Below are 72,089 nucleotides of genomic sequence, written 5' to 3' on the forward strand. Positions count from 1 at the left end.
CTTTAACTTATTTTTAGGAGGTTGAGAACAAGAACTGGACCAAAATGGGAGAAATAGTTGCCAAAGTGCAAAACAAAATACATGTATCTCATGCACATTACTGTATGAGTGAAATCTCTCAGCTCTCTATGAGGAAATAGGCACAAGTTTAATAAGAACCATGCTGGATGACTGCAAACAGCTGTCACTCTAGGGATGCATTCTTCCAGATGTCTGTTTTTCTTCCCCCTCTTTCTCTGCTGCTCATCAGATGTCTGGGACAGTTAAAGGAGAACAAGTTGGCAGCCAAACAGACATCCGAGAGGGTTCGGCCTTTTTTCCCCGACAGCCATCAGTGATCTCACAGAAACACCAGACGCAGGCTGTGCAATGCCTCCCCCCGTTAACGGCTCTGCCCGCTGGACACAGATTTCCAGCTGAGAAATGAAAAGTCTGCGTTCTGTCTAAAGGAAATTGTTTGAGTACTGTAGTGTTTAAATTACAACTTTGGAGATCCACTTTGACATCCAGCTGGAGATGTAAAACAAAAGCAATATTCAGTATTTACACTGTTCACTTATTCCAATTTCCACCCTTTAGGTTCGACGTGCTGCTAAGGAAGTGTATCAGTTTCTCGTTATATTCCCAAACTCACACAAACGAGGCCAAGCCTGACCTCAATGTCCACTTAAGCTAAACTCAAGGAGGAACCAACAAACCACAAAACCTCGCCTCAACCCGACCAGGCCGCAGCCCTTGCTGGCACCCTCTCCCATCGCTGAGATCTTATAAACTATCAGTTGAAATATTGTTTTACTTTAGGCTTTTCTTTGTCCATTTTGGCAGCTCACATATCAACACTGGCTTCAGCGCTAGATCCATAAATTACCGGCCCAACATTTCAGTTTGAAAACGGGTCTCAAACAGAAAAAACGTGGTCTGTTTTGATTGAACCTTCAAATAATTTAACGTGGAATGTTTCTCGAAGCCTGAGTTACGGTTGGAGTTTTCCTTCCAAATGCGCCAAAATCTGTGAGGCAGGTGCTGCCAAAAAACTTCCAAATCCCCAATTGATTCAGCTTCCTGGAGCATGGCGGCTTTTGCTTGTGCAACACTGACATCTCATGGAGGAGCAGAAACTCTGCACTCACATAAAGCAAAGTAATATCTCCCTGAAAATACTCCAAATCTGCACAGATGTAATATTACTGGGATGTATAATTCTCTGTGTGTATTGGTGGACATTCAGTCTGAATAATTTATGTCTTGCAGTATTTATATCCCTTAAATTGTTGCACATTTTGCCACATAATAGCCACACTGCAATAACACAAAATGTTCCAAAGTAATTTTGATCCAGTTTCAATTGCAAATATGTTAGTATACTTGAAATAATACAAAAGTAACTTACAAGTAACTTTACAGCAAGAAACAGGAACTTGTTCCTTAATATTGATTTTAAAAAGTATTTGTTGCATTGGCAGACTATTTCACTTATAACAAGACATGTTTCCCATGTTAAAAGTGAAATGATTTCCAATGAAAGAAACACTTTTTTAAAACTTAATATTAAGAAATTATTGACTTAAAACAAGCTCCAAGCTCTTTCTGCAAATTACTTATTAGTTAGTTCTGTCTTATTTCAAGTGTACTAAGATATTTGCACTAGAAACTAAACCAAAAATATTTGGAAAGATTTTGTTTTTTCAGTGCACGTGCATTTTAGAGATTTTACGTGAATAACCGACACAATAGAGCACATAATTTAGAAGTGGTGTTTGTTAGAGAATATTAGTGAACGATGTGAATAATTTTAAAGCAGAAACCTAAACGCCAAGTCTTTCAATGGAGCTCTGTTCAATCCATAGGAAAACGAAAAGAAGCTGAAAACCCACCACAACGTGGTTCCACCGTAACTGAGAAACTGAGCAAGAAGAGCGTTAATCAGAGAAGAACTGTGGAGGAGCGGCTGAGATCCTGCTGACAGGACCGCTAATAGATGCACACTCCACAAATTTGACCTTGATGGATAAGTTACAAGTTTCAGGTTATCTATGGTGCTTTGCTGTTTGTACAAATTGTTTTGAGAAATGCACTTTTGCAAACGTAAAGGATAATTTAAGAAATGCACCAGAGCGACTGAGAAAAGTCAAGTGATTTTTTTGTTTACACTAATTAAATTGGATTAATTTAAAGTTTACATTTTTTCCTAAAATTTCCAAAGGAAGATTATGTTGTTGCCGTGAAATATAATTTTTATTTTAAAGCTTATTACAAATCTTCACTGGGGGTACAAATATATTTGACGTGGAGTTTTTTGGAGGGGTTTATCACAAAAGTATGTCTCGCAGTCAACCAGTAGAGGGTGCTAGAGATTGATAAGTTTTTCCGCGATGGATGGACGTATAAACTTCATTAAAATGGATTGAATATGTCTTTATATGTATATATAGTTGTTTTTTTTAAAAGTAGAGTTAGTACACTGCATTGTGTGAATTTATATATTTGAACATTTTTTGAAATGACTGACAAATCATTGTCTTTGTTGGAAGCATTTTGGCAAACATTTTATATTTTGAATTATAAATTTCTGCTAATGTCTGTTTAAAATGTTTAGCTTTCTCACTGTTGTGTAAAATGTGAACTGAGTTTAAAAGTTCCCATGTGTTCCTATGAAACATAATGTTTGTTAATTTTTTTTTGGTAGCATATAACTGTAGGCTGGGCCGCCCCAAGGCATAAGCAAACTAAGCAGCCGCTTAGGGCCCCAGGGCCACTAAAGGGCCCCCCTCAGTGGAGCTGATTTAAAAATAAAATTTCAGTAATAATTTCTGTGTCATTATAATATCAAAAACACACAATTTCACTATGAACTGATTTGTTTTTGCAATAACATATATTTGATAATGTATGTGGAAATTGTTATTTTATTGATAAAAAGAAAACAAATAAATTGTCTTGGGGTGGGCTGCACAGTGCCACAGTTGGTAGCACTGTTGCCTTGCAGCAAGAAGGTCCTGGGTTCGAGTCCCGGCCCAGGGTCTTTCTGCATGGAGTTTTTATGTTCTCCCTGTGTATGCGTGGGTTCTCTCCGGGTTCTCTGGCTTAATTGGTCTCTCTGAAATTCTCTGTAGGAGTGAGTCTGTGTGTGTGTGCATGGTTGTTTGTCCTGTCTGTCTCTGTGTTGCCCTGTGACAGACTGGCGACCTGTCCAGGGTGTACCCCGCCTCCTCCTGGAGATAGTTAACTTCAAATGTGCAGACATGACCTGGTGGGCCGGTCTGTCAGTCAAACCTCTCACTGCAGAGCAGAAGAGGACAGAGGCTATAAGGATATTTAAACCTTTGCTGACGAAGATAAGATCAGGGATTAAGATCAGCTTCACATGTACCGTATTTTCCGCACTATAAGGCGCACCTAAAAACCTTCAATTTTCTCAAAAGCCGAGAGTACGCCTTATAATCCGGTGCGCCTTATATATGGACCAATATTGAGCCACAACAGGTCTCACAACTACGGTAATCAGCCGCCGACTTCATTTTCCCCGTAGAAGAAGAAGCGCGCGGTGCACGCTGGGTTTTGTGTAAAGACCCCAAAATGGCTCCTATTAAGAGACACGCTTACGACGCAGAGTTTAAGCTCAAGGCGATCAGTCACGCAGTAGAACACGGGAATAGAGCAGCAGTGAGAGAATTTAACATGAACGAATCAATGGACCTTACCAAGCTCCGCCCACAACCGACCCATCGCAAGTCTCACAAACAAAGTCTCGCGGCGCGTTGTTTCTATGTAAACATGACTCCATTAGTCTACAGGATTTTCACAATATATCAGCTACTAAATGGACAGAGGAACTAACAAGTTCATGTCATCATCTGGGAGGAGGTTACTGGTTTCTCAGTCACAAGCTGGTTGCAAACCTGAGGCCAGCAGGTGTCAGTCAGTTATGGTAGATCTGAAATTTGGTTTGATGACGTCAATATGAGAAGCTACAGACTGATAGGAGGAACCAAAGAGCTCTGTAAAGGTAAAGGCAAATCTTCTGAAGTTGGGATATAATTAATTTAATTTCACACAATTATCGCGGTAGAAGCCATTTGTTTGTTAAAATTTGATGAAATATATTTGTTCTATTTGATGTTTATTGTGAATGACGTAAACTCACAAACGAACGAGGTAGTTAGTCCAACGTTTAGAACTACAGCGGCTGTAATGCGCCACAGCAAAGGGAAACAAAGGTAAAATAACCCGAACAGGTGATCAACTCAAAACCACTCGTACCTTTTTACTCTCTCTCTTTGTAGTCTAAGCACACCTGTTACCGTGGCAACCGCCTGCGCCCCGCAAGACGAGCAAAGATTACGTTAAAAACATAACATTCAGTCCGTTACGGTATCAAGTTTCCAGGCTTGATATTTATTTCTCGATTATTAATCAGCGCTTCCCTGAACACAGCGACGGTTGACTGACTAGCTGTACTTGGTGCTAGCGTGGCTAACACGAGTAACAGTTTAGTCCAAAGCCTTTTCTGCCAAAATAAAATCTTTAGTGTATGTCAGATACTCTACACATTGCATATTGATCTGTTTAGCTAACGTAAGACTGTGTAGCAGACAGGCTTCAAGGTGTAGAAGTTGTATCAGTTCTGCCTTTATGCTGTACTTAGCTAACGGGAAGCTAAGTGTGTTTGTGAGATGGCCACGCACGTGACCATGTAGAATGGGCATCAGCCAATGAAAAGCGGCCCCTGTGGTAAGGTCCATTGTGCGGTAGTGGATCTATATTGTGATTGCACTAAGGTTTGATTTACCGTAACAGTATCAGACTGCTTTTTACGTGTTTATTGAATCGAGGAAAAGTTCCCCTCCACTATATGTTATACCTTGCTGTTGTTAAAAGATAAACGGTGTCACGAACATACCACGTCACTTACTTTACCTCGGGGAACATAATAAAACAGATGTTTATTCATTTTGGGAATGAACGGAGTTTTCAGAACGCTGGTTTGTAATCTATTAATAAAGTTTGACTGAAATATCGGACTATTTTGTTGACATTCCCTTTAGCGCAGTTCCATCTAATGGATGCATAACGTAACCCAGCCTCTACTGTAGCGTCTATTCTATGCGCCTTATAATGCAGTGTGCCTTATATGTGAAAAAAGTTTTAAAATAGGCCATTCATTGAAGGTGCGCCTTATAATGTGGTGCGCCTTATAGTGCGGAAAATACGGCAAGTGTCAGTAGATCACGATACCCCAAAATTAAGGAAATCGGAGCCCAGAAATCAACTGGTCGATAAATCAGTTGGCCAATAAATGTATCCTATTATACATCTATATAATGTAAACAGCATTGCCAGAGATGCAATAAGTTTCTAGCAGATGTGTGAATGATCTAATGATCGGACTGCTGATTGCAGCCAGTCCACGTTGTTAGCAGAGGGCCTCAAAACCAAATTTCGCTTAGGGCCCCATGGAGGCTTGGGCCGGCCCTGACTGTAGGAATTATATGTAGAACCAATAGATGAAGCATTGATAATGCTAAAAAGTTAAGTGGTTTTATTCCATAAAAGTCCAGTTATGATCCAGTCCCAGTAAAACCAATAACAGCCCGTCCTGCCCCCATTATGTGCTGGTTATATGACAGCCACAGTTGAAACCTGGTGACATCATTTCTCACCCTTTGGGTACGGTTTCTCTCCCGGAGAACTGAGGCACGAATTCCCATGTGTGTATTTCGGATCAATTCTCGTTCATTCAAACAGTTTGACCTTCCAGTAACAATCTGATGTCAACAGTTCAAGCACGTCATTTACAGATAATGTTGCCGCTCTGAAATATTGTATAAGCTGCCAAACATGATTTTTTTAAATAAACCTAACAAGTAAAGTATTGAACACCACCGTTTAGAAGCTACAAAGCACATGTGTCAAACTCAATCTGGATTTTTAGACTCCAGAGGGGAACATAAACAGAGCCTCACAGTTGTGAGTTTGAATATTTTATCAGTCAAATAAATTTTTATCTGCATATTGCCAAATTACATCAGTCAGTCACTCCAGTTTTTCACAGAAATTTGTGGAAAATCAACACATCCCTGCAATGTTTCGCCATAATACATAATTGTGAGTTTATTACAAATTTTATGCAAAAAAAATGTGAAAAACATTGGGTTATAGTGATACTAACGCCAACCTGCAGGTGGCAGTATTTCTTACTTCTGCTATACTGTACTGCTGCCTCAACTTTGGAGATGTCAAATTATGGTTCGTGATCAACACAGCGAGTAACAAAAAGTCATATTTACCGTCATACAGAAGCGTTAATATGGCAAAATACCGTGTAAATATTTCTAAGTTAGCTAAAAAAAACAACAACAAATAATAATAATAATAACAATAATAAGAAGAAGAATTGATTTTGATTGCAAAAGAAGAAATAAACAAAAAGAAAAACAAATGAAATCTTATCAGTGTAAAAAGATGTTCAATATTATTTACCTTTCTTTACCTTTAAGAAGTATTTATCAAATGTGTAGACATATACTAATTAATGTTTTCACTGTTTGCTTTTTAATGCGAAAAAAGTGTTAGGGTTAGATGTTACTTTGCTAAGGAACAGTTTCCCAAATATTAGTGGTGGTTTATATATTTATTTAAGCCTGTATGAATAATTTTGACCACTTATGGATTAGAAACGATCCATAAAAAGGGAAACATTACAGTTGTACACAGTATAATAATTCCACTTTGGAAAAATAATTATTCCAATGGATAAATAAATGCCTAAAATCAACATGTATGCTAATATCTACATATTAATCTTCACATTTTATCAGATTTTTACATAACTACATGAAAATACTTCTGAAACTAAGCTTTGTTTCTGGCATTAAAGATGAAAATATAATTAAATTAATGGTGATTATAAAATAATCTAAACATAAACTGCTGCTTTTTATCCATTTGACATTGGATTCATTTAGAAAAAGTCCATTCCCTGCTCCCTGACTCCTCATGTCCTCGTAGTTTGATCCGTTGGTGTAATCATTTTTCCCGTGCACAATCAGTCATCAGCATTGTTTGAGAAGCGGTTTATTTTTGCCCCTCGCTGCTCGGCTAAACCAGGAAGAGGTGATGTCATGATGGCTATCGCTTACAGAGCCCCGGCTGCTCCAGATGTACAGACCTCCACCTCTCCGGAGATATGACATCAGACTGAGTGTCAGCAGGGGAACATCTGCTTGATGACCTTGCTGACCTGATGCAGGATATGAAAAGCGCAGGATTTTTTTTATGCTTTATATGGGAACATTTAAAGTCTAATAGAAGATGAGAAAATGTTAGTCTAAAACAGCATATTGAGTTGGTAAAACATGATTAGGTTTTTGCTTGATTTCTGCCTCTTTCTTTTATCATTTTTATAAAGTTTCCCAGTATTGATTGTACTTGAAGTCTGTTCAACAGTAAAAAAGCAAATATATCTTTCTTGACTCTGAAGGGTTTCCTACAGCTCTCAAATTGGGAACAGTTCAACAATTATCACAGCTTTCGTGGCCCTGAAATAATAGAACAGAGCTGTTTGGTTTCTGTGAGAACTTTAGAATGATTTCAGGTCAGCATTAAATATGGAGTTTCACACCATGAGCCCCTTCTTCTTTTTGAGTTCAACTTGGCTCAAACATTTTGTGTATCCTTCTATATGTTTCTCACATCAGCTTGCTGGAGGTTTGGCCCATTCCTCCTAAAAGAACTGGTCTCTGGTCTGACTAAAAGTCAGGTTTGTCTGCCATCTTGCTTTCACATACATTTTCAGCTATGCAGACAAGTTTTCAATGGCCACTTCAAAACACTGACTTTGTTGTCTTTAGCATATTTGTAACTAATTTATCAGTATGATTGGGGGTCATTTGACATTTGGAAGAACCATTTGCACTTCAGCTTTAACCTCCTGAGTCTTTTGTTTTTGTTTTGGCCCATTCAGCAAGGATGAAGCAATTACTTCAAAAGAAACATAAAAATACAGATTGCTGTTTGCAAATGAACACAGAGAAAAACATTCATTTTTTTAATATATGTTCTGTAGTTTTAAGAAGCTGAAGTTGAACTATGTGTGTATTTTTATTCAGCGTGTGTAATCTTCTGGTTCCAGCTGTATATATAGATTGTTTTTCTGTGCGTTTACCTTCTCAGTGGATATTGTGTTTATGTTGCGCACATACAATAAATAAATAGGAATAACTTGAAAAAGGTTTCAATGATGAATTTTCCCCACCAAAGACATGAGGTTGAGATGCAATTCAAGAGTCAAAACAAGTAAACCTTAATATGTTTTTGTATAAATTACAGCAACAATTTAACCAGTTTTATCACAAACATCTGACATTACAGGCAGATAGTAGTGAGCAGGAGACAGGTGACCAACAACAGGTGTAGAGGCAGTTGGATGAAGTCTAACATCTCACCCTTTGTTCGTGCAAAATGAGCTGCAACAACTGTGCTATCGAGGGTTAATTGGCCTTACTAACAAGTGACTGTGACAGCTGCTGTCAGTCTCTGGCTCTTCAGCTCAGTAAACCATGGCAGGCCTCCCGCCACTCAAAGTTTGGTTGATGTGGGGAGCAAGGCACAATTTCAGTTTCCACATGCTAAGAAGAGAAATAGATTTTTTTTTTCTGGGAGAGGAACAGTGACTTCTTTACTTTTTTATTTTACAAACACAGATGCGAATATATATTTTTTGTGATAGACCAACATAAAATGCTTCATAATTGTGGAGAAGGATGACAAGGATACATGGTTGCAATGTTTTTACAAATAAAAATTGGAAAATTGTGGCACACCTTTGTACTTAGCAACTAGACTCTGCATATGCATTAAAACCGCACCAGAATTCACTTACGGTAAATCAAACTGAGACAGTGGTTTGTTGGAGGAACCAGACTTTGCTTTTTTGGTCTGTATCAGAGTTCAATTCTGCATACACACCTCCCCAAACGAACTGGACTTTAATCAAACCAGAGTTTGATTAAAACGGACTAAACAGGGCTGGTGTGAATGCACCCTTACTGTGCCCCTTCTTCCATCAGAATAACAGGGGCTGAATGTTCTGTTGTTCCATTGCATGAAATCCCAATGAAATGCATATATATATATATTTTTGTAGCATGACAAAAGATGAAATGCTTATAGGGTAAAAACTTCTTTATTGTGCATGAGTACCTCATTTCTCAATGCTTTCACCACAAAATGAAAGAAATTGTTAGAATAGAATAGAATCAAATGTATTGCTCCCTAGGGTAAATTTGTCATGGACTCAAGGGTGTTTTATGCATAGTAACAAATGCTTAAACAAGCAATAAATACACCTAAAATACATATAAAGAGCTAAAACAAAGACTACACACACAGCCATTTAAAAAACATCACAACACAATGTTATTGCACTCCTTCCAGAGATCAACTTACTGTTAATTCGTTTAGCCTGAATAACTACTGATAACACTCTCTGATTGGTGCATTCGCTGTCTCTGTGCAGCAAACGGTGGAAGAGGTACACCAAGATCCCCTGGAGACAGCATTCAAATATTACCACCTTCAATATTTCTAGAAGGACTCGCAAAGCGGGAGCCAAATGAGCTACCCATTTGAAATGAGAGCTGGCTTGATGCACTACGGTCATGCTTTGCAATGCTGCAAAAAATTTTGCGTCACTGCCAACAGCCCTCGTATGACAAAATGAGTAGCATGCCCGAAGGAGTGGCGGCTCCGCTTGTGTGTCAGTCATCGTAAAGCGTTTGGATCCAGTGCCAGTTTATGGAAGTCCAATGTTGTAATCGGTCCACTCTTCCTCTGGCTGGTCAGAGACAGGCATCTCTCCAAGGTTTCTGAGCAGCTCCATCTCTGTGTGAACCCTGACCTAACAGAGCTTACTACCATAACGCTGATGTCCCATCTGCACACTTCATAGTTAGCATTATGGGGTTGTGGAGTTTGGCCTGTTTTGGGTCAAAGCAGAGAAGTACTGTAGATGGCAGTTTTAAAAGCAACAGGTTTGTGTTTACATGAGGAAATCTGCCTGTTGTAATCAAATGTTTCATTGTGATATATGTCTTCCACAGCCCAATAGCATTAGTCTTAAAGAAATACAATTTTAGCATTAAAAATATCCTTTCAACTTCTTAGTAAGTCAACTTCTGCAAAAACACAAAGTCTTAGAGTATTTTTGTAGTTCCTAGTGCAAATAGGAACTTTCCAGCAAGATAAGATATTTTTAACATTATAAGTGAACTAATCTGCTGCCAGTTGAACAAGTACATTTCCATCAACATTAAGGATTTATTGACTTGAAACAAATTCCTACATCTTGTCATAAAGTTACTTGTAAGTTAGTACTGCTGGGTGAATTCTTCAGACAAATAGCAGATGTACAAAATAACAAACAAGAAAATCATTTGCATTTATTTAGTTTTGTCTTATATCAAGGGTACTAAGATACTAGACACTAGTGCATGTATCTTGGTAAGAAGGTGCCAGATAAACACACTGAAAAAAACAGATGCACCTTCTTCTGCTCTTTATGTGATTCTGAAGGCTGCGGTCTGAGTCCATCACTACATCCAGATTTTAGGGCTGATCTCTAGTTTACAGCTGTAATAATAGAAGTTGTGTTCTGACTTTAGATTGTTCCTGTCAGGATCTGTGTTTATTTAGAGTTTTCCTTGTCTTTGAGTCTCCGTGTTGTCCTGTCTCCCCCTTGATTGTTCCCAGGTGTGTCTCGTTTCTGTGATTACCCTCCCGTGTATTTAACTCCACCTGTGTTCCTTGTTCCTCGTCGGGTCCTTGTCGTTACTTGCCGCCCTTGGCGTTTGTCGTTCCGTTCCTGTGTGCCCTGTCTATTTTTCGTCCCTCGTTTACCGGTTGCTACCGGCGTCGAGCCCTGGCTTTAGCTCGGCCGTGCTGCCCGGCTTTGGGACTGTTTTGGACTGTGTATTGCATTATTAAAATCTACTATTAATCTTACCTGGGTCTACAGCGTCTGCCTCACCACCCCTCAACACACCGATTCATGACAGTTCCTCTTTAGGTCCGAAGATAATAATGAATGGAAGTCAATGCAAAGTCCCCGTGAAGACAGAAAAATTTAATATGTGTGTGTTTTAATATTTTAACTTAATCTGAAAATATTTACAATAATAAAAATCCTGTCATTAAAGACCCTATCTGTTCCAGTCTGGATTAGCTTCATAGAGTACTAATATCTGCAGCTTCAGGTCACTACATATAGTAATAAACATTTCCACATATCACAACTGACATATGACAACTGTTTGGATTCCCTCCGTTCTTACGTCACCGCGCTTTCTGATTGGCTACCTGTCACATTCAACAGGCTGCATTCATTCAGGGAAAACTCCACAGACTGCAATCATCGGGTCAAGACCATGTTGAATATTCAACACACCACCACGCAACACACCACACACTGCAGGACGCTGTAAGATTGTCGTGAAGGGAAAATCGGGGGGGAAAAAAAAAAGAAGAAATAAATGGCTTTAGCAGGAACACCAACATGCAGAAGCATTATCTGACGTACCTCCCACACACCCTGCCCCGGGCTGCAGCAAAATTGCCAAGTCTTGACCAGTCCGCAGTAATAAAAAGGTTGGGGACCACTGTTGTAGAACACTTTGATCAGTTGAGGTTGTTGTAAATGTGATATACATACATCAGGGTTTCCCCCAGAAAATTTGCTAAGCCTGGTAGTCTTTGGTCGCCACCGTGTTTTTGTATTAAAAGATGTTAAGAACATACAAAAACTTTACAGCGCAGACACAGAGCCATGCTGGACAGCATGTTAAGATGTAAATGCCACATATAATTCTTTGTTCACAAAGATAAATCATTCTCACCATTCGCTCAACCTCTTCAAGCGCAAATACATGTTATACCTGCAGTTCACATAGAGCTGCACAAGCAGAGCCAAGGCGGTGGGGTTTAATCTTGACTCCTACCTTGATGTAAGTGGGCCCACGGGGCTTATAATACACCGGGGGAACCCCTGTATGTATATGTGTATATACATTAATGACTCCAAGATTTCTGGGCTTCTCACCCTATCTCTATGGGAGCCCAGACACCCTACGGAGAAAACCCCTCCAGCATAACAAGGTAGTTCCCAAGAGGGGCACTCTCCAGTACCCCCCTCCAAGGACTTCGAAAACTGTGGGTAATCTGAACTGTTGTTTGGCGCGTAAGCACAAATAGTCAGAACCCGACCCAAACCTGTAGGTAGAGGGGACTACTTACAGGCATCCTCTTGGTGCCTGTACGTTGGGGTGAACAAGATGGGAGGCAACAAATATGCCCAGTCCTGCCCAGCGCCTCTCACAAGGGGCAACTCCAGAGTGGGAGAACATCCAACCCCTTTCAAGGAGACTGGCTCCAGAACCAGAGCCATCCACTGCAGTGAGTCCCGACTATTTCTACCCGGAACCTCGGCTCTCTTGGGGTTAAGCCTGGCCACCAGGCCCTCGCCAACGTGCCCCACTCCCAGGCCTGGCTCCACAGTGGGACTTCATGTACGGGCGAGTACAACCCCTGTTTCCAATGGTCGTATTCATCATAAGGGATCTTTGGGCTGCACTTGGTCTGGTTCCTCACCTAGGATCTGTCTGCATTGGGTGGCCCAACCAGAGGCATGAAGCCCGGACAGCATACCTCCTAGGATCACTGGGACACTCAACCCCCCCCCACCACGATAATGTAACCCACAAGAAAGGTTACTTTAAATTCACCTGATAATAATGAATGGCAGATAAATTAATTTACTTCAATGGCTAATACCAATTCTATACAATTACAAAGTTGGGCCGGATCAGAAGATTCTAAATTCTAGGGAGCCTGGGTGTGAGTAATAACAGAGAGTATACAGTGTTTATAAGAAAGAATATAATTTAATATAATAACAATTGTGGATCCAAATTTATAAACAAATCAAAATTGCATGCTTTTTAAAGAAAAAATAAAATAAAATAAATAACAGTCTTTTCCAATGTGTCTGTCAATTCAATGTTTCACAGCTAGTGACCAGTCGGGTCACTGTCTACTGGTTCTCTTGATTCTCTGGGCTGGGGCTCGCCATCCAAGTTCAGATGAGGATGATCATCGGGTCTCTGAGCACCACAGGCCAAAAATTGCACCATAACATGGAAAAAATAAAAACCTGACCTGGAACAAAGCCAAAGTAAAACATCTTAGAATATAAAATGCCAATATCAATAAAGCTTAAGCTATAATTAAAGAGATCTTTCATATTTTCTCAAGTTTTTTTTCATATTGTACAACAATATCCAAGTCATCAGAATACAATGTTACCAACACATCAGCAAAACTAAAAAAAATTAGCTTTTATGTGGTAAAGGAAAATAATAATAATAATATATTTCAATCTAAAAGTGCCAATGAAGAACATCTACAACACTAGAAGTTCCCTGCAATGCCAACGGAAAAGCACTTACAAAGCACTTAACTGAAATAGCACCGTTGAAATACCAGAACATGTACTAATAGAAAACAAGTACAACTACACAGAAACAATACAACACCCACAATAATAATAATACAAAATCTTACAATAAAAAAATTATTTTTAATAAATTTGATCAGATATTATGTATTTTAGCCAATTTTCACCGAATTTACTGAGCCAACTGCCGAGCGCGTGCGATCACCCACCGATGCTACCAACGGCTTTTTCCGGGCTTCAGTCGCTCACAAGGGAAAACCCTCCGAGATCTAACAAAAACGGATTTACTATTTTGAATTACATATTTTGCGAATTTATATTAATATTGTTTTTCTTACCGATTTCCAGATTCATCAAATTTCGACAAGCTCTTCACGGAAGCAACCGTCAGTTGTTAGCTTTCAAGCGTGTCTGAGCAAAATCTCAGCACAGCAGTTGAAATGGGCGGGACAATCAATCTTGTTGGCTGATGTGAAATCAGAGTGTGCCAGCTATTGGTTGGTTAATCCGTCACTAACACTAAAGGCATGTTTCACAGTTTTTAAAGATTTTTAGCACTTTTAACCTATATTTATTAAATAGGGTGACCAGACGTCCTCTTTTTCCCGGACATGTCCTACTTTTCAGACCTAAAAAGATGTCCGGGGGGAATTTAAAAATCGTCCGGGATTTTGGTCAACTGCAAATTACATAATCCCTGAGCCGCGTCAGTGCGGGCAGCCCTGTTCTTAATCAGAAGATGGCTGTCAGTACGCCAACAACATGCGAAAACGCAAATGTATGTAGTTTTCCCGCTTTTAGACTTTCTGTCCAGCACCCCCACCCGCTGCAGGTTGTCCGGGTTTTCCCAAAGTAAAATATGGTCACCCTATATTTATGAACATATTTATTTTTTAACTTTTCTACTTTTTAACTCTTACTGGGTTGCACTAAGGTGGCAGCCCATGGAGGGGATGTGTAAATGTGTGCATGTACGTATATGTGTATATTGAGTAGCCTATTAATTATGTAAGAAAGGGAGAAAATGAGAGAGAGAGAGGAAGAAAGTTGGTTTTTAACATGTGGTGGTAAGCATATTCTGACTTTTGGTCAGTTTGCAAGCTCCTCCACTTGTGAGGTGAAATGTATTTTTAAGTTTTTTAAAGTTTTTTAGGCTCTAATAAAGTTTTTTAGGCTATTATTTAGCAGTGTTTGAACTGGAAATTGGGAGGAGAGAGAAGGGAATGACATGCAGCAAATTCCCCAGGACTGGGAATTAAACCCAGGTTGACAAACAAAACCTATAAGTAACAGTCTTATTGTAAAACTGGTTAAAAAATTACTGGATTAGGCATTTCTTAGCCCCTTTTTCTTCTCTTTTACAGAAGCAGACAACACATAAGCTCAACAACACAAAAGCTTTATATTTATTACAAATACATATAATTCATCTAAGAATTGACTTCTTCCTGTAATGGAAATGATTTCCGATTATGTTCTCTAGTTCTAGTACTTTCATGGATTGTTCTTCTTTTTTCTCTTTTCTACACGGTTTTCATGTTAAATTGCACTTTTTTGTTACGTTTGTTGTACTATCTTGAATCTGTTATTCTAAATAAAGACTAACAGAATGATCACACAGCTCCTTTTATTTTTGATAAAACCTGTTTTTGTCCTATAACAAACAAACCAGATATAACAACTTTGGGCTCCTTCAGGGTCAGGAGTATTAAATTATGATTACAATTATCATCTAATATTATGTACAGATTTAATTCTAACCTTAATTTAACACCCTGGAACCTGATGAAGTCCAAACATGTTAAATCAGCTTTCTTATGTTTGGTATGAAAATAAACACAGGATTTATCAAACAAAAAAATTGTAAATGGACTGAACTTATGTAGTGCATTGCTAGTCGTGTTGACCACTCAAAGCGTTTCACACTACAGTCACACTCACACCGACATGCAGGTCGGTGGGCAACTTGCCGCTAAGTGCCCTGCCCTGGGGCACCTCAACATGTGGCTGAGGGAGCTGAAATCGAACTTACAACCTTCTGGTCACAAGACGACCCGCTGAGCCACAGTCGCCCTAAAAAAGCCACTGCATGATCCTTTTGCTAATCTTTTTTAAAATACAGTATAACGAGTTACAGTTCAGGGCAATTTAATTTAATTTAAAAAGAGAGTAGAAAAGGTAAACTAAAGGACAAACCATAAAAGCACAAGTACAGTGAAAATAAAAAGAAATCATTAGTATTAAAATAAGAAATTTTCATTCTTAAATCAATACGTTGCTATAAAAATTGAGCCGAGTGTTGTTGTGGCACTGAGCCATCTACCATTAAATTTTACGAGTTTAACAATAATACTGCACGTATATTTGGAGTTTCTTAAACTCTTTTGGGGGCAATTTGCAGTGACCAACTGACCTGACCTACATGTTTTAGGAGATGTGGGGGGAAACCGGAGCACCCAGAGAAAACCCACGCAAACACGGGGAGAACATGCAAACTCCACACAGATGGTGTCTGTGAAGACGCAGCGCTAACCGCTGCACCGCCGTGGTGCCCACGTTTTTTCCAATTGGTTTGGGAGGGGATCTATTTTCTAGTTTGTCAATGGGGGAAAAAATCTTTGCCTTTTTAAATTTTCTATTGACGGAGCGTGACATGGCGCCCCGTTCACAGAGGCTACAATCTCCATGCGTTCGATTCCTCGGTTCTTCTCTTGCACACCTGTCTCCTTCTCTAAATATCAACGTCTTGTCTTCACTCTTGTTTTTTCTTTGGTTTCTTCAATCGCAGCATGTTTCGTACTATTTTCCAAATTGAAAATTTAAATTTTTTCTTTTTACCATCCTGCATGGTTCAAGCAGATTGTCCTCGGTCTCTTCTGGGGATTCCGGATCCGTGTTACAACCTAGTAAAGTTTCTCCTGGGAGTCCCTCTGAAGGAACCTCTTGACTTGAAACCTTAACCAGGTCCACTTGGCTCTGTGAGTCTTCCTCCTGCTCTTCGAAAACTGCGATGTGTTTTTGTTTGAAATCTTCGTTCTCAGATCTCAGAGTGTCGGGCAGCAGATCCTCTTTTGCTCTTTCCAAATAATTTTTCATACAATTTATCTCCTGCTGGTATTGTTCTGCTTGTTGTTTCAGTGCAGTGACATCGGTTTCATACCGACAGTTTAGCTCCAGGTACAAACCGTTAACCTTCTCCAAATCAGCCAGCGCACTCCTTTCCTTCTGATGCAGGAATTGAATCTCTTTTCTTGTTGTTTTCTTGGAGGACGGCGTTCTCAGCTCTCATGTTTTCAAGAAGCGCCATGTCCTTCTCTGATTTCTCCACGAGTTTTTCTCTCCTGAATTATCTGCAAATTAAGTTTTTCGACTCGTTCTTGCAGCGCAGAATAGTTTATTTCATGGATAAGCTTCTCTTTCTTTTCTCTTGAAAGAGCGGTTTCCTCCTGCTGTATCTTCTGCTGGTATGTTTCAACCTGCTGCTGTAAATCCATGTCTATTTCATACCTACTTTGGAGCTCTTCATATGAAAGGTGAACCTGATCAAGTTCATGGAGCATCTGCTTCTCCCTCTTTTGCAGAATTGTGATCTCTCTTGACGTTTTTTGGAAGAGCTCCTCCTTCTCAGCTCTCAGGTTGTTGATAAGCTGCAGATTCTCATTAGCTGTTTCTAAGTTGGCGTCTTTCTCATGTCCCACCTCCTGCTGATATCTTTCCACGTCTCGTTTTAGTCCAGAAACATCGCTTTCATAGTTACAGTTGAGTTCATTGTATGAACTTTTGATTTGATTCAATTCTTTCTGCAAAAGTTTCTTGCTGTCTTGCAGGAATTGAATCTCTTTTCTTGTATTTTCTTGGAGGACGGCGTTCTCAGCTCTCATGTTTTCAAGAAGCGCCATGTCCTCCTCTGATTTCTCCACATGAGTTTTTCTCTCCTGAATTATCTGCAAATTAAGTTTTTCGACTCGTTCTTGCAGCGCAGAATAGTTTATTTCATGGATAAGCCTCTCTTTCTTTTCTCTTGAAAGAGCGGTTTCCTCCTGCTGTATCTTCTGCCGATATCTTTCCACGTCTCGTTTTAGTCCAGAAACATCGCTTTCATAGTTACAGTTGAGTTCATTGTATGAACTTTTGATTTGATTCAATTCTTTCTGCAAAAGTTTCTTGCTGTCTTGAAGGAATTGAATCTCTTTTCTTGTATTTTCTTGGAGGACGGCGTTCTCAGCTCTCATGTTTTCAAGAAGCACCATGTCCTCCTCTGATTTCTCCATATGAGTTTTTCTCTCCTGAATTGAACTTGTCCAAGAGCAAAACTTTTCTTGCATTTGGTTGCAAGTTTTCATACACTGAAGAAAGGTCCTGGAAGCTGTTCCTGGTGATACTGAGTGTTTTTTCCCACTGTTCAATAACGTAAGCAGGCTCTTGGACAAGTGTTTTGTGTGAAAGCTCCTGGAGGATTTCGTTTACGTTGCTGGCAGTGGGCATTCGTCTTCAACTGTGGTTATCAAGAATCTCTATCAATTCCTCTTTGTCAACACTGCTGAAGTCTTTCTGCCATGACTGAAACACAAAGCGCTCAGATTCAGGCATGAACTTAAGGAAATTCTCCACCACCTCACTTCTTACCTGTCCAAAGGCTGCTTGCTCTAGTATGACAGGTGCAATCTTCATAGGAAGATATTTCTCTCTTGTCCATCCAAAAACAATTCTTCGGCCTACACTCTCCCACTGCTGCTGTCCATAATCATGTCTCAGAAAAGGCACTTGGTAAGTGTTTCCTGTAGTACACTGGTCATAGAATTCTTTCCAGAATTCAGAAAGACAGTCTCTAACGACTCCTCCGTCATCAGAGGACACAGATCCGCCCTCCTCCTCACCATGGACCCGGTGTCTGAACAACATGGAGGCTCTGAGAGTCATTATTAGACTGAGGGCAGCCAGACTAGTTTATTTTTACTAAATTATTATATTTAGCTAAATATTATTGCTGAGGGACACAAACAGGCCTTCTGATATACAGATTAAATTTTTTTTTTTTTTTAAAACCTCAAAAAGGGCACTAGGTGCACCAAGGATAAAAGGGGCAGGGGCTGAAGCCCCCTTCGCCCCCCCCCTGCATGTGCCTGGTCACTGTGGTTAATTCATAAATTAAAATTCACTGAAAGTGAGCGTAACGACAGCAAGAAGCCTGCCCCTCTGTCTGTCCTTTTTAGCCTCTGTCAGTGGTTTATGTCCTTCTGTGTGATGGCTCAACAATAAGGATCGACCTTTAGTCCACAGAAGACTGCTGTCTGAGCAAAATCTATCAGAATATTTATAAATATTTATGTAAACAATAAACCTGAAAAACTCGTTTAAGGGACATTTTGGATTTTTTTTCCCCTCTGGTACCCTAAGTAGATCAGCATAGTAAACCAGCAAATGTAATACATTTTTCCCATAAGCTCAACTCATGCACAACATATATTACCTGAAATGTAATTTCTTTCATGTTAGATGCTTTAAAGATGCAAATGTTTGCCTTGTGCCAGCATTATGCTCAATGAAAAAACGGATGTCTGACACTCTTCTACCACAAAATCTAATTTGTCAGCAAATCTTTTAAGCAGCAGCAGCATTCTCTTTCTTTCAGTTTTCTATGATAAAACACTGTAGAATGACTGATTGGGCACTGGAAATAACAGCTTTTCTAATAAGTAAATATAATTTATTAATATTTACTGTGTTTTTGTAACAGCATTCCAGTCTGGCATTGTTTTCCTGTGCTATGGGAACTGGATAGTCTTCTAAATACCAGTCAACCTGATTATTAGAAGCTCCAAAAGGCCCAACATCTATCATATATATGAACTTTGCAGGCAATGGCTGATATTGCAACTTTTATTGTTTTTATTGTTGGTGCTAGCAAGCATTGATAATACTACATTATCAGATGATCTACAGCTAATTGAATGCCAGAAATATTTACAAGGATTGTCCTTGATGCTTTATTGAGCCTTTTTTGTATATCACAAAAAAGGCTATGAAAGCACAGAGTCAATGAGATTTCATAAAGAAAATTTAGATAAAGCAGTAGTAGTAGAACATAATGTTATTTTTATTAAACTTGATTGTTTTATCATAGCAAACACAATGTCTCCCTGAATTTCAACATCTGCACAAAACTATTGTAGGATATTTTATAGCATGTTGACTGTTTTTACTGCTGGATAAATTCCCCACAGTACCAGATGTGCAAAATACCCAAAATGATTTTTTTTCTTTTGCTGTTATTTTTAAAAAGGTTTTTAGACCAATTTCATACTTCTATATATTATCTCAACATCAGGTTTAAAGTCATTTTAATTTGGGTCTTTTAAAGATTTCTCTGAGCCATTGTTTTTCAACCTAGGAATGATTACGTGCAATCATTTTAGATTTCTTTTAATCTACGCAAGATTAAAATAATATTTCTAGGTGAAAATACACTTAAGATTTGTATTATGTTGTTGCACATAATGTGCAATGGTTTGTCTTGGACTTTGTGTCCTGTCAACATGTGGTATTCCAAAAATGAGTTCTGTTGCATATCTGAAAAAATTGGGGTAATACAGGAGAGAAAACAGTCCTTGAGCAAATGAAAACACAAATAGCATTGGAAACAATGCAGAACGCTCTACAAGCGTAACCTTTGGCTCATGTACACTGCAAAAACACAAAATCTTACCAAGTAATTTTTGTCAAGTTTCTTGTACAAATATCTTAAAACACTTTAAATAAGATAAAACTAACTTACAAGTAACTTTTCAGCAAGAAGTAGGAGCTTGTTTTAAGTCAATAATTCCTTAATATTGATGAGAAAGTACTAGTTATATTGGCAGACTACTTCACTTATAACAAGACATTTTTCCCATGTTATAAGTCAAATAATCTGCCTATTAAAATAGTACTTACTCATCAATATTAAGGAATTATTTGTAGTCATAAATCAGAAATTCCAACTTTTCAGTTTGACAAATCACCTGCAACCCTGGTGAGTTTCAATATGGCCGCTACTCGCATCAACAACAGTAAGCGAAAACGTGTTTATTTTACAAGACACACATGTAAGGGCCGTTGTTACATGTAGCAACTCTTAACTGAACAAATTAAATAAAATCGGAGTTTGCATGTGGAAAGTACAGCTTATAACGATGTTCATAAGAGGTACTGAGAATAATGACTACTAGGGCGTCGCCATATTGAAATTCAAACTTCTCCGAGGTAACTGGATAAGATGACGTGACTGACGTCATCATTTCCAAATGTTTTCTGTTTACTTTTACATAGATATGATTACCGTCAAGTTTCGCAAAACTTCCACTTTGGAGCCTGTTGTCAAATGCTACTACCATGTAAACGAGAGACCAAAACGCAACAAAACATCTCCATCTTATTGTCCTGGCATTGTCATAGAAATGGGGCCTTAAAATAGTCCTTACAACTACGATATGCTACCTATAAAAATGTTGCAACAGCACATCAAACTTCCTCCTGAGTGGTTAACTTTGTCAGTCTCGCGAGATTAACGCGATATTCAGTGGTTGCATCTTCAGATGTCAGAACGGGCTGTGACAACTGCAGCAGGTTCTTCTGCATAGATCCAGTTTAGGTTCAAAACTGTTTATTCAACTGGATTCGCCTTAGTATAAACGCTCAAACCGAGACGTTTGCACGCCATAAAGGTCAAATTAACCTAATTGGGGTGCTACAGGTTTATGACAAAGTTGTTGTAAGATAAAATGCCACAACGCCTGACAGTGTCTGTATAAACTCAGTGGGTTCCTCTGTAATGGGACTGTAAATCTGCGGTCCAATGAATGAGCTTACAGCTGCCGCGCGCGCGCGCGTGTGTGTATGTGTGTAAGAGGGAATCCTCTAGTTAAAAGTTAAGAAATCTTTCTACTGTCTCCTCTCATCATCATCATCATCAACGTGAGATTACCCCCACCCGCTCCGTCTTCCACGCTTTTCTTTTCTACCTTCACGCGCTGTTTTCCCAGATTTATTCCCGTGCAGCTCGCGCCCGCCTCACTCAGACATGCTGCCGCCAGCTCTGTGACGTCACTTTCGACAGCAGTCGCCACCGTTTGGAGCGTAATCCTCCGCGAGTCCTCAAGACAAACTAGTCCCTCTCGTTGTGGCAGGCGTGAATTTGAGAGATTTAGTTAAAAAAAAAAAAACTGATGTTATTTGATTAAAAAATAAGTTATATAATATATTTTAACTTTTTTTTCTTCATAAAAATATCTTCTTCCTGATAGGTAATTTTCTTCATTGCACCTGTTTTTTTAATGCACTCTAAATGAGATTTTTGCTTCACTTTAATGTGTCTATGAATAGCTCTGGTAACCAAATTCCTTAAACTGGTGTAAATATTCAAGATATTCTGAGTTAAAAATGATATAATCAAATACTTCTGCAGAATCACAAAGTTTAAAATTTGCACAATATGAAAAATAGGCACCAAAATAAAGAAGTAAATGTTTCATACTTGATGTAGAGGAATAACCATGCATGAACGATGATGGTAGCATGTGTAAGACATGGCTGTGTTCTTGGTCACAATATTTCTTAAATAAGACCACTCTTTATCATATTGCAATCAAAGTGACTGAGAGGAAGACTAAGTGCAAGAGTTAACAGAAACCACCTAAGCCAAATCTAAAATTACAGAAAACAACTGACTTTATCAAGGGTAGACATTTTTTTAAGTTTTAATTTACTACCAGGCCAGGAGAGTTTAAAGTAAGAGTTTTGTCCCATTTGAAACTGTTATAATACAAATTATAGGATGTGTTTCATTTGACTGGGAGAGGGAGAAAGTAACACATCCACAAAATTACATACAAAATTGCAGTTTACAACAAAAGTTGTCAAACTTTTGTTTCTTATGACGGCATCAACTTTACCTAGATGAAACAATCTGAGGAGGAAAAAAGTCTCCGCCTTCATGAGAACCTCGAGTAAATTAGTGAGAAATTTGCATTGTTTCACAGTTACATAATCCACGATTGCCCTGCTGTGAATGAAGATGTTAATGTAGGAAAAAAATGTTGGTCCTCTTGTTGTCTGGGGTGATGCTGCATCCCGCGGCGTGATACTGGCGCTCGGCGGAGAGTGAGGCGGCCTCCCGACTCTCTGACGCCAGGTCGAGCTGCAGACTCAACTGAGGCGGTGGGAGCGCTGAGGAGGGGCCCGCATACAGACCCAGCGCCGGGGCGACAGGAAAGGTAGTGTAAAACTTTTATTCATTTATATTAAAACACAAACGCAACGTTTCTCCATCTAGGTTTTCTTCTTGGTAAACTCTGCGCGGCTTCGTTTCTGAGAAAGTAGATCCCAACGGTCAGCGGCTCTCAGCTGTGTGTCAGTTGGAAAGCTTCAAACTTTTCTTCTTCCTTTTTGGCTCACATCGTCACACTAGAGCCATATTTAGCTATGTTTCTACGACAACTGCTGCCTTTTAGCCTTCTGAAAACTTGAATTTTGAGGTCTTTTATTAAAATATATATCGATTCAGTTCTGATTCCACTGTTTACTTGATTTAAGTTTTTTTATCTTTACCAATGTTTATTAGGAACCATTCCAAGTACAAACTAAATGTGAAGCTCTAAGAAGAACAACTGGGAATGAATGCATGTTGGGTTACACGATGTGAATAAATTGGTGGTGTTACTGTGTCACACATCTACTTTCTTCACATCCAAAATGACAATTTGTCTGAGTAACTTATAAATATGTGCTAAAAAAAAAGCCCTAAAAAATAAAGAATGTGTCTCCAAACTGAGGTGGTAATGTTTCATTTATGATTATTTAAATAGTATGAACACTTTGGGGATGAATGACTGAACTAAGCCATGTCTCTGTGACAAATTTAAGATCACTGATTTATCCTCTGAGGTTCTGATGTTATGCAAACCTTGAGTAAAAATATCCCAATTTTCCCAATTTATCCCCAAAAACACAAGTGCATAATATAATCTAATTGCTTTTATTTAAAACATAAACGCAACAATTAATACCACTTCTGCAAACTTAATGAAATATATCGATTACTACAGTTATAGTAATGCCATGTATTGATTCATTGATTACATTTTGACACAAAATTGTAGGTAGCAATATACAAGATACTCACCTGTTAAGTGTTTTGTGTTCAGAATATTACACCTTTTTTTGTTTCCGCTCCACATGGAGTAACAATCAAGTATACAAGCTAATATAAGCAGGTAAATTGTCATGAGTAGAGCCTGCAGTTGGTTTTTTAGCAGAAATAATTTCAAACACCTAATAAAGTTGATGGTTGGTGCTAGATTTTCATGCTGTGACTGAATAACAATTGATTTGTGTTTAACACCAAGAAAATAAATTGGTGTAGTCAAACTTCATATTTCCATTTTTTTTCTAAACAAAACAAATTGGGTGCATTTTAGGCAAAATATAAAATAACAGCCAATGCATAATAGCTTAGAAATGCTGACACGTTCATTAAAAATTTAGCAAAGAAAACCCAAAACACTCAGAATTAGCATTTTTCCACTGCCAACAGATTTAAGGTTAATAATAATATGTGTAATTATTAATTTTCTTTCTGTCAGTGTTGTCATCCATGAAATTTTTCAAAAATATTCCTCCTCTTATGCATCTCTTCATAATTTTTCCACCGTTATCATTATTATTTTTGTACATTCAGATCTCCTAAGACCTTTTCAGGGACTTCACATCATAGGATATGTTTTGTTGTGTTGCTGTATCCGTGAATTCATATATCTTTGCAAGAGAACGGAGGAAAACAAAGTGAGGGACCTACAGCAGCTAAGCCTAGATCTGCTGACATTATTGAGGATGACATATCAGATTACCCAAAGGACAGGAATTTGTCCTTGTTCATGCTACAGTTCCAGTTGGATCATTGCTATGCTTTTTCCAGCATAGGAGCATTTTTAGCGCTTTGTGAGACTTGTTTCTTGTTTCTTTGACAAATTAGAAGTGATTGTTGTAATCTTTTCACTTTATATCTGTGCATGGTAACATCTACCAAAAAAATCTGCAGCGAACAACGCTAAACCAATGCCAAGTTGCAGAGCTTCTTGTGTGTCTGCATGGTGTGGATATGGTAGACTGGATGTGACGGAGTGAGGTGTCCTCTCTAACATAACACTGAGTGCCAAGCGTGTTTGACATGGCAGCTTGAAAACCCATGTGTTTGCTAGTTATGTCTGTCGTGGTCTTGTGTGGACATCTGTGTCTGGGATGTAAAGAATCTGGTTCCAGTAAGGCAAAATATGATTTACCTCCAAACAACACAGAAAAACATAGTGCTATTGTATTTTGTTTGAAGAGACATGATGGCTTTATTTCATCTTTACCGACCCTCGTTCTGTGTTTGTGTTCATGTCTGTCAGGAAGAGTGACCCCAGCGGCTAAAATGAGCCTCTTGGGTCAATGCCATGTCTAGTCAGGGAGGGCAACACCTCCTGTCTGTCTGTGGTTATTTCCAAGCCCTGCTCTTAGACTGCCGTATTGACTCGAGTGGCTATGGCAAGAATCTGCATCTGCTACTGCATGACTGCTTGTCTGCAAGGGATGCCTTCCATAGAACCAAATGAGGTATTTACTGTTGACTCCACCACCTTGTATGGTTGTTTTTTTTCTTTTAAACAATCAAAAATCTTCGTTTTAAACTCGTTTAGTGTACACCTGATAGTCTGGTGGACTCGTTCAATTGTCGACCAAAGTTGCAACATTTGTTACATTTTCGGATGGTGCAGTTCACTTTCACATTGCATTGTGACAAATGAACCAAACCCTTTGAAAAACTTGTTTCCCCCCCTTGCCTGGGGTGGTGCTACACCAAGAACCACGGAAGGAAATGACATGAAAACTTTTAAGAAGACACTTCCTTTCCTTCTTCACGAAATATAAACAAAAATGGAGTGGTGTCAGAATTTAGCTGTTGTAGGCTTACTCTGTAGTTAATGGGGAAAGACCACAGGCCATTTCTCCCAGTTGTGCTACACTCACATGTTTGTCAGTTCTTTATGTTCTTCCAGACTAGAATTTGTAGATCTTGTAAGGGAAGGAAAAGCATAGCAGCTTTCATTTAACCAGCTGATCAGCAGTGCGCAGCAACAAGTGGTGCTACTCTCCTCCACACAGCCGGACAAACTCACATCACCTCACCTCAGAAAAGTTGTTTAAGGTGTAGAAATGATGTCAAATCTTAGTTATAAATATAAAGTTCGTTATATAGCCGATGAGATATTTAGTGGGTAAAATCAAGACACTAAAATTAAAAGCTGGTCTTTTTGTAAGAGTAAAACTCATGCATGGGTTTCTCCAGTGTGATGCCTTGATCTCCTTCTCTGCTATTTTTTAAACTGAATTGTTACCATTTTGTAAAACACAGTGTCTGGTTCGTCAGAATGAGCCCTGATTGCAGTTCGTCTGTCATACATCTTTGGCTGTACCACTCGTACTTTCTCGCTCTTTTTCTGTCTCTTCATCTTCACCCCCTTCTCCCTCGCTCTTTCTCTTTATCCATCACCCTCTCTCGCTTCCTGCTTTTCTCCGTTTATAGCCGCTGACTCCATTGAGCGAGGGTTAATGGACGCCCCATCTAGGACCCTGCTGATAAATAATGTAGCTTCTTCATAATGCCCCGTCCCCAGGGAGGGTCCAGAGAGCATCATTACTGCCTCCTCATCCTACACAGCGCAGGCTTAAATTGATTAACAGATATCGGAGCGGTGCAAAGTGATCCATGTGACTAGTGTAGTGGCTACCAGCTCGCACCAGGTGGGTCAAACCCCTCGCCTGCCTGTGTCGCATGATCCCACTCTGTGCTCCCATTATCTCCAGTCTCTGTCCAGTGGGCTAACTGATGACCATAACATGCTACCGCTAAACTAATAGGGAAGCGCTGCGCTCGGGCTCGACTGTAGGGAATGTCAAGAGAGTTTTTTATGGGTCTGTTGTGTAAATGATTGTGAGTGTTTCAGGTTTTATAGAGAAGAGAGCAGCTCCAAAGTCACTGCTGGCATCTGTTGGCTCTTCATTGATTAGGAGGAAGTTTAAAGCTCCATGGCAACATATAGGAATCACTTCAATATAAGGAGTTCATTTAAAGGCTTAACTATGACATTTACTATTTTGTCTCACTGAAAACTAAATATAGCATATGAACATATTGGTCACTTATTAAAGTATTAATCATTCATTTTAATGCTAATAATGTTTGTTGCATACTGCTCCTGAAAATATGGTTTTTAAAGTTTATTGGTTGAAGATGAACCATTTTCACTTTTTTTATGAAATGATTTGCTCTTATTTTATGGTTCACTTTTATGCAAACCTACTAAAGTCATATTTAATACAATTACCATAGAATATCTGTGGAAGTAGTTCAGTGACTGAAAAGATCAACAAAACTTATTTTAAAAAATGAAGAACAATGTCAAAATGTGTGTACAGTATGTTTATCTCTACAATCAAAATTTGTATTTTTATTTAAGAAAAATAAAGCATCTGATATTTTGAATATTGATTCAAAAATAAATATTAGCAAAATATTTGAGAATAAAGAAATGTTGTCAGTCACTCCTTGATGTGGGACCAAGATGTTTACTTGGCTATGAAAACTAAAACTGTATGAAAAAAAAAACATAAGAAATGTAAAAATATATTAACCAACAGTTATTGCACTCCAACAGTCCTTTGTGCCATACATATTGCGCATACTGACATCACAATGACAATATATTCACCATATACTGTGCATTCCTGTGTGCTGGGATGTAGTGAGATTATTTAAAAATTTGACATTTTTCAAACCAGATGCTCCAGTCAGCTTTAATGGCTGGTAAAACTTTGATGTGTCATCACAAATTGGATTTCTAATGACAGCCAAACAAACTCAGCAGTTTCCTGTAAAGTAGACACAAGAATGTTACATCAGAGATTTAACTTTACTCTTCATAAAACACAAATTGTATTGGAATTTATCAACCAATAGTTCTGAAATAAGAAAAAAATATTAAATCAACCAAATGTAGAGGACTCCACATTGGCACCGTTGTACTTTGACTATCCCTGATGAAGCTGTAGAAGAGCATTGTTCTAATGTGCAACACAGTTCCACATCAGGCTCTCTGAATACTCTTGTAATGAGACAAGCAGTCAGATATGATTGACTGTCAGCGATGGAAAAATCCAGAAAACATGGCCTCCAGCTGCAGCTGAATCATAGCAAAAGATTGTGTTAGTTCTCTTCCAGATGTTATAGTCCAAACTTCCATATGAGACGGGGAATTGTTTTCATGCGGCTAGTCTTGAATTCCTCTGAGAGCGCTGGCTGTTACCGAGAAGCCTTCAAAGCATGTGTATTAGCTGGATGCTTCTTTAAATGTCTTCTTATTACACAATATACCTGTGACATCGTTTTAAAACTTGAACTTCTACACTTCATGCTTAGCTGCTACCCGATGTCTGTTTTTCCTGTGGTAACATTGTCACAATCTGCTTTTTCATTTGAAACTGAGCTCTGACAAAGCAGAGATGGTGTCAGATTTTGTAATAACATTTAAAGGAAATGAACTCAGAAGTTTATTGAAGCAAATCTCTTAGTCGGTTAGGGTAAAAGGTACATGTTGTTATTTTTTTCAGGCAGAAAAATATGTCGTGGTTTTAAGGATGCTTGACTGTGTAATACCAAAAATGGATAAATCCTGTGATCATTTTATTGGCTTAGAACCAGATTCCACATGTTGCAGTTCTGTGACAAAAACAAAAAGCTTTTATTGTATTGTTTTGAAAATTTTGGTTTTATTTGGGGGACTTTCTAATTTGCAAATATATTCAAATGTGACAGAACAACACAAAGTAATGCATAATTGTGAAGTTCAAGATTTATTGTTTTTATTCAGTTTTGTTTGTATTCATCCCACTGATAGTCTTAAATAAAATTCAGTGCAACTTATTGTTTTGAGAAGTAAAGGCAAAACTGCTGGAATGTAAATATTACACATACGGATAAAGTGATGGTTGCAATTTAATCTTTTGTGCAGCTGTAGTATAAATACAGCTGTTCTGTGAAGGCCTCAGCGGTTTGGTAGAGAGCTTTACTAACAAACAGAGTCATGCAAAACACTGTGTGTGGAAGAAAGAAAATGTTGCACATCCCCCTGAAAACACAATATAGTGGTACCAGCATCATGCTGTGGGATGACTTTCATTAGCAGGGATAAAGAAGGCTGGTCAAAGTTGGTAGGAAGTTGGATGAAGCTAAATGCCGGGAGGAATGAGCAGAACATGTGTTGACGTGTGCAAAGCTAGGAGAGAAAACTTTTAAAAGACTTGAAACCTTCCAGGGAAAGTTGGTTCTACAAAGTATTGACTCTGAATAGAATCAGATTTTTATTTGTCAAAAATAAAAAAGCCATTTTATTTTTCAACCCTGCACTATTTTATATTGAATTCTGTGGTTATTACTTATACTTTTGCAAAGCATGTTTCTAGTTCAGCTTGCAGGTTATTCAGCATTTGTTTACATCAGACTGCATTATAATGAGTCTTACAAAACACTGATGACAAAGACAGAAAACACTCTTCATCCCATAAGCTGCATCACCAGAAATAACTGCAGAGCGGTCTTAAATATGTATCTGTTCTGTATAGGCTGTTGACTTACTGTCAGATGCTGATGCATCCTCACTTAGTGCCAAATTTCTGGTCAGCTGTACATTGGATTCAGGACATTTATCCAGAGCCAAACCTCAAATATGACTGAATTTTTTTGCCTAATTTTGTTCTGACAATTAAAAAAAAAGAGAAGGCGAATAGAGCAGAAAGTTTTTAATGCTGTTTAGTTTTTCCTTTTAAAAACTGGAAGGTGTGGACCTTCTGGGTATTTAATTGCCCCGTTCTGACCCACTGAATGGGCATTTTTATTCAGAGGTCCACATGTCACATCCCTTTTATTGTCCTACACAAACACATGGTTGGTGTTTACAGGTTGTGTAATTTACTAAATTAAAGCTAATCTGTTTGCTAAATAAAAAAGTACATCTACAAATTACTTACAATTACTTGTCAAATGCTTGGTGGTTTACAAGCCTGCAAAATATTGAAGTCGCAACAGATTAAGGCTGAAATGATTAATCGCATTAATCACGATGAATCAGTTATTGAAATAATTGTCAACTAATTTAGTAATTGATTAATCGTTGACTGAAATAAACAGACTCAGAAAAGGTCAGTTAGAACGACATATTTAAAGCAGCAATTAAGCCAAAACTCTAATGTATATATAGAGAAATGTAGCATTTAAGATAAAAAAAACAAAACAAACTAAACGTGTTCTACCCAGAACACCTCATGTGACGCAGTTTTCGCTTCTGTTAAAAAATCTCCTGTTAATCTCCTTTTGCTATCCATTTATGAATCAGAAAATAATAACTAACAGATTAGTCCTAGACTATATTGATGTTAAATCCAGCAGAGCCGTCTGAGCTTTTCACATGTTGATATTAGAAGTATTTTATTTTGGCAGCAGACACATTCTTTGCTACAAATGATCAACCAAACACTAACTTTTAGGCTTCCTTAAAAAAAATAAATACATTATTAGTTTATTTGTAATTTTTATGCATTTCTAATATTGTATAAAATAAACTGAAGCAGTCAAATGAAAAATCTGCAGAATGTGCCAATGTTTTTATCCAATTAATCATCAGAAGAATAATCAATAGATTAATCAATAGCTAGAGTAATTGTTAGTTGCAGCCCTACAATGGATATAACTGTATACTGGAACATCAACAAGTGCTGAGCATGAAATACCTCAGCACCCTCATTCTGCAGGTTGTGGAGGTTGCAGTATGCAGACCTCTTCCTGTAAGTGATATTAGTAATTGGTAATAATGTGACAGGTCATACAGACAGGAAGCTATCTGAAGAATGTCAGGCTGATGTTCACAGAGCAGTAACACTTCCCCAGAACTCATGACTGACGGGTGTGGCTGCAGCAGTCACTTTTAACTTTACCTTTCTGCTGTAGAAAAGAAAAACTACAGGATTTATTTATCTTTCAGATTATAGCTTCATTGTAAAACCCTTTTTTTTCTTGCAGGACCCTGGAAACTTGGGAAGTACTTGGAAAAAAAAAGAAATCCAAGAATCAGACAGTCCGTCTCTCTTTTCTAGCTGATTCTGCTGCTTCTATTGGCGACTTCAGGAGGGAAAATTAGTCACCATGAATGTTACTTCGCTCTTCTCCTTCACCAGCCCGGCCGTCAAACGGCTGCTGGGCTGGAAGCAGGGCGATGAAGAGGAGAAGTGGGCGGAAAAAGCCGTGGATGCTCTGGTTAAGAAACTGAAAAAGAAGAAGGGAGCCATGGAGGAGCTGGAGCGGGCGCTCAGCTGCCCGGGTCAGCCCAGTAACTGCGTGACCATCCCTCGCTCGCTGGACGGACGGCTGCAGGTGTCCCACAGAAAGGGTCTGCCACATGTCATTTACTGCCGGGTGTGGCGCTGGCCTGACCTGCAGTCCCACCACGAGCTGAAGGCGCTGGAATGCTGCGAGTATCCCTTCGGCTCCAAACAGAAGGATGTGTGCATCAACCCCTACCACTATAAGAGAGTGGACAGTCCAGGTGAGAAATATCAGTCTCAAGGCAACGGTTGAATTACAGTATTTTGGGTTTGTCACTTTTTACTCCCCAACAAGTTTCAACACGGAAGCAAAAAATGTACAGGAAGGTTGTTTTTTTTATTATTCGATAGGGGAGAACCAATTGCAGTTTCCTGGTCGATCGCAGATTACCAATCATTTAAGAACCTGGACCTGCCGGTTCCAAATTTGGTTGATACCAAATTTTTTTGGCTGAAAGGTCGCTAAATATAGAAAGACAGTTGCTGAGTTGGCAACAGTGGGGAGACTGTTGCCAACTGAAAACGTGCAGACAGGACCTGGTGCCTTTCTCAGAGCAGAGCAGAAGAAGATAGTTGTTGATTTTTAGACCTTTGCTGAGGTAAATAAGATCTGAGGATAAGATCAGCCAATCACCGATCCCCCAAAATGAAGGAAATTGGCCCACCCCTATTATTCATTATAAAGTACTAGATGTTTTTAGAAATTAAGCATTGGTGATTGGAATCCACATTTCTACTACGATCTAGCAGAAAATAAGACCAACAAAAATGTTCTTATGTGATTTTTAGATAACTTTTTCTTTAATTTCCATTTAGACAACTTTAGTCGGTGCTCAGATAGTTAATCTTTCTTCTTTATGCTTTGAACTGTTTTTGTTGAGAAATGTAATGACAAAAATTATAAATCAACAAGTTTCTTCATACTTTGCTTCAAATGAGCGAGTCAGATTTATCCGCTTTTATAGTGATGTTCCTTTTCAGTTCCTTTTCTCTGGACATTGGCTCTTTTATCCCTTATTTTCAGTCCAGTACAGCATATTGTACTGCCTAAAAATAAAAATGACTAAAAAATGACTCTAAGTGGAAGACAGAATATTGTTATTGTCTGAGTCACTTATATTAAATGACATCAAGTCTCTGGTGTTGAAAGAAGGCGTTGGCATTGGTGAGAAGCGCCCCAAAGGCATTGAAGTATGATGAGAACATAACATCTCCTAGCAGACAGCTTTCTTTGATACCTCCAATAAGTTGAGTACAATTAACTCAACTTAAATCACACCAAATCGCCTCTACTTTCTCACCGTTTTACCCAGGGTTACTACCAGGAGTGTAGTAACAGGATCTAGGCTGGAGGTGAGCAGCCGTCAACAGAAAGAAAATGTTCCTGTAGACCCTCAGCTGCTAAAGGAAGATTCAGCCCAAAACTTTTGGCGCTCCGATCTAAAAATGTCTTAATGTAATAACATTTAACTGCAGTTTGGCATATATGGAGAGCCAAACATGCCACAATTCAGTTAAGTCAAAATATCCCAAAACTGATATTAATACATGTGGAAATCTGAATAAAACATAAGTCTAATTTGTTCATTAAAATAATATATCTTAATTATGATAATAATGATATAACATAAAATATTTTTTATTTGTATTTGAAATTTTATTCATATTTTTAGTTAATGGCTGTGTGCTGAAGGCAAGGCAGTTTATTCATATAGCACATTTTCAGCAACTAGGCAATTCAAGGAGCTTTTCATGATTAGGAAAAAGGAAAATAAAACAACAAACAAGAAAAAACATGACATTACAGGGCAAAGTAAAGGAAATGATGACAGGTTGAAAGATCGACTACAGTTTATGATGTTACAGTTATTAACTGAAGGCATCTCTAAGCAAATGGGTTCTTAGCATTGATTTAAAGGAACTGTGTTTCAGCAGTTTTGCAGTTCTCTGGACATTTCTTCCAGATTAGAGGAGCATAAAAACTGAATGCTGCTTCTCCATGTTTCAGTTCGACTAAAGATAAACACATGGATGAGTATTCTTAAGATCTTGTTGAGAAGTACAAGATCTCATAAATTTATTTTATCTCTTCATCTAATGACTAATTTTCCCAGAGGTCCTAGAAAAGTAGAGTTCACCCCTCTGAGATATTTTGATCTTTAAAGCAGTCTGCTTTAAAGTTGCTGTGCAGTTTAACCAGTCAGATATTATTAGGGTTTTTTTAGTAAGACATAGATGAATAGAAATTATTTCATAATGTACTTCATAACACTTCTTGAATCAGTGACCATCTCTCCTATGGTCTTTTTAATGTCTACAGTCTCAGATCAATACAGCCATGCCCTCCAGCACTATCAGCAGCAGGAGCAGCAACAGCAACTTTATACCCCATCAGGTAAAACATAGGCTACTTCTGCTTCACATACCTGATGACAGTGGTATAGAATGGTGCGATTCTATGTTAGATTCTTGACGAACATAGGCTGTTGTAGTTGTTATTTTGTAAGTTTTGTTTTTAGATCTTGGTCTATGTGCACCTGTTCAAAGGTTTGGTTTACAGGTACTGTGTGAATTAGGTTTTGGTTAAGGTTGGTATAGGAATGTATTGGTAATGGTTAGTGTAGTGTGATAAGGTCAAGTATCACTAAGTAAAGAATGCTGGTTCTGTTCTGAAGATTACCGTGGAACCTCTGGAGGTGCAAAGAAAGATTCTTCATAAAAATCAAGAAAATAACAGAATTAGAAGTGCAGAAAAAATGTATTCCATAGAGAATTATTCTTAAAAATTGATTTTAAAATAAGTATTACGTCTTTGCCGCTCCTATATTGCGTCACACTTCTGCTCTGCCACCGTGTGTATTTTGAGTAATTCTTTGATATCTTTTTTTTGTTTAAGAACAAAATCCGACAGCTAAGCTAACCTAATACTGGTAATTTATGTTACAGTGTTTTATGCACAAACCTATTTTTGTTTAAATGTAAACTTATGGAATTTGATACAGTATGAAACCGTGTAGAGTTGTTTTAAATAAATGCTCTATTTGTTTACAGTCCTTTCCTCTTCTCAGTCATCGTTTAATAGAAAAATTGTTTCCGAATTGAATTGTGAGCCTAAAAATCAAAATAAAATTGACTGAAAGATTTGCATCTGTACAGAAAACCCTCAGCTACTTCATCATCAGACTTATACAACAGCAATGTCTTCAGTCAGGGGCTTCTACAGAGCCACTGTAATATAGACTGCTGCAGGAAATCCTCCCTGCCTGTAGCCATCAGCACCTATAGCAACTTTTTAAGGAAAATTACATGAGTTTTAGCAACATTTCATTTCTCTTTGGGATTAATAATGTACTTTTTAATTGAGTTGTAATTGTTAGGATTAGGCAGTTGATGCAGCTACTAGAATGAATCAAAGTCAATATGAGGTTGTAATATGGGTAAAAATGTGTGTTCATGCGTGTGTGTGTTCTTTGATGTGTTTTTAGAGCAGGAAATTCCATGTCAGGGAGAACGGGGGCTTTGTTATACACATGCTTCAGATGGTAGACCCCTTCTTCTGCACACATTGACACAAAAGCACACATGCTCGTTCACTTGCACACAGTCTAGAAAGACTCACCAGATCTCTCTTGCTCTCACTCACATACACACACACACACACACACACACTTGAGTCTTGATTGCATGAGGGATTTGTGAGGATGGCTGGAACAGGAAGACAGTCGCTCACACACAAAGGGAGGAAAGACTCACTGCCTGCCTTGCACACGTTTAGTTTTAGTGGCGGGTAGCTCAGGGGATTCAACTCCAGACTACCTGTCTGTTCACGCTCCCCATCTCACACACACTCTAGCAAACACACACCATGCCAACCTCCTCTCGTTGCTCGAACATCAATTTTTAACCTTTAAAATAACTTCTCTTCTGATGTATCAGCCTCATCTAAAATGTCAGCTACAGCTTTCTGTACCTACTCAGGTATTTATAGACGCAAGCGGAGCGTATCACTGTGGTTTCAGCTGCACCTGAATAGCCATCAGCCAGGGATATTTTGCCCAAGTGATGAATTCCACAAGAATGCCTCATCTCGCACCATCTTTCAGGGCAGAAACCTGAGAGTCGGAGCCAAATACCGCTGGCTCAGACCAACTGCCTGGAAGCTGACATTTGAAAAATGCAGTGACATCTGCACTCAGAATGTTGAATCATGGAGAGCAGCAGAAAGACATCAGGGTTTAATCTGAGCTCGCATGCATGTGATTGTAAGTCATGTCTGTTGTAAACTGATTACTTGTGTTTTTACAATCTGGACCTTCTTCATTTCTGAGACACAGAACAAAGGCGATTAAGAGTGATTAAAAGTATTCATACCTCTCACATTTTTTGGCCGATTTTGTCATTTAACAAAATGAAGGGGGACAGAAAGGAAACACTTTTTTTCTACAAATAAAAATCTGAAAAGATGTGCTTGGGATTTCATATTAGCCTCTCTCAACTCCCTTTGGCCAAACTGAAAATCTGCTAATTCACAGCTGACCAAAGGTACTTTTGGAGGAGCTGTAGTCATAACACAGATATGACTTTTATGAAAAAGCTGCACAAAGAGGATTCTTATTATATATTTAATGTCTGGAGAAAAACTGGTGCTGCACACTGAACACAGAGTCTACAAGTTGAAACAATCTCCATCTACTCTGGCTGAGCCGAGTGTGCAAAGCAGATAGAGATGTTCCCCAAAAGCTATACAGCTTTTACCAAGCAAATGCATGTTGTACTTCTCTGATTTTTAATTTCTACATTTCTAAAAATAGATGTCATTTATTTCTTCAATCTAAAAATTATAAGCTACTTTATGTTGGACTGTCACTCAAATTCTCTATGAAATCTATTTAGAGCTGCATTCACATCAGCCATGTTTAGTTCGCTTTTATCAAACTCCAGTTCGTTTGCCCAGAAAGTCCGGTTCATTTGGGGAGGTGTGATTGATGCGTAATCAAACATGATGCGGACCAAAAAGCAAACTCTGGTCTGCTAAAAAGCTGGGTTTCAGTTCAGTTGAAGTGAACTCTGGTGCAGTTTGATGCATATCTGAATGCTAAGCAGATTGGAGATTGAAGTGGACTACAACGCAGGGCATTTGGGGTAAAAACAGCCAAAACAAATGTTTTGTGTGTAGCTCTAGCGGGAGAAGCAACTCTTGGCCTTCTGCCAGCGAAAAATGTAAACTCCTACAGCCACTAAAAGCCGACTCTGCCAGACTACACGGTGGTGAAAACACTAACGCTGACGCTAAGTTTGTGGTACAACATTACAAAATAAGGGAAAATTAAAGTGTTATGAATACAGCAAGACTGTTGAGATATTCTGTGTCTGATTGTAACAACGTACATGTTTTCTTGTATTTGTGGAGTCTTTTCAATTACTAGGTTACTGAACCCCCAGCTTGTCTGATCTGATTTGATCTGGTCAGCACTAACGCATTGGTCAGTGTTAGTGCTGACCAATGTTAGAATGGTGGCATCAATGTTCATTTATAAAAAAAAAATTAAACCATACACTGAAGAGGAAAATGCTATGCCTTGTTATTGTAAATCTTTTCCAAACAGTTGGAGTTTTATGGAGCTTTTTATGTGTAGACAGATTGTCGGCCAACATTATGTCATCAACAGTGTACAAACTGAAGTATTATTTTTCTTTTTCCAGTGTTGCCTCCTGTTTTGGTACCGAGGAACAGCGAGTTCAATGCCAAGCACACAATGCTGCCTCGCTTCCGCAACCCGCTTCAGCAGAACGAGCCGCACATGCCCCAGAATGCCACCTTCCCAGAATCCTTCACTCAGGCAAACACTGTTCCTTTCCCTCATTCTCCGGGAAACGGCTTCCCAAGCTCACCCGGAAGCGGCAGCAACACCACCTTCCCTCACTCGCCATCCAGCACCGATCCGGGAAGTCCGTTCCAGCTGCCTGGTAGGAGCGATGAGTCTCCGTTTCCTCCACAATGTGCCACAGTTTGTCACTTTTTACATCATTCTGGGCCTTTTTTTCCTCATGTAGAGACCCCCCCACCTGCTTACATGCCCCCAGAGGAGCAGATGACGCAGGACTGTCCTCAGCCAATGGACATCAACCTCATGGCTCCACCTTTGCCTACAGAAACAAACAACCGGGCAGGTAAAGATGTGCTCACACATCTTTATGATGTGCAGGGCTCGTATATCGTTAATGAAAATATTTACTTATTACCTCTACTTTAATAGCTTGGTGCAATAATCGTTTATCTTAGCTTAATGGTTTTAATTTTCCACATAATAAAAATAAACTGTTTGAGTTTGTTTTAGCTGTTAGATATTTATGTCTATCAGCAACGAAACTACATTTTGGGTAGGTTAAATAAAAAATATGGATTTTCATTACTGTAAGCACTTCCTACACCTCTCTATTAGAGCATTAATAAATATCAATATCTTTAAAAATATGATTAAATGAATGTGTTTTTCTATGCAGCAATATGCAGGCCCGTCATGACAACAACTTGCTGGAAATTTTTCCAGAAATCGTTATGATTTACAGGAATATTGTTCTTTTGAGACTATTTTCAGTTAATATAATAATAATAATGGCATAATATTGCTAGTTTGCCTTCTCAACGAACAATAAACCTGAATTTTGCACCTTGCAACTGCAAGACATTGATTTAAATATTGAAAATAAAAGACGACAACCAGAAACAATAAATAAAAAGAAAATAAAAACCACACACAACCAAAACCATAAAAAAAATTGATTAATAAGGTCTAAACAAAACTTCCTTTAAAAAATATTGATCATCAGAATGGACATTATTGAGCTCATTTTAATTTATCATACAATTAATTGATTCATTGCTTATTGATATGCAGTTAAAGCCATACAGACTTTTGCCAAAGAAGACTGCAATAAATTTTTTATCACTTTTATCATCATCATAACAAATACCACAAAATATCTTAAGTAAACTAAAGTTTATATCACCCACCCCACGTAGCTATATTGTTTAATTAAAGCCAGTGGAGAATAAATCTTTACCCGATTCATGTTTTACTGTTTGTTTATGCCTGAGTTGCCACCGATTATGAAAATAATCACTGATTTACATTATGCAGCTTGTTAACAAACGCTTCATGGTCTTTATCTTTTAGCACACAAAATTAGAAAACATTTAGGAGTTTGTTTTGAATTAAATCTGACTCACCACAGACAGGGCAGGGAGTGTATTAAAACCTTTGTCTGAACTTTTATCTCCTTTTTATGGCCCATAAAGTACCTTATTTGTATCATTCTGTATCATCATTCTCTCAAAGCTCACAGATCTGTCCTCGTTCTGTTACAGCAGTAGCAGGAAGAGGCGCTGAAAGTTTTGTTAGCTGGTAACGGGAGGTCGGAGGAGTGTTAATGTTTTTCTTTTTTTTCCTTTTCCACAAGCTGCATCCTGTACAGGGGAGCAGGTTTCTATTGTAGATCAGCTCTGGGAAGGAGAAAGACAAAACACACCTGCCAGCCAGTGCCACACTGCAGAGGAAGTTTGGGAGGGGGGGTTGCACCTAGATAAACATGATTTATTCTTCTTTCCATATGGGGGAGGTCATCCTGGAATGGCCCAGAAAGCTGCAGGATCACACCACAAAACACAGGCTGCACCGTTTAGAGCGCAACAAGAATGACAAAGCTACTAATTAGCTTTTGAAACTTTCATTTCTATTTTTGGGCTTTTTAAAGATACGAATAATCGGATTCATTGTGACAAACTGATTATTCAAATAATTGTAACGTAATCTAGTAATACAATTAACTTCTAACTGGAGTGTACAGGCTCTAAAAAATGCCATTTGGTGAAAGAACAACAAATTCAGAGCAGTAATTAACACAAAACTGGACAAAAAATATATACTTTTTGTATTTATGACTTTAAAAAAGACCTAAGCAAACATGTGTTACTCAGGACTCCTCAAATCACTTAGTTTTAGCTGAACTTGGTTTAAATTCTGTGAAAAAAGAAATCTCCTATAAAGCATCTTTTACTGTCTTATTATTAATTGCTCAACAGATCAGCCCCACACCGTATTGATGTTAAGTTGAGCATCAACATGTTTAACATGTTGATGTTAGAAGTATTATTGTACCTGGAGATTCATCATTTGCTACAAATGTTCAAGCATACCACTAAAATAATGTTATTGCATTTTAGGCAATAAAATGTTTATTTTCTTTTTTAAAAGCTTAAGTGTTTGAAAAATCCACAGAATGTGCCAATTCTTTTTCCCTTGATTAATTGATTATCAGAATAATCAATGGAATAATTGATGACTAAAATTATCATTAGTTGCAGCACTAATGGTCTTAAACTTTTGATCATCTAACAAACAGCCTTTTTGAAGCTCTGATTTTTAGATCCAAAAGTGGAAAATATGAATTCTGAACATTTTTCAACTGGTCTTGTTATCAGAAGTATATCTCTAGCTGCGGTTCCGTTATAAATGTGCCCAAAACTTATGTTAAAAACACAAAATTTAACAATTGCGGCATTTCCATTAAATAAACAACCCCTAACCCACTTCCTGTCGTCCTCTTCATCTTTTCCGCTTGTAGTAATATCCGGTTGTCCTTCTAAAGTCAATGGAAGCAGATCTTCTGAAACATTCCTGAGAACGTTTGGAATAATTACGTGGATGAGCTGGAATTAAAAACAATCTTTCCAGCTCAGAGACGTCTCTCTCCCTCTGTGTCTGGCTGTTCTTTGACCTTGGCTCCCTCCACTGACCCTCTCCTTGCGCTTCCTGTGCAGATGTGCAGCCGGTGGCCTACGAGGAACCAAAGCACTGGTGCTCCATTGTTTACTATGAGCTGAACAATCGCGTTGGCGAGGCCTTTCAGGCTTCCTCCACCAGCGTTCTCGTCGACGGCTTCACAGATCCCTCCAACAACCGCAACCGCTTCTGCCTCGGCCTGCTCTCCAACGTCAACCGCAACTCCACCATCGAGAACACCCGGCGGCACATCGGCAAAGGTGAACCATCTGAACAATCTGTTCATCATTCAGCTGTACCACAGTGCTGGTGCTTTTTGGAATTAAAAAGCTCGTTATCACGTTTCTGTCAGGCGTTCACCTGTATTACGTTGGAGGGGAGGTGTACGCAGAGTGCCTGAGCGACAGCAGTATCTTCGTCCAGAGTCGTAACTGTAACTACCACCATAACTTCCACCCCACAACTGTGTGCAAGATTCCCAGCAGATGTAGCCTGAAGATCTTCAACAACCAGGAGTTTGCCGAGCTGTTGGCCCAGTCCGTTAACCACGGTTTCGAGGCCGTCTATGAGCTCACCAAGATGTGTACCATCCGGATGAGCTTCGTTAAGGTAATCTGTTTTAGAAATCCCTCTGAAAAAGACAAGTTCTGGTAAAACATTTGCTCAATAAAACATTAAAGGATTGAATTTGGGGGAGGTTTTCAGACTTTCCTAATCTTTTATATGGGACTAAGAAATACATTGATTTGACTGATTAACCAAATTTTCTGTTTTGAAGATTAAATTTTTAGAAAATCTGGATTTTTTTTTCACCAATGCACTTCTTGAGTTTCCATTTTTCAAAGTGAGGTTTGCTCACCCACAGCAGCCATCTTGTTTGATAGTTGTGTTTCACAGCTTCCATTTATTTACCTTTTAATCCAGGTCACCTCACAGAAGCAATAATTGAAATGAAAATAAGGTCTTTAAGATATTTTTTGTCTTGCATACAAAAGGTTGATTGACAGCGCTAAGAACTTACTCCTGGCTCTGATTGGTTGTTTTTGACTGGGAGCGGTACATTACTACAGATCATAATAGTATCACCGGAAGAAGGTGGAGAAGCTTGATATTTTTTCTCAGATTATCCGTCTCATACCATACTGTCACAACATGGTGACAGTTTTAACAAATATGTAAAAAACATATTTTTTAAGTTATATACTGCAGCTTAATGGAGAAAAATTGTAATGACATGCTGAAGGCGGACTGTTAGAAACAGCAGGAGCTTCTTAAAGAGACAGAGGCAAATTTTAAAATGTGCAAAGTCAAATTTCTTTTAAGTCATATTTTATTTTTTTTATATATACACAACTGAAGGTAACATACTTGATTGTTCTATTAAATGCCACTATGAACCTGTAAATTACATAATCCTGCCCCTTTAAGAGTCAAGACTGGAGTGGACCTTCACCTTCCAGCAGGACAACAACTCCATCATACAACCAGAGCTAAACTGACATGGCTTACATGAAGACATTCATTTTGACCTAGTCAAAGCCAAAACCTTTGTGGCAGTACTTAAAGACTGATGTTTATAGAAGTTCTCTGTGTGGACTGATTGAGCTTGAGATGTTTTACACAGCAGACGTGCAAAACTGCTAGAGACGCACCTCGAAAGACTTGCAACTGTCTCTGGAGAGAAAATAAGCAAATATGAATCCAAGTGTAAAGTGACAAAATGTGAAGAAGTTGAAGGGAGATGAATGTTTTTAAGAGATGCTGTCTGAACAGTTCTACTTTGAGATCTAATAGAATCCTGCCTTTCAGGGCTGGGGAGCGGAGTACCACCGTCAAGATGTGACCAGCACGCCCTGCTGGATTGAGATCCACCTGCACGGTCCATTGCAGTGGCTGGATAAAGTCCTGACCCAGATGGGTTCCCCCCACAACCCCATTTCCTCTGTCTCATAGGCTCCAGTAACCCCAGTCTCCACAGCCACATGGCTGTTCGCACCCCAGCAGCTTGGTCCAAGTAGCGAGAATAGCAGCTAACTGGTCCCAGACTGGTTTGTAGTCCAGTCAGTGGTCTGTAAATGATGGGAGTCCAAGCTGATCTGGGACCAGTAAGGTTAGATGGATTGTTACACGGCGCTTCTACTTGAAGGACATCCGAGTTGAACACATGAACAGGTTGGGAGAGGAGGAAACAACGTGAGTGAAGATACTTGATCTTTGTGACCAACTGTAATAATTGAGGCAAACAACTCCTCTGGTATCTTCCTGCTACAACTGAAATCTAGTTTGCATTTCAATTTTCCCTTAGAAATACAGTTGTATTTGTGTTACTACGACAGTTTGTGGGACATTCCAAGTCATAAAATTTGCAGTTTTCTGATGTTTTCTGTCTCAGTAAGTGGAATTGGCATCAAATGTACAAACGCTGCAAAAACACAGAATCTTATCAAGTGGTTTTGGTCTAGTGAAACTATCTTGGTACACTTGAAGCAAGACTTTCAGCAAGAAATAGGAGCTTGTTTTACATTATTTCCTTAAAAACTGATAGTTCCACTGGCAGACTATTTAGCTTAAAATATGGAATAAATGTTTTGTTGTTAGTGAAATAATCTGCCGGTGGAACTTTTTTTAATCAATGTTAAGGAACTATTGGCTTAAACCAAGCTCCTAAATCTTGCTGAAAAGTGTAAGTTAGTTTTGTCCTATTTCAAGTGTACTAAGATATTTGTTCTAGAAGGTAGACAAAAATACTTGATAAAATCCTGTCTTTTTGCTGTGCAGAGTACAGTGGTTGATATTTTCAGTAAATGAATTGATGTTATCCCATCAGAAATCATAATTAGTCACACAAGGACAAAATGAGGGGTTTAAAAGTGCAAAGTGTCTGGTTGTGTGTGGAGCATGGGACTTAAATAGCATTTCACAAGATAAAGACTGAAACTTTCATTGTCATCTTGTTACACTTTTTGTTTACTGTGTAGATGTTGTCACCATTAGAATATGTGCTATCTGGATTTGCAGAGCATCTTTTGGTTAGTGTGGCGTTACATAAGAATGGTAGCTGAACATGACATGAAGTTGAGACAAAACACAAGAGGAAGTTTTTAGCCTACAGCAGAATGGTGTCTGATGTGGGAGCACTGGGGATTGATATTGTCATTCAAAGATTTTGGAAACACTTCATGATCCATTTTATCTGTTAAATATAAAGTTCCATCCTGCAGCATTTTACACTTCTGGTACTGAGAGTAATTACATAAACACTGTTGATGAGGACTAATAATGTTTCATTTTTCATAAAATGTCTTTTAAACTCTCCCTGCAACCTAGAGGTTACTTTAATGAAGTTTACAGATTTATTGCTCAGAATCAAAGATTGAAAATTAAACCAGAAAAGTATTTTTAAAATGTACAAGTTACTTTCCAGTAACTCTTCTGTACCTCCAGGGTTTCTTTCCTTGAATTTACAGGTTATTTCCTAGGACTTACAGATTACTCCTTTAAAACACTTTTCTGAAATTCAAAAAGTACTTTTGAAACTCAAGGGTTATGTTACTGGAACATACAGGTAACATTCTGGAGCTTGCAGGATACTTCCTGAGGCCTTAAAAGTTACTTTTAAAGAACTTGTAGGTCATTTTTGAGAGATGAAAATGTATTTCTGAAATATACAGGTAAGATTTCCTGAAATTTATGTTACTTTCTGATACGTGTTGAAACGTAACCTGAAAGTCTCAGAAATCTCCTGTTATTGCTTAAGAAAAACGTAAAAGAATACACTTTAAATGTTAGCATTGCAACCTGCTGGTTCTGGAAAATATCCTAGAAGTTTCAAGAAAGTAACTTGTAATTATTTTAGGAAAGTACAGGCTTGTGTTAAATATCCCTGCTAGTTTCTTTGTTACTTCCAGAGTGGCATAAACCTTCTTTAGATGCTTCAAATGTTTATTTTCTGGTCCCCCCTGTTTTGACCCGTTCTGAGCATGGTTTATGCTTCTACTATGTCAACATGGGACTGATTGTCACAAAGACACTGCAGCAAATTATTGATTTTAACCAAAATATCTACTGAATTTATTTGGATGTATTAGCTGAAATTTATGTTTGAAAGCGCTCTTTGTTTCCACCCACCCGCCTCATCTTGTTACATTATTTACACAATTTTATTGAATTCTTGGCCTGTCTATTTTCATTTTTAACTCATCCTTTACTCCTCCTTCAGTACCATACGGTCCCAACTGTTTCTTTTTATGTGGTTTTGTTCTGAAGGCTGGTTTTTAAAGCTGTTTTTACACATGAACTCGCATCAATTTTCTGCATCATTTGACTTCAAGTTTCAATAAAACCTGTAGGAATATTTGTTTTGTTTTCAAACACTTGAAAGGTAGTGTAAATATTCAGTGACTGCTCATTCTCTTATTAAAGTGACTGAACAAAGTGTATTATAATAATGTTTAAGGGAAAACGTTGAGCATTCAGATTTTAACCAGTAACTGAGAAAAATATGCCAGTTACTGTCCTATTGTGTTTTTTATTAAATGCAGATTTTGCTATTTGTTTCTTTCTTGCTTTTAGCAACCCTCTCTGAACTGAACTGATTTACTCATAACATTCTTTTTTTTTTTTGTATTTTTTGAACGTGTTTCGGTTTGTCTGCACTTTCACATTTTTGCCTCATTGTTGTTTTCTTTGTTTTTTTGTTGTTTTTTTCCTGTTTTGCTCTGTAAAACTCCCAGAAAAGCAGTTTTATTCCATGAATATCAAGTCTCTACTGGAAGATTGAATAAAATTGTTTCATTAATCACAAAACCGGTTTCTTCCTTGGATGTGTCAACATTTCTCTGGGCAAACTTTCAGAAGTTGAAAGCTTTGTGTGTCTGCCTTACAAATAAGCAATATGTTTTTATGAAGGATGAAGTCCACTTTGGCTACCAATACTGCATCTGGAGTAAATGTGTGAATATTTCTGTGTCCAGATGGGTCAGTATTAGTAGAAAGGCGCTGAAAGTTAAGATTGTTAGGAACTGGAATAGAGTCATAAATAAATCTCTGACATATTTGTTTTTTTTTCCAGTAGTGTGGCATTTAGCATATATAAAAGGACCTAAAACGAGAAATTTGGTCAGATTTCACTTCAGACAGTATACCTGAACATCTGGTTTCAACAGTAAATAAATTAAAATAGGAGTCTAACTAGTAGCAGAGTATTAAAAGAATTCTGACAAAATCTTTTGAAGTAGTTTACAAGGTATTGGAATAAAATACAATGAATAATTTAAAAAAACTTAATTTGTTTACGAACTCTAAAAATTGGGAAGCAGTGTTGTAAATTGCTACAACAAATAAAAGTTATTTTTGTTTGGATGTGGCGCTTTAGGAATAAAGTTGTCAGGGAGTCTCCTGGTTGCTGCACATCGTTTTCCTCCGCTGCCACCTAGAGGTAATGATTGAGAATTGCATCCATTTAAATACTTGGACTTAAATATTTTTGCCTGTTTATTTAACACATTTAAAAAAACGAATATTTTTTACAAACGAAACATAAAAGAAAGTTAGATTATTTAAAAAATATATACTTTTTAAGTCATTTGTTTGCTTTTTTCGGAGCATTGAAATGACGTCACCGGAAACCGGAAAAGAATGAATTAAACGGGACTGACATGTAAAGTGTTGCACCTCCGAGCGGCTGGTGCGAGGTCACAGTAAGTTCGGTCTTTGGTGTTTATTGATATTTCATCTGAGAAAAAAAACACTATCACAGTTTATGTTAACTTATCAACGCACATGCTAGCATTGAGCTTTAACCGTTAGTTAAATGTGAGGTGCATACGCAGCCGTTAATGAACATAAAACAACTGTTTTTGGAAAGTTAAGCGGTGTTTGGTAATATCGCCCAGAAAATGTGATGTTTACCATGTTTTTGGTGAGACTTTCAGGTGGTGGTTCATGTCTCATTTTCTTCCAGACAATGAGACGGTTAGCTGTTCGTCTCCTCCGCCACTTCTACCGTCCTCCGCTCGCTGGTCATAGGCTTCTCCATCAGGAGGGATTCTTAACAGGTTACCTCCCGGGTCACAGCAGCATTATTCCGGGTTCCGGCTGCCACATCCACAGGAGTGTGAGCAGCACTGCTGTCAGCCAGCACATCCAGGCCCTGAGTGGGCCCGAACAGAGACTGTTGGATAAACTGTATGATGGACTAATCTCTGGACAGAGGGCCTCCCTGGCGGAGTCCATCACGCTGGTGGAGACCCAGCATCCCAGGAAGAAGGAGCTGGCTCAGGTGTTGCTGCAGAAGGTGCTGGTCTTCAGGAGGGAGCAGGAGAGCAGAAATGGAGGAAAGCCAGTGGCCTTTAGAGTAGGTGTGTGGTACAGAGGCAGCAATGATGCTTTTCCATGCCAACACATAAATAAGAAATAATGTCCTTAACACCAACAAAGATGAAGGAAGTTTATTCCTATTCCAAAGAGTTTAATATGATGGTGTATATCATATTACACCAATGTACCTTACATAAAAAAGGAGTAAATTTCAATTTGAAAACATTTATATTTGCCTATAAATGTTTTTATAGGCAAATATAAAACATTTATAGGCAACATTCAGCATCCACCAAATAAATGTTGGTGAAGTATTCAGTGAGCTGGAAAAAGGGTGCATCTGCAGATAAAATCTTTTAATATCAACTTTTGGAAAGCTTGGTCTTAATTAGACAGCAAAAGGTGCTTAATATGAGATTTTTTTTTCTTACAGAATTTGAATGAGGTTAAAATATTGACACTTGAGTTCTGTGTACAACACATTTACAGACTAAGAAGTTTTTTAATCTTAAATGCAAAAATGCTAAGATTTTGCTCTGAATATATTGGTAATGGTCTTTAAGAGTCTCTATGCTCCAGTTAACGATTAATCGATTACTGAATTAGTTGACAATTATTTCAATAATTGATTAATCATGATTAATCTTTCTGCCCTGGGTCATTATGTTAGAATTTCTGCCTTTTATACAAAAAATAAATTTCTTTTAATGCCGAAGCATTATGTTTAAAATAAAATGAAGCACTTTGTTATTTGTATTGATTTCACAGTAATAAGGCATGTTTTATGTAACTCAGTTTCTCCATCAGGCTGAAAAGTGTTCTGATCTATACCACAGCTTTACTATAATGTTGATTAATTCTCTACTTGTTTTTTGTTTAGGTTTATCTGGCCCTCCTGGAGCTGGGAAGTCGTCATTCATTGAGGTGGTGGGAAAAATGTTAACTGGACTGGGACATAAAGTGGCGGTGCTGGCTGTTGACCCGTCCTCCTGCACTTCAGGAGGTGACAAATAAGAGTTAAAATATGGTCCTTCAAAATAAAATTCAAGCTCTAACTAACTTGAGTTCTGGTTGCAGGGTCTTTGCTAGGGGATAAAACTCGTATGACTGAGCTTTCTAGAGACATGAACGCTTTCATCAGGCCGTCGCCGGCTTCAGGGACGCTTGGCGGCGTCACCCGGACAACCAACGAGGCCATCGTTCTTTGTGAGGGAGCAGGATATGACATCGTTCTAGTGGAGACTGTTGGTAAGGCAATCTATAGTAAAGCCGCATAAGAAATTGAATCGTAATTGTCATTGTAATTTCATTTAGTGCTGAAACGATTAATCGATTATTGAAATAATCGTCAACTAATGTAGAAATCGATTAATGGCTAACTGAAATATACCCACTTGCTGAATGAATAACACACTCATAACAATATTTAAGCCAAAGCTGTACAAAATATATTTACTTTTTGCATTTAAAATAAAAACACATTAGTCTGTGAATATGTTTTAGTCAAAACACCTCAAATGACAGTTTTAGCTTCACCCAATTCAAATTCACTAAAGGAGTGCTAGGTTACTGCATTTAAATATTTATTTTATTATTTAAAAAAAAAAAACAATAAAATTTTGTTTTTCATCTTTTAATGTATTTTATTTTTACTAAAATAAAATACATTACATTATACACGGTGTACGGTGTCCTTGAGTGCCAGAAAGGCGCCTTTCAAATAAAATGTATTATTATTATTATTTATAAAATTGGGGATTATTTATTGCGGATGTTGAACACTATTTCAATTTAATCCAGGTATCTGCACATCCCTTAATTCATTTATCTAAAATTAAGCCCTTAAAATTAAAATTTATTAAAAAAGTAAGTTGGCCTTTACACACAGGTCTTAGATTTTGTATTTAATCTCATATTTTCAATGTATTTTATTTTTTGCGGTTCTTTTCTGTCAGACACTCAGACGTCTTTATTGTGTTGTGACTCGAGACCATTTAAGCTACCGCTAACTAACTAGCTAGATTTTATTTTGCGTCTGTCATGGGTAAATGGCAAATTTATTTTTGCCTGAACGAAGTTCTTACATTTCTGTGCAGATATAGGTCTTAAATTCCATGATAATGGTCTTAAAAAGTATTAAATTTGATTCAGTAAAACCTGTAGAAATGTTTTTCATAATTTCTGATATGATATAGCTGGCTATAGGTTCATATTATTAGCCTGAAAAGAGTTTTCTTATCAGATTAAAGAACACCTGGTAAAAAGGATACTCCAGCAGATGGGTGATTTAATTGTGCAAACAAAAATTAATAGTTTTGCGTTATACTGATTTGGTGAAAGTTGTTTTGGTTCTTCTTGTGCTGCAGAACAAAGCTAGGAGTGACAGTCACAGGAAGTATTTGTAACTGTTAATACACACTTTTCGATCTTTAGTGATACTCGGACTGTTTGGTCACCAGGCCCCTAATTTGCATATCAAGGGTAAAATTTATTCACTGAGAGGAATCTCAAGTTTGTTCGACTTCATAAATATTCATTTATGATTCACCCAAACAATTCCTCAGAAGAACTTTTTTCCTTATCCACTTCTTTATTTGCTGTTAAGACATTCGAAGCTGAGTATACAATGCAAAAAAAATACAAAATTTCTCTGTAGGAGATGTTTTTATGACGTGTTGGTGCGACCTTTTGACTTTTTTCAGTGAAAGTTAAAGTTCTGGTCTTGCATTACTGACTGAAACATTTTTTTGCTGTTTCAGGTGTTGGCCAGTCTGAGTTTGCAGTGGCAGACATGGTTGACATGTTTGTGCTTCTGATCCCACCAGCAGGTGGCGATGAACTCCAGGTTGGTGAGGAACAACACACTGAAACAACAGAACATTATTTATCTGTTATCTGGTATAAAAAAGGTTTTTGGTTGTTTTTGTGTTTTCCTAACAATTAGCAACCGCTACGGGTTCAGAAGTTGTTTTTACAGTTCTTACAGATTTTATGTCACTGCATTTCATCTCTGACTTTAATTTCATGGTATGTGAGTGACTTAAACGTAGAATGTCTCTTGTTTTAGGTCAGTTGTAATTAACCAAGTTATTTCTATTTGCTAAATGTCACAATAATTAGAGAAAAAATATGTTTGCCCATATCTACATTCAACTAAACACAGCAATAGCTTCACCAGTAGAAGAGTAAAGTTTTCCCAGTGGTTTAGCTTGATGTATCAGGTTATAATCATAATCTGATAGATTTGGAGACATTTTTCCAAATCAAGATGTGAGATGTTGACTTATCCTACCTTCAATGCTGAAAAGGTGCAACAACTAAGTATTTAAGGTTGTTTACATTTAATCAATCAGCTTCCAGAAGATTTTGATCATTTATTTTCTTACTGATGAATTATAATTGAAAAAATGAGATTTATTCTTTTTTTTTCTTTTTCATTCGCACCAAACCTGTTAAAATTAGAATGCGTGTGCATTTTTCCTCCTGTAGAGTTAACATTTTTGTCAAAACAGACGAGTTGATGATGTCTTATTTGCGGAAGTCTAGGTTTGTTTTGCTGACAAAAACTATATGCTAATCAGTTTATTAATTAGGATAATTAGTGGCTTCATTAGGCCAGCTCATTATGATTCATATTGTTGTGATTGAGGTTAGACAGGAAGGTGAGATGACATTCGTTTTGATTATAGTAGAGGTTTTTTCATCAGAAACGTGATGCAGACTTAAAATCAGATTGAAGAATTTATTAACACTGAAACAATGTTAGAAAAACAGTTAAAACATGTTTTTAATTACATAATTTTAATGCAATTTGGTGTAATTGCTAACCACTTCACCGAAACAACTGCATGTTTTTTTTTTTGTAGAGAACATTAAGTGTTTGTTGGGAAATATTTGCTATTTTTAGATCTTAAGAAGGCGTTTCACACTGTCAGACATTACGTTCTTCTGATTAAACTTATTAAAATCTTTCTATGATGTTATATTGTGGCTTAAGTCCTGCTTATCAAACAAAACTCAATGTGTCACTGTAGAGTGGCAATGAAAAGTGAATAGTACGGAAAAAATGCAATACCAGTGGAAATATTTAAAATGAGTAAAACTGCAAATATAACATCTTTGTAAAAAGTTATTGTTGGGAGGAAGGATCTAAGATAATGCTCCTTTGTGTACTTATGATGCAGCAATCTGTAGGAAATGAAATTAGCATTATGCTAACTGTTGTGTTTATGGCATTACTGTACATTCATTAATATGCACTATCCTGTTTAAATAAAATATATTTAAATTCATCTGTAACAAAAGTAAATATAGTCTGTGTAAGATCATATAAAGTTAAATCACTGTTTGCCCTAAGAAGAAGAAATGTTGAGAGGAAATTGACTTTTTCATTATGTACACAAAACTTATTTTATCCAGTACTGTATTTAAAGCTAACATTCTTAACATTGAATTTATATTGCTTCAAACCTGCTGTGTTGGTAATAATTTGAAACAACAAAAAGAGTTTGAGCTCAGATGAAATCATGTGGCATAACTTTACTGTCAGTTAATAAAAGCCAAGAAAACATTTCTTGTACAAAGCTGCAAATTGTTTTTCTTAGAAAGCAGCTTCTGATAGCGCTAATTATAACTACAAAGATAACATTTTTAACAGAAATGGCATACAAGTTTTAATTATTATAAAATGTGTTATGCAGAAAACTTTGGAGTAACATTGAAAACTTATTCTTAATGTCCATGCCTATATTCTGCAAAAGTCCTTTTTGTTAGAGTAACAGTTAATTATATCAACTTAAACGATCCTGAAAACCATTCTTCTTTCAGTCTGTGCACAGATCTGTCAGAGTTTATTTAAATAATTTTCAAATAATTTTCTGTCCAGGGCATCAAGAGGGGCATTATTGAGAGAGCCGACTTGGTGGTGGTGACAAAGTCCGATGGAGATCTGGTGGTGCCAGCCAGACGGATCCAGACCGAATACACCAGCGCCCTGAAACTGCTGAGGAGACAAACCAAATCCTGGAACGCCAAGGTGAGTCTGCGTGAGGAGACGATGGCTGCATGCATGTTAGCCGACACTGGAGGGCGGAAGAAAGGTTTGACAATAACAAAGACGTAATAATAGTATTTTTCATGCTCCATCTCAGCCTTGACCTTGTTCCTTTCTTACTAAAATCCTTCATTTTCAAACAACAGCTTCGTCGTTTCCGTCACCATCAATTTTAGCGTTTTTCCACACATTTTCCCTTCAGTGGAGTCTGCTGTCTTCTCTCATTTTTAACTCACTTCTCTACATTCAGTCTTGCTTTACATGAAACAACAAACATCTCAAATGTTTTCATATCCTTAAACCTTTACACATTTTGTCACATTACAACCCTAAAGTTTTTATGTGATAGATCAATATAATATTTTGCATAATTGTGTAGTGCAGAGGTCTGCAACCTTTAAAATCCTAGAAGCCATATTTGCCTTCAGTCCAGCTAAATAACACGTTTAGAGCTGCAAATGTTACAACACCTTTTAAAAAAAGAAAACTATTTTTATTTTTAAAGAACTCCATTTACTTCAGTTTTTTAGTTTTTAAAATAAAGAAAAGCATAAAACTTGGCGAAAAAAAGATGGATATGTTTCTTTCTGAAATTTATAGTAAATGAAAAATGTACGTAGCAGATAGAAATGAATATTAGAATAACAAAGATTGTATAAAAGCAAGAGGTCTCACTTTAACAAGCTGTAGGTTTTTTTCTCTGGTGCATTTTTGGTTAAAAAAACCTGTTCATTCAGCAAAGTTATTCACTCTGGGTAGAGTATCAAGAAATTTTTCTCAGGTAAGTGTAGCGATACTTTACATTACTCAAGTAAAAGTAAAAAGTATGGTACAGTTAAGATATCCTGTACCATGTTCCTTCATTTCAAATGCTCCTTTGAAATGAAGGAACATTTCAAAAAGTTACTCGGGTAACTCACATTTTTTGCTACTCTGCGTATTTTTCACATAAAATCACAACTAAATATGTAGACTTGTGTGCTTGTTATGTAAAATAATGTAAAACAATTGAATAAGTCTGGATAGTCCTTCATGGCGATGTGTGAAAGGAGGTTCAGACTATTTTTTTTTTTTGTCAAACCTGTCAGATGAGTGAGGGTTTTAATCCACGTCTGTGACCCGGTCCCACCCCTCACAAATCCCCTCCTCAGGTGGTCCGTGCCTCCGCCCACACCTTTGAGGGCATCCCAGAAGTCTGGGCCAAGATGGAGGCGTACAGGGCAGCCATGTTGAGCAGCGGCGAGCTGCAGGGCCGGCGGCGGGCCCAGCAGAAGGTCTGGATGTGGAGTCTGATCCAGGAGAACGTCCTCTGGCATTTCCAGAACCACCCGGCCGTCAGAGGGACTCTGCCCCGCCTGGAGCAGAAGGTCACCAGGGGAGAAATTTCTCCAGGACTGGCTGCTGACCTGCTTCTCAAATCTTTCTCAGAGTCATCGTAACATGACGACCAACAGAACGTTTGAGTTGAACAAATCCCTCGTGGCCATCGTCGCTGCGCCCCCTGTGGTCAAGGAAGGCAGGACGGAGTGAACTGCTATGACTCTTTGATTTGCACAAAAAGTGTTTTTAACCTTTCTGAGACACAACCAAATTCTGATTCATTTTTACTCTTAAGTATGATGGCATATGAAGGCCACCCTAAGAAAAATAAATTAATAAAATTACGAGAATTAAGTTGTGCGAAAATAGTCATAACTTTGAACGATTAAAGTCATAGTACTTTGAGAATACTCATATGAGAATAAAGACGTACAACTAGAATTAAGTTGGAATATTTTCAGAATAAACTCAAAATAATACGAGAATAAAGTTGTAGTGTTACGAGAATAGTTATATTACAACTTTAATATGTCATTCTTGAAATATTACTTTTTGAAATATTACAACTTTATTCTCATATAATACAACTTTAAGCTTGTGTTATTTTGACTTTTTTCCCTTACGACTTTATTCTTGTAATTTTATTTTATTTTTTCTTAGTGTGGCCCTAATACTTTGTCATACGTAAGAGGTGGTGGGCAAGGTGTATCGCTACATCTCCATGGCAATAAGAGTAAGAAGTGACTAAATAATTAATCTGATAAAGTTTTAAAGTCAACGCTGGTCCAGTTTTCTCTACAACATTAAAGATTCTCAGTCTTCAGGAAAAAGGTCCAGATTTTGAGGCTTTTCTGCTCCCACCCCTTTTCTAATTGAGCACAAAAAAAATCTTTAAACAATAAGCTAAGCAAAAAGAGGCTTCACATATAAATAATTATGACCCTGTTGGAGCTGCTATGGACAATGTTTTATTGTGAAAATCTTTTACAGATGTTTTAACCTGATTAAAATGGTTACATAAAAGACAAATGTGAATCTTAAATCGATTATTTAAGTGTTTGTAATAGAAATTGATGAAGCTTTTCATCCGTTGTTTACATTTGAAAGAAGGGGAGTGATCAAAGTTACCTGCAAGCATTTTACTCCTGGGATTTGGCTTTTTCTCTTCTGCCTGGGGGCAAAAATACCGGGGTGAGGTTCTCTATAAAAGACTACGGCGGACTGATCCTGCCAAAATTGACAATAAATATCAAAATAAATTAATGGATTCGTAAAGTAACTCATGTAGGAAATATTAGATCTGAAACATAAACAAAAATAACTAACTTACTTGATTATACAAGGACCAGTTATTTCATTTTCAACAGTATTATTTTAACGTTGCTATTTGTTTTCTTAGTTTTTTCTGACCGTTTTGTTTATTTACGTAGATTTTGTATTTACATTTTCTTTTATTTGCAGTCGCATCTCATTTCACTTAAGAGAAGTAAATTTAGTTGCACTTACTGTAGATTGAAGTCTTATCTCATTAGATAACTTTTTGGAGAAAAAGATGGACCCAGAAATATAGTGATGGGGTTCTGCACTACAGCTCTAGACTTAATTTTGAGTTGAACCTGAATAAACAGGGCAATGTAAACTGTATAAAAATGGGAAATGTGTGGTTTAGACTTTTCTTGGTTTAGTTCGAAGAATAATGAAGAGAAGTCATATTAAATACAGACATAAGTGTATTTATACAACAATAAAGTATTTATCAGAGAACTCTGCACCAGTATAATATGCTTAAATACACCAATAGCTTCACAAGCCTGGTCAAACGGGTAAAAACAACACAACTTTAATTTGTTCGGTGAGTCCAATGTAAAATAAATTGAAACTGAGAAAAACAATAAACTGACAAATAGTTCAGAAAGTATAAATTAGGAATTCTGAATATAATGTAAAATAAATAATAGCGGATGAGTACAGAATTTATCGAATAGATCTGCTGATCCAGAATTTTTTTCAATATCAGGACTGATGCAGATATTAATATTAATATCTAGTTTAGGCTTTTTTTTTTTTTTTTTTTGAATTAGACATGAAGCTGTGCGCGAATACTCGATTTATCAACACCTGGTTCTGTATGTAAAATCCTTGAAATTTTCCCCCCACTAGAGGTCTCCCAAACACCACCCAGCTCTGGGCTCATTACCCTAATGACGGGACACACACCTCCCAAACCGCCCTCCCCTTCCCAACGCCTCCTGTCCTCCATCCATTCTTCACTGAGGTTGCACAGGGTGCCAGGTCACTTGGGGGTGAAGACATCAACAGCTGCCACTCTCCTGGAGGACAGGCTGTACTGTAGTCCCTGCTCCCCTCCTCCTCCAAGAAAAAAAAAAAAAAGAGTGATTCCTTGAACAGTACAAAGTAAAAGAAGGCAGCTTTTAGCCTGTCTTTGTGTATTTTAGGGGGAAATTATTGGGTGCGTTCGGTTATCTGTGCCCGTCCTTGCCAGGCTGCTGGACAGACTCCCAGGTCGCTGCTCGTTTGCTCCCGTCTGCGTACGAGAGGAAGAATGCCCCCTGAATGCAGATGGATTCATTAGGTCTGAGTAACTCCCTTCTCCTCCATCATGCTGACACAAACGCATACACACTGTGACTGCTCTGGCTTTGCAACAGGGTACAGTGAGTTCTGCAGATCTCTCTCTCACACACACACACACCCCCACACACACACAGGTATACACATAGTTATCTCCAGTGTAAACAACACCATGCGGTTTCGCTAAGAAAGATTTAATCAACTGCTGCCGGCTCGTGTTCAGCCATTTTAGCCTAAACAGAGTCGCTGCACATGTGTTTAGCATTTTGCTGGATCTCTTGAATGTAAGCAGAGGGATAGAGACTGCTTCTTTGATGAGGTTTCTCATGTTTAATGGACAGGATTAGAAAGACGGTGTCAGCAGTCTGTAGGACAAATCTAAACAGAGCCTTCGTGCTGTTTTCATTCTAGGAACTCTGCTCCCCTCACAAAGCCTCAAAGTCTGGAGAGAAAACCCTGAAAAACTGGATCTGCTAAAAATGTCAGAGCTGGCATGTTGTAGCCTGGAAACACATCTGTGTTTGTCTTCCTGCTGGTTGTATCAGTGTTGGAGTTTAGTTGTTTTCTGCTCAGATCAGAGCGTAAGGAGAAGCCTGACACTGAGGGAAATGTCAAAGCAGCACTGCTACCTGGTTGATTTGGGAGGGGGGCAGTGACAAACTGGCCATGGACTGCTGATCCCTGCTGCTTTGCTCGTTGCACACCTCACACCTAAGCGTCGTCCGTTCCCTCCTTACACACACACAGCCGTCCAGCCAGATAACCTGCCTGGCTTTTTACTAGGAGTGGGAATCTAATCAGACTAATTCTGACTTTCATCTTCTGAGATTGTCGGACTTCTGAGAAAAAAGTTGGAATTCTGAGGGAAAAAAAAAAGAATTCTGATAAAAAATAGGTCGGGATTTTGAGAAATCTGGAATTATGAGGGGAAAAAAGTCAGTATTCAGAGTCGGCACTCTGAGAATCAGAATGATGAGAAAAGGTCAAAATTATGAGAAGAGGTCAGAATTTTCAGAAAAAAACTGAATTTTGAGAAAAAAGTTGGAATTCTGAGATTATAGTTGGAATCCTGAGATCAAAGATGTAATTCTGAGTTTAACATGGGAATTCTGAGAGAAAAAACCCCATAATTCTGAGAAAAGTCAGAATTATGAGGGAAAAAAGTCAAAATTATGAGGAAAAAGTCAGAATTCTGAGTTTAAAAGAATTACAGGGAAAAGTTGTAATTCTGAGAATAAACTTCAGATTTTTTTATTCATTTATTTTTTCAGTGACCCTATTCCTTTTCCGTATGCCTGGCTTCAAACTTTGGTTGGGAATCGTTTACCATCTCATGAGTTGATTCTGACTCTTTTGGGGGCCCAGTGTTTGATTCAAAATTGATCTTTGAGTCAAGACCAGAAATTAGTAGAATACCCAAAAATTGGAAATCAGAAGTGGTTTATAATTTTCCATTCCTAGCAAACAGCCTGTCATCAATCAATCAATCAATCAATCAATCAATCAATCAATCAATCAATCAATCAATCAATCAGCACAGAGCCAGTTCAAAGTGCTTTCCTATCTTAAGAAAGAAATGTTGGATTAGGACTCTCCTTAGTGGCGTCGGTGAGCTACAGCTCGGCTCCCCGGCACATGTAGCGCCTCGCTCATTACGCGGCTGTGATGGGTCACACTGCTGCCTCTTCATAAGAAGACCCTCATGGCGACACGTCTTATTATATCAACCGCAGAGATGGATGTTAATACCAGGCTTCAGTGTGCGCGCTGCGTGCTCTCTAGCCTGTAGAGTGCGGAGCCGCAGTTGGTATTCAAAGTGCATCTCGTTGCGCGGAGCTAATTCTATTTAACCCGGTGAAGTCTGCTGGATGGTTCAGTGAGAATGCCCCAGGGGAGTCCAGTATGTACCTCTGCTTTATTACACACCTGAGGAGGCCCACTCTCCCACACATGTACACTCCGCTGTTTGCTGTGTGTAATTTACTGGGTCGCCTGTGGGCAAGGCCTTCATCTGCAGGAAGGCGCGAATGGAGCCTTGGCGCCAGTAATTGGACTTTAGAACAGATTGGGGAACTTGATTGACCCCCGGTAATGGATTTGAGTGAATAATTATTTGTAGTTATGGTTGGAAGATGATATCAGGGAGAGAGAGACCAATCCCACCAGTGTGACTCACCCCTGCCGCCAGAGCGGAGCGCTGCCAGCACTCAATTAATGAAATCCAGCTGCTCGGGCTCCCCACGTGTAGGAGCTGATCAAAAAACACACATAGAGGGGGTCTGGTCAGAAGAAGGGTTATCTTTATCCAACCTTCCCCTTTTTTCGCAAGACTGTCTGCCTGTGGCTCATCACAATGGTGGTTATAAAATCTCCTCCACTCCAGGTACAGGACATTAACGCTGATAATGTCTCCATTATTTTTTTAACTGCCCGTGGCCCCGCTCGGCGCGGCCCGCGGCGGACATGTTAATGAGACCCCTCAAGATGGCGGGCAGCGCCTCCTCAGGACACAAAACACAATCACTTTTAATCCAGAGCTTTTAATTGGCGGCCAAGTTTCTCAGAGTGAATTTGGACGGTTGGACGTCTGCAGGCGGGCGATGGCACGCCGGCCGCCTTTCAGTGGTGAAACAAACGGGAAGTGATGAAAGGTTTTTTTTCAAGTGGGAAATTGAGTGTATTATTGTTATTTGAAACTGAAATTAAAGATTTTCTTGATTTTATTTTTAGCTGTGAAGGATAACTGCGTGTCTTCGTTCCTTGATTGACTCGTTTTACTCATTATTCTCACTGCAGTAAATGTTTGTCTGCTCCTCCCTTTGCCTCTGTGTCCAAACAAAACATTTCCATGAAGTCTGGTGGAAAAAGTCTGGAATACGAATTAAAGGTTTTCCAGGCCTGAACAAGATGGAGGCAAATATGTTGATATGTACAGATTTTATTCCTCATCCCATTAAAGAAATATCCATCCATCCTTCTGTTTTTCCATCCATCCATCCGTCCGTCCATCCATCCATCAGTCCATCTGTCCATCTTTTTGTCCATCCATTCTTTCGTCCGTCTGTCCATCCAGAAAATGTCTTCTATAAATTTATAAATCCAATAAAAGTCTGGAGATTTTTCATGGAGGAGTAAAAACCCTGCATGCAGAATCCTCCTGTCATATTCCCTCATCCCTTCCTCCTCCTCCTCTTCGCCGTCCCTGTCTCTCCCTCCATCTGACCCCTCATTGCCCTGTTGCCAGTCTCTATTATTTCTGGCTGCCCAGTGGCCTGGTCAGGCTGCTGCTCCGGGCTCCAGGCAGCCCATGTTATGACAGGTAACACTGGGCCACACACTCTCTCTGGTAACACGTGGAGGTCAGCCTGTCATACCTGTCCACAGCTCATCCGTGCACACACATATTCATCTACGCACACACACATGATTCACTGTATGGACAGCTGCCAGGCGCTCTGGCTGTAACCTTACATTCAGCACAGAGCAGTAGAGATGCACCGCTTCCTGGTTCGCTCTTGCATAACGACGTTTTGTTTTTTTATAAAGGTCTAACACGATGTTCTTTGGCGCTGAGGACGGCTGTTGTTGGTGTTTAGCACCGATGAGGAGGATTTAGCTGTTAACTACTGCAGGAGTCTCCTCTCTGCTGCTCACCGAGTTAATGACCGCTCACAGTTGCTGCCCTGAGGGGCCTGCAGGCCGGAGTCAGCCAACACCAGACCCTCACTGCACCATCTGCACACGCAGCATCAAACCAGGCTAAAATCCTTCAAAATGCTGCAATTTAAATGCAGTGTTTCTAAGATTTGGAAATCGCTTGATTTTCAAGCTGCACAGTTTTGTAATAAAGTGCAATCTACAGTACATGTTTCATTAAAAACTTACATTTGGAAAACATTATTTACAGTTGAAACCAGACACTTTTATTTCCACTATCTGAAGTGAAATCAGACTAAACTTCTCTTGTTTTAGGTCGGTTAGAATTATCAAAATTATTTCTATTTTCTAATTGCCAGAAGACTTGGTGAGAACATTTTCAACACATTTTTTGTAACTGTTTAATCATTTAATTTGAACAGGAAGGTCATTTAACTAAATTGTTTCAGTAGCAGCATTTTCATTACAAATGTAGGCAAAACTATCGCTATTCCAGTACTGTCGAAAAACACAATTTTACAGTTGCACTTTTACCATTAAATAAAAAATATGCATATTAAAATCATATGTAAATGAGTTTGTTCACACAATGTCATTAAAAAAAACATGCTGCCCCATCATCCTCCAACCACTTTCTGTTGTCGTCTTTGTCATTTTTTCCACCAATAGTAACATCCGGTTGTTGGTCATGTGACTCGTGATGCAAAAAAAAAAAGTGTTTCCATTACAGTTTAGCGAAATAAACAAATTTCAGTCGTCAATAAAACCCATCTCATTCTATCGCCAAAACAAGTTTTTTCCAAAATTTGCGTGTTTTCATTAAGTTATTTTAGTTTACCTTGTTCCTGCTATAGAATGTATAATACTATGACAAGATATCATTAATAACAGTAATAAATGATAACATACAATAGTGAATTACAACTCATTTTTTATTCATTTGTTTTGTCTTAATCTACAAAAAGTGGTCCTGGAAAAGTTTAAAAACTAACCTTGAAAATGCTTGAATTTTAGTGTGTACAAACACTGTAAAATACAATGTCTTATAGTCGGTAGCCCTTAGTTTGACAAGAAATATTTTAAATCACTGCAAAACACAATCTAAGTGCAAGTATCTTAGTTCACTTGACATAAGACAAAATTAATTTACAAGTGATTTTTAGGAACAATATAGGAGCTTGTTTTAATAAATAACTTCTTTATTGATTTTTTTTAAAGTACTTGTTCCACTAGCAGATTTTTTCACTTATGAGAAAATTGTCTCTTTATAAGTGAAATAATCCACCAGTGGAACAAGAGCTTTTTAATCAATAAGGAATTATTTATGGAAACAAACTCTGGTAAGCTACTTGTAAGTCAGTTTTGTTGCTCAGACATTGTAGAAACTGTAGAAACTAGACGAAAAGTACTTGGTAAGATTTTGCATTTGTTCCCTGAATGGATTCCCATTGTTATCCACTGGCCTGGTGTCCTGAAAAGGTCCAAGGCCTATAATGAGAACAATCATCCTCCACCTCAACCCAACAAGCCGTATTCACCTCGGACAAGATGGTGGCGCCCCAGCAGTCCATCAGCGGTGTGTGTTACCGTGGCATGTTCCTGGCTCACGCTGCCCGTCTGATGTGGGGCAGCGGCCCACGCCGCCAGGCCTGCGAGGTCCAAGGGGCGGCGCGGGTTTGTTACGCCAGGTTGACATTTCAGGGAGCTTTGCCAGGACACCGCAGCACGTTCCGTCCTCCAGAAACAAGCGGTGTAAGAGCAAACGTGTCAACTTGGGCAGATGGGCGGCAGTCGATGCCAACCGCACCGGACTGTGACCCGCTGCTGGCCTGGAAACAGCCGACCAGCGAGCACAACGCTGCACTTCCTGGCACAGAGTGGGAGGCCGGGTGTCTCCAAGTTATTTAAACTTTGAAGAGGCAGATAATTTAGCATTTAGCCTGGAGGGGAGAAAACATACCAATTCGTTTGTACAGTTAGAACCACCTTTCTGATGAGTTCCTTGGTCTTTGTGATGCTGCTTGTTCACTAATGTTCCCTAACAAACCCTTAGGGCTTCACAGAGCAGCTGTTTATAGTGATATTTGATCTCACACAGGAGAAATCTTTATATAGTTTAGGTGACATTTCATTTAGAGGTAACTGTGTGACAGGGGGGTCTGAAAAGATGTGCTTTTAGGGCTGGTTATTTTAGTTAGTTATTGTGATGATTAATCAATTAAGCGGATTTTAAAAACTTGCACTTTCAACTTTGTACAAAATTAGAAATGCATAAAAATGCAAAAAATCAATTCAATTCCTATCAAAGTAAGAAAATCAACATTTTTTGACATGCAACAACATAGCATTTCGTTAGTATACACTTGATCATTTGTAGCAAAGGATGCATCTGCAACGTAAAAAAAACATCAGCATCATGTATCATGTGAAAAGCTCAGCCCTTTCTGCACTGTTTTGAATTCAGTGTATGGCTAATCTGATATATGTTATTAATTGATTAATAACGGAATAGCAAAAGATAATTATATATGTTTTTTCTTTTTACAGAATTTAAACCAGGTGAAGCTAAAATTGCCACTTGAGCAGTTTGGGTAGAACATGTTTACAAAGAGTTTTTTAAATCTTAAATGCATTTTTTGTTTGGCTTAATTAGCAAATTGTTCTTTCGGCAATTGCCTGAATACTCCAGCTAACGATAAATCGATTGACAAATTAGTTAATAATTAATCACAATGAATAATTTCCGCCCTATTGGTTTATCACATAAACCTGAGACTGTACATAATATAATGTGGAAAAGACTCGAGGAGTGTGATTCCATTTCCAAAGGGCTGTATGCGAAATGAGCAGTTTTCTAGTTTAGTTTATTTCTCGTTTCTGTACCTGTGGACTCCTTCAGCTGCTGGATGGATCGTTGGGTGGTGCTGCACATCTCAGTTGGGAGACTCATTAATCTTAGCTAATCAAATAAATCAAGTGCACTTTAGAAAAGGGCTGTCAGAGTAATTGTTGTGATAGTCGTTGTCCTGCAGCTCCAGGGGGAGCTCTGTTGAAAAATGTGCCCAGGAACGTACTCTCCGTCCAATCCGAAATGGGAATAAAGGCGAGTGCCAAACCAGAGCCTGAAAGAACACTTCTGAGTGAGATGAAGTTGAAGTTTGCGGCCATGTTTCAGCCACAGATTTGATCATGGCGGGGTGCTGAAACGGGGCCCGGCGCAGTGCAGCCGGCCTGTGTTTGTGTTTGATCTTACCCGCGGTTAAATGTGACCAAACCAGCCCTAACGCTCCGCTCTGCAGCTGGGGGACTGCTGTTAAATTATTTTTGCTGAAAAGAAAGGCGCCGCGGCGATAAAACATCAAACCTAATCTTCGGCCCCCGTCCTGCGCGCCTGCACAGAAAGAGCACAGTCTGGTATTTCCCTTTAACAAAATGCTAAACCCTTTCATGGACACCACATTGCTGGGTGAAGGGATGAGACGGAGGAGATAATGGGGATGGAAAGAGCAGCATGTGAAAAGGCTGCGCTGCCCTTGGCTTCCATCTCAACCAATGAGGGTTAAATGACTATCTGGGCACCTTGGCAACCATTTCTGTGCTCCTTCTTCTTCCTCCTCTAATTCAACTCTGAACAGGCTAAACAGACCTGAGCGTTCCTGACAACAGTTACAGAAATCTCTTTGACGATTCTGAACATTAATGTTTAATTTTTTACCAGCGTCTTTGAGGGATTTTTGCTTTAAAACATCTTAAGAGGAAGCGTTCTCTGTGTTCCAGCAGATGGTGCCAAACGTTTCTTGCTATACCCTCTTTATCTTTACATCCTTTAAATACTTAAAAAAGAGATACGATGAAAATTAACGGCAAATATCAACATTGTTAGATCATATTTGGCATTGACGTGTATGACGGGAATGACTGACAACTACTCATCATTGCTGTTAGCAAGAAACGGAAACAAAATGGCATCCAAAAGAAGTTTAGTAGCCTGGAAAAACAGAAGAGAAACAAGCCGGAGGAAATGGAGGATAAAGGTGACACACTTGTTGGGGACGTTAGCTGGATAAGAGGTGTAGTGTCGGAGGGGGGTCACGTGACCGAGATCCGGCATGGCAGCACAGTGAACAACTCCGAGGACAGTGTTCGAAATTTTCTTTTAAAACCCTTGTAAAAGCTGTAAGTAAGGTTCGAAAGATACGACACTGATATGTCTAAAGCTTCGTCTGTGAAACAGTGCGAAATTTTTTCAAGAAGACGCAAGACGGCCACCAAAACATCATCGAGTCCAACGTGCGGTGAAGACGCTAATATGGCTAGCATAGCTGAGGTGTTGGAAGAGCTAAAATCACTCCGGTCGAATTTTGGAGTCAAGCTGGATAGTATAGATGAAAGACTGACTGGAATGGCGAGCGTTATGGCTGCACTGGAGGCTAAAGTGTCTGAGGTAAAACAAGACCTATTAAACCAGGCGGCTCATATGGAGGAGGCCGAGGCTCGCATTGCCGAAGTAGAAAGTTCGCTTGAAAAGCAGAAACATCGTTGACTTCAGCTATGAAACGAATCCTGCTCCTTGAGGCCAAAACAGATGACCTGGAAAACCGAGGAAGGCGAAAGAACCTGCGTGTCTTTGGCATTTGAGAAGGAGCAGAGGGAAGACAACCACTTTTTGACTTTATTAGCAACATGCTATTTGCCCTATGAAAGAGGTGGACTCTTCAAGTCCCTAATCTCAGATGGTATTATATGGCTGCCCAACTAACATCAGCTACTCATTACTTTTGTCCGATGTTGCCTCCAGCTTGGGTAGACATTGAACAGCAATCTCTTCCAGATTTCCCCTAAACACCTTCCTATATTCTTCAGATATAAAGATACTAAAAAAAACCCCACAAAGAACCCTTTCTTAAAAAATACAATTATAACTTGGCATGCAGCACATAAACACATGGGCGACCGTCCAGAGCTATAACAATTTACCCCTATTTGGGGTAATGAAAGGTTCACCCCAGGAAAAAATGATGGAGGATTTAAACTGGTGTGGAGGATGGAAGATTTTAAAAAGTGTCTTTTTAAGATTTTGTTAGCAAGTATTTTTTGTTGTTGTTGTTGTTTTTGTCATGCTAGCTAGCCTTTCATTATTGTTATTTAGCTGGCAGTAATTTGCTCCTCATAAGCTCAGCTTTGGTATTTGTTTCATGAATATGTCACATGTGAATGAATAGTTTGTGCTTCCATGGTAATAACTTACTAGCTGAGTTTCCATTGACCATATTTAAAAATAAATTTGCTTAAAAACAAACTCGTTTTTTGTGTTTTTTTTTAAAGGGTATTGTGCCAGGTTGAAATGGCTTAAATTGCCATCTCATAATCATGACTTGTGTGATGCATGACTTGCATCACACAAGTTGTGATTAACAAACAGATGCTACTACTGGAGGAAAAGACGACGACAGGAAGTGGCAGGAGGATGATGCTGTTTAATGGCTTATTGTGTGAACAAACCTATTCATGTGATTTTAATTTCTTATTTAATGTAAACACCACAATTGCAAAAAAAAAAAATTGACAAAGTTTTGTGCATGTTTCTAATGGAAACGCAGCTACTGACACTTTACCTGTTTAGTCAGATTCAGAGCAGAGTTTTTAGAAACATTCAAAATTGATATTTTTATTGATGGATAGAATATTGCAATTTTCCCTGTATTGTGGTTGTTTAATTCAACTTTAATTTTGACTGTTAATAGATTGAGCCATTTTTGTGGAACATCTAAATGGTTAGGAATTTCTTTATTGTAGTTTTATGAACTCGGGGCCCACTCAGGGCCCCCCCCAAAGGTAAAGGCATTGCTCAGGAGGCATTGCTGTTATTTGTTGCTGCAGGCTAAACTTATTAAACACTGGATTGATATCTGTAAAGTTAAAGCCACACAGCAGTCCACATCCATCCCAAACACATCAAAAGTAAACAGAATAAAGGTTGGACTATGTGAAGGAAAAGATGAGAGGACATAGATGGATGCCAAGCGTTTTTAATTTGCTTGACCCGCTCCCTGGACAAACGAGAATGGATGGAGGGATTTCTGATGTCCTGATCAGAAGATGGATGACTGTGCTGCTATAGCTTTAATTGATTGAGGACAGGAATTTAGTTAGGGATAATTGAATCATGGAAATCATTAAAAGCTCGAGTGCAGAAGATAATTAGGGGAGCTAACCCGGTTATAATCAACTCTCGTCTTTAGAATGTGGACTAAAAAGCAGCTTGTTATCCTGTAAGACTTTACATTTTGTGACAGGAGGTGCAGAACATCAAAGCTAATTCTTTTTCAGCACTAAAGATTTCAAAGTCTTATTTTACAATGCCTCAGATCTTATATACTGTATTATCGCGTGACATATATGTTTGTCTATTTTAATATTTCAGTTTACTTTTGCCTAATTAGTATCCAGGACAGATTTCTGCTCCAGATTCTCCCGGTCGGCCAGAGGTCAGGATCTTCTTCATTACTCCATCCAGGGAAATAAGCAGGCTGATTAGTTTGGGCTCGACCTTGGGCTGTATACTGTCGACTACTTCCCTTCACTTTAGACGGCAACAGATCCAGAATCGCTAAAATAACCGCAATAAAAAACACAAACTCAAGTGTGCTTTGTTGTTTTAAAATGAATATCTTTGAGAGTTTTTGCAAGCTGCTGAGAATCAGTGGGTTGCAGCGGCAAGTTCAGTGTCACAGTGGATGTGAAGTGCAGTGTCGATTGTTACCCATAGAAACTAAGTAACCTATGGCTGGTGGCTGTCACTGAATGCTATGGTAACAGCAGAGCCTGACAATAGTGGAGTCAGCAGGCTTGTTTCTTATCCATTTCCAAGATTATAGTTGAAAAGAGCTGTATGGCAAGCAGATTTGTAACATACATTTCAACTGAATCTAATGAAAAGATGCACAAATTTCTGGATTTTACATTTCCTTTGGTCAAGTTGAACATTTTTCTTGCAGAAATCAACATTTTAGGTACTTCAACCATCATTCTTTTAAGCTCAAATTACAAAAGTGTAACTATACTTTTTTCCCCCTCAATATTAAGGAATTATTGACTTGAAGCGAGCTCAGGAATCTTACTGAAGAGTTACTAGTAATTTAGTTTTGTCTTATTTCAAGTGTGTCGAGATAAATTAGACCAAAAAAACTTTGTGTTTTTGCAGTGTGGACATCTATAATACATATCAAGAGCAGCTATTAAGTGTTGAAAAGGTCATTAGAAACTTTTAGAGTTTTAAGAACATCTTAGTTTCAACATGACTTATATCAATATCTTAGACAGTAAATATACATTTATAGGAGAGGATGGTTTGATTTTATATTGCAATGGCCTGCCTTATCGCTGGTCTCCCGGAGCCCATTACCATCCTCCTCCTGGTCCTTTAGCTCAACGATGTGTTTGTCATTCAGTTGAAGTGGCCCAGCATTAGCTTCATATCTGAGGCGGCAGCCAGCAGGGGGGGGAATGATCTGTCTCCCCCGCTGATTCGGGCCGCCTAAAGTCTGGATATGCCTGGCCCAGAGACTGGTGGGTAAGCCGTTCACCCCAAACACCCCCCGCAGTGCCTCCTGAATCAGATTGCTGCTGACCCCCGCCGAGTGATGTCTCACCCCAGAGATGGGGGAGCGGGCGCAGCGGGGTAGCGGGCGGCCACTGATGCTATTTTCCTGGGATGGATGCTGATAATAACATGCATGCACTTTCCATCATGCGTGTCCAGCTTTTTTTTTTTTTTTTTTTAGTAAATGACAACAAGCCAGCCCATCAGATCATGTGACGTCTCGGTGTAAATCAGGAATGTTTTTTTTTTAACAAGCTGGAACATGTCATCTTCTTGCCCCGCTGCATTTAACTGCATATGCTCCCTGCAGCTTGGGTGAACTTCAACAATCTTTTAAGGTCTGAACAAACATTGAATTTCATATTCGCCAAATCCCCCCAACCCCCTAATTTTTTTTTCAAAGCTGAATAGATTTGCAAAAATCAACAAGCTGCCTCGGCGGAGCTTGTTTCAGCCCTGACTTCAACTTGAACCGAATCGATACCAGAGGTCATTTTCCTTCCCTTCATTTTCTCCTTCCTGTGCTCCGCTGGTCCTGCTCTGCAGACTTCACTGAAGGTTATCTGTGGCAGGACTCTGTGTGTTTATTTTCTCTGTTAGAGAGAAAGAGAGGGCAAAAAAAGCTAGATCTGTCTCCACTTACCAAAGCCATGGCTCAAAACCTTGATGGTAGATGAATAAGCGGCGAAGAGGGCGAGCATCGAGTCTGAATGAAGCATGCGTTGAATTCACCGACAGAGGAAACAGAGAAAGAGAGAGAGGGGTAAGATGAGACATGCAGTAAAAAAGATGCTGCGAAGGCAAAAAAATGGAGTGAGGTACATGTTATATAGCGAGGCCAGGCAGCTGAGAGCTCCCACAGACACACACTTCTGTCTAAGCAGCTTTCCTCTCAGGGCAGGGTTGCAGCAGGTCACGGCGGGATTACACTTTTGGCAAACAAGAGGGAGCTCCACTCTCTCAAAGCGTTGCATGGCTCCCCCGTGACTCTCTGCAGCTGTAATAAAGCCAAGACGGCCTGAACCTACAAACAAAAAGCTAACATGCTATTGATCGACAGCGGCCAACTTCGGCGAGGTGGTGTCGAAAGGTCGACACGGCACAGCCAACTCGGCCTGGGGTGAAGGGCTTTTATTGGGATGTGGGAAAACTCCGCCGTTTGGTCTCATCGCAGAAATTCCTCACTTAGTTGGCAATTTCACCAAACTGTTGGGGCAGAAGGGGCGTTATTGGGATTCAGTGAATGAATACCATCATTCCCAGTTAGAAGCCTGATATTCAAGTCCAAAAAAAAAATCCAAATGAGGTTTTTCTATCCCTTCAATCAATAGCCATCCCCTGCAGTGCCGCAATGTCTCTTTACTTCCTAATCAACACTTCCACTCGTAGAGAGGTCGGCTGAGCAGCCGCGCTGTGCCCCGAGCGCTGCTTTGAACTTAATTAAGCAGCTTTAAACACAGCCGAAAAGATTCATTAATACACAGGCGAGATGAGCAGCTAGATGAGAACATGGCCCCACAACAGAGGAGATTCAGCGTCGGATGGCTGTTGAACCCACTTGGGTCAACGTTGGGGGCGCAGTGATGGCGGTCCCGTAAGGACTACCAAATCCTTCAGATCTGATAGGGGTTCCTCTAAAACGCTCCATTTTCTCTGTTATACCCTCCTGCTGAATGTGGAAAGTGTGCAGATAAGATGGTGTGGGTGTATGCAGCACAATGCAAGCATGTAAAGAATGACGGAGGAAACAGAGGCGAAGATGGAGGGCTGCATGCGTCTGGGAGGCTGCAGAGAGCCACTGGGGTGCTGGGAGGCAGCGCCTGTTAAAGGAAGGCTCCAGACCAAGGTGTTCTGTAGCTCCAGGCCTAACGGTGATAAATGAGTCCCTTAATGTCGGCAAACACTTTATCTCTGCTTCATCTGTTTTCATTAGGCAGGGCCAACCTTTGGCTGGGCGAGAACGTGCTGTAACTTTCATTACTGCAACACAGGAAGGAGAGGCTGAGGGGCCTCCCATCGGTCTAATAAAAACACCAGCGCGACACAGTGACAGATCCTATTCCTTATTATTATCTCGGCATGCTTTTGTTAGAAATTAGAGGATGCCTCGTCCCTCAGAGATGATTGGTGCTTCTTGCTTACCTGGTGCTGCCGATGAATTATTGAGACGATATCTGTAGCCTAAAATGGTTCGCTGTTGACCGTCTGAGGTTTTTACTAGGTTGTGATTGAGGAGTTTCCATCAAACTGGATTTGGGGTGAATTCCCACCAGCCTTGTTTAGTCCGCTTTTATCAAACTCTAGTTTGTTTGTCTAGAAAGTCTGGTTCGTTTTGGGAGGTTTGACAGCGCAATCGAATTCTGGTCCTTCTGAAAACCTCAGTCTTGGCTCAGTTAAAGTGAACTCTGGTGTAGGTTGAATGCACATGCGGATGCAAGCACTCCAAAAGCAGCTATAGTGGACTATAGCGCAGGGCATTCTGGGTAAAAGCAACCAAAACAAAAGCATGAGTCTAGTGCCAGAGGGAGAAATTGCTTGTGGCCTTTTACCAAAGACGGAAAAGAAATCCTACAACCGCTAAAATCTGATGCTACTCCATTTTCGTTTACATTTTGTGAAGTAGGAAATTGTTCTCATGTCGTCTTCAGAAGTTTTTATGTCGCTTCCTTCGATGGCGAGGGGAGTGAACAGGTTTTTCAAGGGATTTGGTTCGTTGACATAATTCAGTGTGAAAACGAAGCACAGCAGCTGAAATGTTGCAACAAATTAGTAACAAATCAAATTGATTCCACTGGACTTTCAGAGGCGAGAACATCCTAAAAGCTATTCCACAACTTTGACGATAGATCAGACTGAAAAGAAAAGCTCTCCAGGATCTGGATGACCAGGGAACCTTCCTGGTCTGGAAGGGAATCTAGTGCTTTGTAGTTGATCTTTGACTCCTGCGGTTCAGCTGGGCATCACTAGACTCCAACTCCTCTTGCGGGGAGGAACATGGAGGTCAAGTGTAGCATAAGCTAGGTGGCAATCCCATTCTTCCTACTCTGACGGAAGTCTCTTTGATGAAACACTTGACATACTGTTTCCGAAAGAACTTCTAAACAAGCGAGGAAGCGGTTAGCTAATGCAATGGTAAGCTAGCTTTGCAAATTGATGTAGTAAAGAGCTAGCAAAGGCATTTAAGGTGAAACTACTCCTGGAGTAATTTGATTAACACTTGGAGCAAACAGACTGGCTACATTGAGGGGTCAACAGTCAGACATCCAGGGTGAAGGATGTTATATTTAAAAATATAAAAGCGTCCTTTTTTTTGACTGGTGCTGAACGCTGATGTGTTTTATCTTTTTACTCAGAAAATATCTACCACATATTTTTATGTCAACCTCCCTGTGGTGGTTATGACATGACTGATTAACTTTAGAGGCAGCACAGAGCTCGTCTTTGCTACGATGTGATAAAAAGGCCCCGTCAAACAGCCTAAAAACGAATATTTCCAGTGTTCAAAATACTCATTTAAAACGGTTTGCTATGTAGAAGTAGTAGTAAATTATCAAGCTTTTTTTTCTAGTTCATTATTATTGTTTTTTTATTGCCAAGAGTGGAAAGTCTCCATTTTTAATCCAGTTTCATTACTGGAGCTTCCATTTCCAAGTCAATAATAAAAACAACTGAGCAAAAACCTGCAGCAGTTATAGGATTTCTTCCTCTATGATTTGGCCAACAAAATCTTTACTTGATATAATCAGCTGGGCTTCTATGGATGAAAAAACTTTACCCCATTCTTTTTTTAGACAACATTATAGAATCAGTTGCTAAATTTGTATTAATGTTTAATAAATCCTGCAGAACGGCTATATCATTGGATTGTTTTAGAATAAATTAGAACAAATTGGACCTTTTGCCTTTCAAGGTGCTTCGGCTGAACATTAAAAAAATGGTTCAATTGGCTTTTCCCATCATCAAAACCTCAAATGAACTTTGTATTTTTGCATGAGTAACAATAGACGTTTAAAACATTGTACAACAACAACCAAAGAGACGACAGGCAATGGAAGTAATATCTGATGTAAGCTTTACTTTCAAATCCTGTTACATTTAGATCTGGCAAGTTGAACATAAAATAAAGTGAAACAAGAAAAAAAAGAAACAAAAAAACCAAAAACAAATACAAACCCAAAAAGAAAAAGTACATATGGTCTATTTACCAGTTATCGTCACAACCCTGTACAGCCTTAACAATGGAGTAATAAAAAAAAGCTTTGTACAGCACATACCAATCTTTACCAAGTGCCAAAAGTTAAGATAGTTGAGCCTTTTTTTTTCTAATCATGACATACAGCCAAACTTAAAGCTAACCGACTGTAGACAGTGCATCTAAATGCAAACCCCCGGGAGTCAAGTTGGAAACACTATTAAGTGCTGAAGGACCAGAGAGAAAAACGTGTCATGCATCCTTTGAAGTGCTGAGAAGGTAGTCGAGCTAAAGAGAAGGTCATTGTGCTGCGGACAACTGAGCTAACCCCCTCCAGTCATAAACCCCCCCAAAAAACAAGCAGGATAAGTGCTTTAAACGACTTTACCTTTTTAAACATCAAACTTAAGCTAAAGGGGACGGGAGGAAGTGCAGCAAGTCATGATTCCGCTGTAAGAAAAGACAGAAAAAGAGTGGACACATTTTTACTCTATTCTACTGGACCCTGACAATTAGTTTGACTCATTCTCAGAAGTCTCAGGTGGTTTCCTTCCACCAAGTGGCACTAGAGTATAAAAGATAAAACAGTTGGGAAGGATGCTCCTTTCTCTCAGGAAACAAACGGGAACGAAACGGGGGGAGGACGATTGGGGCGTCGCTCCCAGAGCGGGACGTGACGGATTCAATCCTAACATCACATCCGGTGGCGAGACGCAGGAACGGTCCAAGATCTTTGAAATTTCAAATTTAACAAGAGAGAAATGTAAAAACAATAACAAAAGCAAAAACAAAAAAAAAACCTGTTAAACAGAAATAGTAATAATACAAAAACATTACAAATAAGGGAATTTGGCTTGAAGAACACTTAGGAACACAAGCGCAATCGATACATAAACCCTTTATCAAAAGAAAATACTTGAACTACGCTGCCTGATGTCGCCAGAACAAACCTTTCCTTCAGCATTTTTATGGATAAATACATATTCTCATCATCAAAAAAAGTGCAGCACTGTGCAAAATTGGCCAGAACTATTTAGTCTGGGACCTTTAGTTCCCAGGAGGGGAGCTTGACCTCTACTGTCTAATTCCTGCAATTTGTGTTCATTGACTTTTCTCCGATTTCACGGAGGCGCAGCCTTTTGCACCGTCAGAAACGAGCAGAAACTAAAGGGAAGGGGGGCTGATTGAGTCCCATTATGGATCCAAGTTTGCTCTTAAAAAAAAAGAGAATAAAATAAAACGTTTAAGTGCTTTTGGCTTAAAGAGTAACAATAACGAGTGCAATTAAAACTCAAAGATCGACAGAAGGGGGGAAGTTGGACGAACAGCAGTACCAAGTCGGCCTGCCTAACCGAAGCCGCCCAACGCAACACTGTACAAACCATGGCTTCTCTTCTTCTCTGCACCCTACAGGGGCTTCTCGGTGAGCGTTAGTAGAAAATGTTGAATATGATGTAAAAGGCTCAGTAATAAAAAAACAAAACTGAATATAAAAACACAAAAAATCCAACAGAAAAAGACACAGAAAGGCCACCAGACACACCAGCTTTCCCCCGCTTTACCAGAACTGTTCACGCTCCTCTGTATCGCATCTTTTTCATGTACATAAACAA

General features: G+C 38.8%; 2 protein-coding genes across 3 annotated transcripts; both read left to right on the forward strand.

The window, feature by feature from the left end:
• The first annotated feature begins 22,635 nt into the window (after positions 1–22,635).
• On the forward strand, positions 22,636–44,547 carry smad1 (SMAD family member 1). Of its 2 annotated transcripts, XM_032562923.1 has the most exons (8): positions 22,636–22,758; positions 30,657–31,179; positions 33,279–33,353; positions 36,662–36,925; positions 37,013–37,129; positions 39,780–40,001; positions 40,094–40,350; positions 41,551–44,547. In XM_032562923.1, exons 2-8 carry the CDS (start codon positions 30,780–30,782, stop codon positions 41,692–41,694), a joined length of 1,479 nt encoding a protein of 492 aa, XP_032418814.1. In that variant the 5' UTR covers positions 22,636–22,758; positions 30,657–30,779; the 3' UTR covers positions 41,695–44,547. The 2 variants fall into 2 exon arrangements, with proteins under 2 accessions (XP_032418814.1, XP_032418815.1); XM_032562924.1 differs by lacking the exon at positions 33,279–33,353.
• An 825-nt stretch (positions 44,548–45,372) lies between these two features.
• Positions 45,373–57,747, forward strand: mmaa (metabolism of cobalamin associated A). The gene is made up of 7 exons (XM_032562926.1): positions 45,373–45,440; positions 45,704–46,100; positions 46,940–47,062; positions 47,137–47,307; positions 48,819–48,904; positions 50,945–51,094; positions 52,264–57,747. The coding sequence occupies exons 2-7, from the start codon at positions 45,707–45,709 to the stop codon at positions 52,549–52,551; spliced, it is 1,212 nt and encodes a 403-aa protein (XP_032418817.1). The 5' UTR covers positions 45,373–45,440; positions 45,704–45,706; the 3' UTR covers positions 52,552–57,747.
• Positions 57,748–72,089: the final 14,342 nt, after the last annotated feature.

This window comes from Xiphophorus hellerii, chromosome 5 (assembly GCF_003331165.1).
Source record: "Xiphophorus hellerii strain 12219 chromosome 5, Xiphophorus_hellerii-4.1, whole genome shotgun sequence".
Classification (NCBI taxonomy): domain Eukaryota; kingdom Metazoa; phylum Chordata; class Actinopteri; order Cyprinodontiformes; family Poeciliidae; genus Xiphophorus; species Xiphophorus hellerii.

What these genes read in the sequence shown, in the direction of transcription:
- smad1 (XM_032562923.1), top strand. Translation starts at nt 30,780, where the DNA reads ATGAATGTTACTTCGCTCTTCTCCTTCACCAGCCCGGCCGTCAAACGG. An exon ending in AAGTCCGTTCCAGCTGCCTG is followed by an intron (nt 36,926 to 37,012) that starts GTAGGAGCGATG and finishes TTCCTCATGTAG; the next exon opens with AGACCCCCCCACCTGCTTAC. An exon ending in AGAAACAAACAACCGGGCAG is followed by an intron (nt 37,130 to 39,779) that starts GTAAAGATGTGC and finishes CTTCCTGTGCAG; the next exon opens with ATGTGCAGCCGGTGGCCTAC.
- mmaa (XM_032562926.1), top strand. Translation starts at nt 45,707, where the DNA reads ATGAGACGGTTAGCTGTTCGTCTCCTCCGCCACTTCTACCGTCCTCCG. An exon ending in GCCAGTGGCCTTTAGAGTAG is followed by an intron (nt 46,101 to 46,939) that starts GTGTGTGGTACA and finishes TTTTTTGTTTAG; the next exon opens with GTTTATCTGGCCCTCCTGGA. An exon ending in GTCCTCCTGCACTTCAGGAG is followed by an intron (nt 47,063 to 47,136) that starts GTGACAAATAAG and finishes TTCTGGTTGCAG; the next exon opens with GGTCTTTGCTAGGGGATAAA.